This window comes from Mixophyes fleayi, chromosome 11, assembly GCF_038048845.1.
Source record: "Mixophyes fleayi isolate aMixFle1 chromosome 11, aMixFle1.hap1, whole genome shotgun sequence".
Lineage (NCBI taxonomy): Eukaryota > Metazoa > Chordata > Amphibia > Anura > Limnodynastidae > Mixophyes > Mixophyes fleayi.
This window is the reverse complement of record NC_134412.1, coordinates 17,106,928-17,179,016: the sequence shown is the minus strand read 5'-3', so window position 1 is coordinate 17,179,016 and position 72,089 is coordinate 17,106,928. Positions and strand designations below refer to the sequence as shown.

Genomic DNA, 72,089 nt, shown 5'->3' with positions numbered 1-72,089 from the left:
AAACTGTGAAATATTCGTCTCATTTCATATTTGGGGGAGTACTTTCAAATGGTTAATCGGCAGAATTTAGCCTTAAGCGTTGTCAGACCAACTCCAACCACAGAACGGAATGAATTAACCATCGTCCTACCAGCTCTATTCATCTATATCTATATATAGAGAAATTTGTTTGTTTGTTGCCGAATATCTTCCATAGCTCTCAAGGTAAAGCTGCCAAATCTTACTGTCACGAAATTAAGGGTGCGTAGCTTACTGGTTTTTGCACTGCTCAACCAAGAAGTGTGGAGTCTAACGTGCCCCAGGTCTTCGCCAGGGACCCCCGCAAGGGAGTGTGGACTTTCCTGCGAGAGACACGCAAGTCGCGCTCCTCAAAGAGAGCAAGCAGAGAAGTGTTTAGATGGAAGAGAAGTCAGGCGGTCCGGGTCAAGCCGTGCTATCAGAAGGTGCCAAAAGGGAAATCCGTAAGCGTGGTCAATAAACTAGCCGGGTCGGGTATTAGGAACACAGGAGACAGGAGGAAGGTCAGGAACAGAGCCGGGTCAAACACGTGGAACACTGGAAACAGGAGAGTAGTCAAGGACGTAGCCGGGTCATACACTGGTAGGCACAGAAGGTTCAGAATAAATATATATATATATATATATATATATATATATATATATATATAGAGCGCTGGAGTTCAGGAGACCTAATAATCTGGCACTCACTAGGTGCCAGAGTTGAGTATAAATAGAAGAAGGGGGCAGGGCTACCTATTGGCGGTGGTGACGCTGAACACCACCGCCAGAGACTGAGAGTGGCGTCCCGTTGCCTAGCAACCAGACGCTTGCAGGCGGAGGACAGACGCCCGTCCCTGTGCGGAAGACGCAGCACAGGGACGGCGCCTGACACTTACATAGTTATTTAGTATTAAAAAAGTAACCATAGCGTCAACGCGACAAAACGACAAAGCTACAAATATTGCAAACATAATATTTTGTTTGTAAACAATTGTTTAACTGCTGGAAGGAAACTTCGCCACAACACAACATAACAACAATGCGACAAAGCTTATTTTCTAAATAGCATTTTGGTCTATTTACCAAATAATTGGCTACAGCCGCTACACATTACAAATTGGACTCGAGCAAACTTACCAAGTTGTCTTCTGAAAAGTGCCATTTAATTAATTGAATTCTGAAAGAAAGACTATGGATGACACGAGAGCCCAAAATTAGATTTTTTTTATTATTATTTCCTCACATTCTGCTGTAGGGAAATGACTGGATCTAGTGTAATCTTCATATGCGGATGTTGTAATACAATGAAGATTGCTGTAGGGTAATCCTGGGATTTGACTGCAATCCTATTCTTAGTTTAGAGCGATAGGCTCAGTGATTCTTTGTAACATTCAGTATACAGACAGCATCCTATAGGGAGCTTGGCTTAGAAGAAAGAAATAGAAATAGCAATAGAAAACTTGGCAGTCGCATTTATAGTGTAGAAATATATATAGTGCACATATGTAGGTTATGTCTATCGAGAGTACAGCAAAACTATATTATGGTGAGAGCTGCAGATGTGCAGGAAACAAAATGAATATTATTTATAAATGAGTTGATATTGCAACACCTACCTTCAAAACAAATGCTGCTGTAGAAGGAGACTTCATGTTAATACAGATGCAATATGAGCACGAAAAACAAACAAACAGCGACAATTTCATATATTGCACCCTTAAAGGGACACTGACCTCAAACATTTTTTTGCAAAAGGGGAATGTGTATGTTGGACATCATTTTATGTTACCCCCTCTATGCAGACTATGAGGAAATTTAGGGACTTTAGTCTACCACTGGCTCTCTCTCTCTGGTTCGGTCCCACCGCAATGACATCATACTCTTCCTCCAGTGATGTCACACATATCCCTTGCCATTGGGACATGTCCCCAGCTTTTGTGCTGTGAGAGGACCCTATTTGATTGACAGAATCATGGGATTATGGGGAGATTTCTTTCTCTTATAATGCATACTTTCCTACTCTCCTGGAACATCTGGGAGCCTCCCGAATTTCATGGAATCCTTCCGGAATCCCGTGAGAGTAGACCACTCTCCTGGATCCCGCCTCTCTTCTTCCCTCCCACACTTTGGGCCTTTCCTTGGGGATTTCTCAGAGAGCCCAGAAAGCAGGCAGGTGTCCTAATGCAAATGATGAACCTGTACTAACTAAATGGTGAGCTCTAGCCCTTATTCTAAGGGGTCTATTTTTTGAAGTGGTGATTCCGCACAGTTATGTCCACAATAAAACACTTTGCTAATTTACTTCCTGCGGAAGGAGGGAGAGAGAGTTGAAGTCAAGACTCCCCAGTTGACTTATAAGAAAGTCTGAGAAAGTAACAGGAGGGGGAAAAACAGAATTCATAAATATGTATTGTATAGCTCCATGTAAGAGGCAACTAACCATTTATGTGAAAGTCATAAATCAGCATGTTATACTGACTTAAGGAGATAATAGGGCCCACTGCATGGCAGATGCAGAGTTTCGTTTTCCCCACCTCTGCCCATGACACTAAGCCCATTTTCTGATAGATCATAACTGGGAGAGACCCATCAAAATAATGATTATTAGGGGTTTGCACAATCTAATTCTAGTTCTACAATCTGTTTTTGACGAGAATCTTCCATAATCTATCTCAAAATAGGCAACATTGGCAGTGCACTGACGTATACCTTGAGATCAAGGACGTTTCCAAGAAGATTGTCTGTTTTGTGATAAATATACGTAGGTAAAACAAAAAAAAAATCTGCATACATTGCTTCTAACAAGACTATTGTTGTGATACAGGTCAGGAATAACAAACAACTGGATTAGGGCAGGAGCTCATTAATCTGGCAAAGGTGTCAGAGTCCATTTATAAAGTGCCTGTAGGCCCTGCTACTGGGCAGGACTTTTGGTGGATACCTTTCATTGGTCATTAGTTTTCCTGTCTGCCTTCTGTTTCTAGCCCATTTTTAATGGACTCAGACAATGCAGACCTGGAACGCTTGATGGAGGTTGGATTTGGCAAGAAGCAGGTGTGAGGGGGAAAATTATATTTTTTTTATTTATAAGTGAATTATAAAAGTTGTTATAACTTTAAATAATAAAGACCAGATATATTTCTGTTTGCGTACTGAAATCTAAAGCGAACGCCTAAATCAGTCATCAAGCTGTCAAGATAAGGAAACCCACCTTCATTACCATACAATCTGAAGACTGCAAGAAGCCAACGCCTAGATCAATCATCTGCTAAGCTAGATAAAGCTGGGTACACGCTGCACAGTTTTCATCCAATAATCGGCTAAATCAGCCGACATACGACAGCTCGTTCAAAAGTCGGGTCAGTGTGTACAGTGACACGATGGTCAAAAGTCTGCCCAAATGGACGATTGTCGCCTCATTTGGTTGGTCGTACCGTTTAATATTTTCGTTCCAATCTCGTTTCCGCTGTGTAGTGTGTCTAAACTTCTGACCGATCCACAACAGTGAGTATGAAATTACAGTCTTTGCTCACGACAACATGGCTGTAAAAAGTCGCTAACGTGAGGTCCGCTCTTGACTTTATCGTCCTAAACAAGGCTAGTGTGTATGCAGTCCATGGACCGAGCGATCGGAACATCGATCGCATGGAAAATTGCTCGGCATAAAAAGTTGGTCGAAATTTCTGTAGTGTGTACCCAGCTTAAGGAAAACTCACCTTTATTACCATGTATAGACTTTAGCAGCTACTGAGCTATGCTTTACATTTATTGGACAACAGCCTAATTCTGTGTATATATAAACGAGCAGGGCTGGAAAGCAGCCAGAGCGTACTCTGAAACTTCACCACGAGTCTGAGTCTCATTTCATACTCTCCAGTCGACAGTAACATTGCTGTTATTGGGAAATCAGTTTATCAGAGGATTATCAGAGGGACACCAAGCCTCGGTACCCCAACACAGGCATCCTAAAATGATGAAAAAACAAAGGTGAAATCCACAAGAAACTTAAAACAGACTTTAATGAGTGGAACGCTTGGTGGCCATGTTGTAGGCAAACTCCTCCATGGATAACAGCTGGAACTAATCATCTTGCTTGAAGTTTGGGCTTCCCTAGAGTTCAGCTCACAATCCATTCGTAGATCCTTGTCACTGTAGTGGTCAGAACCTGGCCTCCTCTGGTATATATCACCATTCTTTGAATCACACATGATAGTCATTCATGATCTCTGAATGGATAGTTTTGCTCAGCTGGGAGGAGCTTTTTGGACAAGAATGCACAGCAATGCATTACTATATTTTCTCCCTGATGCTGCGAAGCACAGACTTACAGCCTTGTCAAAAGCATCAGCTTCCAAATGGAAAGGGAGAGTTAGGTTGGGGTAACCAACAATTGGGGGGAATACAGAACAATATCGTTAAGGTGTCAAATGCTTGTGTGCTTTAGACAACCAATCAAAAGGTACACCTTCACTGGTTTGCTTTTGGTAACTGAGAATATGACCTTAGAAAAGTTCTTAATAAAATGCTTATAACAGTACGACAAAACCAGCAAAGCCTCGCACAGCTGTTGAATTTTTTAAGAATTGCCCATTCTCTTCCAGTCATGGTCTTTTATGGGTCCAATTGCAGACCCTCAGTGTAGATGTGATGGCCAAGGAAAGAAATTGCTGTAATCTCGATAAACACACTTCTCCAATTTGGCATTTAGATTGATTTCTCTGAAACTATTTAATACTGTTTGTAAATGCTGATGATGTAAAGATAAGCTCTGGGAGTACATTGTGATATTGTCCAGAAAAATAACAAATGGCTGATTTAGAAGATCATGGAGCATTTAGCAGACCGAAAGGCATCATAAGACATTCATAGTGGCCATAATGGCAGTGCTACATTCTAATTCACTCCTAATTAAGGTCGCTGTAATTGATGCATGACTGTAGTGACCTATCCATTTAACTGATGAAGAAAAGGACCCCAGCAGTGGAAGGGTCTGATGGTCTGGGGAGGGACTTGGAACTGGAGCTGTGTATAGATGTAAATAGGGATCAGAGGGGGTGTCTGTACTTAATTAAGCATTACAGGGTCCAGATAGGATGGCCCTTTAGGATTGTTAGTCCTCCTGTTCCACTCCTGGACAGTTAACAGACCCTGCAGGGTTCCTAGTCCTCTGTGTTCAACATCATCATCATCATCATCTATTTATTTATATAGCGCCACTGATTCCGCAGCTCTGCACAGAGAACTCACTCACATCAGTCCCTGCTCCATTGGAGCTTACAGTCTAAATCCCCTAACACACACACACACACACATAGACCGAGAGAGACTAAGGGCAATATAATAGCAGCCAATTAACCTACCAGTATGTTTTTGGAGTGTGGGAGAAAACCGGAGCACCCGGAGGAAACCCACGTAAACACGGGGAGAACATACAAACTCCACACAGATAAGGCCATGGTCGGGAATTGAACTCATAAGTCCAGTTCTGTGAGGCAGAAGTGCTAACCACTAAGCCACCATGCTGCCCAAAGATAAAGCCTCCCCGTGTGGGAATCGAATCCCGGTCTCCCGTGTGACAGGCGGGGATACTTACCACTATACTAACATTCTCTTTTAAGAAGTGTGACAGGTGAAGAGTAGGTAAATGTTGAAGGACTAGCCAACTAATCCCTTCTCTTCTCCTGTCACTGCTCCGTTAGAAAGGAGTCAATAGTGGGCTATAAGTGGCCCCCATCTGGGATCCATTTGGGCCAATTCATCTTTAACGTTGTCATTCGGCCTCTTTCAAAACTGATGTTGTCGACAACTTATTCTATTGTGTATCGTCAATGAAATGAGATAGTGTACTTCACAGACTGCTGACCCTGATGTAAATGGAACAGAACCACATCACCTGTAGCGTAACTATGATGGTTATCAAAGGTAGCAGCATAGGCCTGTATAAATTGGCACATTGAATTCAAACTCTACTAGGTATGGAGTGGCCAAAGCTAAAGTTTCTCCTTCAAGGGAGGGAAAGATCCATTCAGATCTTTACAGGATCCATGGAAAAAGTCTGCATCTTGTACAGGAAAATAAGGCAACAATTGGCAGTAAATTGTTAACTTTGTTTATTGCCATTAAATCTCGGGCACTGTAACTTTAAACTCTGGTTCCGCTGATGGATGACCTCCGGTGGTACAGTCTATAGAGGGGTCGTTGCAGGTTTAGGAACAGAAACATGCAGGGCCTCCAGGTGAGTCTGCATTGCTACCAACTGGGACTGGATATACCACGTCATTTTCAGAAGGGATGGTTCTGGTGGTGCTGGTAGCTCCAGCAGAATTCATGTGGCCAGATTATTTTCTCAAAGATTACTGGGTTTTGCCAGAAACCTTGTGCAGGGAAGGATTCCAATGGTTGGAATGCTGGGATAGCATCAGTGGAGTTTAGACTATGATCAGAAGGCAGCGGCATTGTCACACAGGTCAAGGTAGATACCAGAAGCAGCAATCAAGGTCAGTAACAGGATCAGGCTGAGGTCATATCCAGAAGTCAGTAAAGGAACCAGTATTAAAAATATGGAACGGGTCAAAAAACGAGACAAGGTCAAGTATCGAGATACAGGTCAAGAATACCAGAATGCTGGATCAAAGTTAAAAGTGCTCCCAGCATAGATATCAGTCTTCCTATTAAGTAGTGCCTCCAAGTCTGCCTCTGGTGAAACTATTGGTAATTGTAAGGGCCGGGGGCAAGCGCACACTCAAGGCCGATTGCGGACCCAGCACCTCAAAGCCAGATCCAACTTCAGAGTACCTTCTTCTTCTTCATTTAACTTTCCTTCTGATGAACCTGTCAAGACCGACAGAGAAACGCGTCAGGTATTTCTTTTATCTATACCTGAAATTGTTCCTTCTTCCACCGACGGACAATACTTTCTACCTTATTTCAGATCCCTACGGACACAGATATCACTGGATGCTGTCAAACAATCTTGTGAGGAAACTGGATGACAAAACTAGACCTAAGTGATGAGACTGTATAAAACTTCGGACATTTCTTGTGCTATTTAAGCTACGGAGAGAGTCTACGGATTTGAGAGTTTACGGACCCAGTGGGACCCCTGTGGATCCGTAGACTCTCAAATACCACAAATAAGTTCTTTGGTTTTCTCCTGTATTGCATTGAATTATTATTCGGTAATAAGAGCTGTGTATGATATGATATCAAACGGATCTGTTTTTTAATAATCTTGTCTACTGTTGTTAAACTAGGAACTGCTGAATTTTTGGCTAATTAATAAAAACTAATTACTAATCTATGTCAAGTGGCTTATTAGTTTTATACAATTAAGTTCTTCAATTTGCGCTGCCTTATTTTTCCATAGCTTCTTCAGATGCTTTCTGCCACGTCTTCAGCCAGTAGCGGTACGAGCAGGACATAAGCCTGAATAGCTGTGATAGAGAACCTGTGGAGGTCGAATCTCGTCGGATCTCTTGTTTCAAGTCAGTGACTAGGAAAGTGAGACAGATTTTCCCTGCAATATGGCACTTTACAATGACATACTTATAGATGATTTTCTAGAGCAGTGGTCAGGGAACAGGGGTAAATTACTCCAAATGGGGTAAAAATTTAATTCCTGGGGGTAATACTGCAGATTCAAATGCTGTCAGTTGGATTGTAGACCCCTTTAAATGTGAAATTGCTGTTGTACCAGAAGAGCCTCAAGGGTTGGCAGAGGCACTTCTTGAGCTTTGATGCAATAATGAAGCACGTATTGCATTTGAAACCAAAGCAGATCTGTCATATTTTTGGATGTCAACAGCTGCAAAGGCATTCAAAATTGCACATGAGGAGGCAGTCAAAAAGTTGCTGCCTTTTGCAACAACCTACCTTTGCGAACAAGGATTTTCCACTCTATCGAACATAAAAACAAAGCAGAGAAATCGATTGGACGCTGAAGATTGTATCTAAATTGCTCTGACATCAAAATGCCCCAATATTGATGCTCTCGTATCAAAAATGAAACAACATCATTTCTCCAAAACCTGAAGTTTTGAAGTTGAAGCTTTCAAAGAAATTTTGAATAGATTCAATAAAATTTTGAATCCCAATAATTAATAATATATGATTTCCTTCCATTCCAATCAAGGGGGTAATGTCGGCGTATCTGAATATATTTGGGGGTAAAAGGTAAAAAAGTTCCCTGAACTGTGTTCTAGATAATAGCTTTGTTCTACTGTTCAAGAGAGTACAACTCACTCACCAAAATAGCATATCTAAAATGATATGCTACCTTTCATTAAAAATATATTTGGATGGATGAAAACAATTCAGCACCCAGCAAGTAGCCTGATGCATAGCTTTCTAAAAAGGGTCATTCCTGCAGAATTTGCTGAGCAAGACTTTATTTTTAGAACTGCCTCTTGGTTTTTTTTTCCTGTGTCAAAAATAACCCTTAAAAACAGCAAACGCAAGTATGAATTTTGTGGTTTTAAAAAAAAATCAACAATTATTTGCAAACAAGCAAATCTTAAACTGAGTTTGCAGAATGTTGATCATCCCACAGGTATCAATTGAGTTGACCGCTGACATAATTAGTATGTTTCCTTGATAATTAACAATAAGTGCTGAGACTAGCACAATTTCACATTGCAAGAGGCTCTACTGTCATTTCCTTCAACGGAGAAGAATTTGCTCCCTGCCTAAGAGACGGAGGGATGAATATAGATGTAGCTATTACCCGTTTCTGGATAGACAACCTACCCCACAGCTATCACAATGATACATTTCATGGGTTAAGTCCTGGCACTAGAAATGTATTTGTAGAGGATTTTAAAAAATCATTTTCTCTGCAGATGGTCAGATATTATTTTTTAGTGTCTTCTCTTTGCTTGACTGCGCCGCAGAATGTTTCGTTCTTCTCTTCCAAATTGGTTCTGTGGCGCAGACTGTGGATCAATCAGACTGAAGACGGCCCCACGGCCAGGATAGTGTCACGTCACATCAGCCAGCAAGTTTGCTGTGTCTGAATATTGGTATACCTTGTATTAATTCTGATCCCTTCTGTTTTAGGTTGAACGATGATAATGGAAACAAAATCAAATTGCACAGATCAGTGATGGGCAAGCTGAAACACTTCAGTGGCTACATGGGGTGGCCCTCTAACCTTCAAAAGGGCCACACATTACCCTTCGTCTTACTAATAAGATAAAACAAAACATTTAATGAAAGAAACAGACATCTGTAATCATCATCATTTATTTATATAGCGCCACTAATTCTGCAGCGCTGTACAGAGAACTCATTCACATCAGTCCCTGCCCCATTGGGGCTTACAGTCTAAATTCCCTAATACACACACACAGAGACAGACACACAGACTAGGGTCAATTTTGTTAGCAGCCAATTAACCTACCAGTATGTTTTTGGAGCGTGGGAGGAACCGATGTACCCGGAGGAAACCCACGCAAACACGGGGAGAACATACAAACTCCTCACACACAGATAAGGCCATGGTTGGGAATTGAACTCATGACCCCAGTGCTGTAAGGCAGAAGTGCTAAGCACTGAGCCACTGTGCTGTAATAAAAAGTGTTACAAGCTATAAAAAAACAAATCTGATAATTAGGCAGGAAGAAGCTCTGGGCCACTGGAAAAGGCTCAGAGTGCCGCCTGTGGCCCTAGTGCTGCAGATTGTCCATCACTGGTATTGGGCATATTGTTAAATAGATATATGCAGTTACTGGAGGCAATCTCTTGATTATAAATCTGTCTCTGTGCATCCTGCATCCCATGTAATATAAATTTAGCCCTGAATGACCCAGGCTTCTCATTTTGTCATATAAGTGTTCTATTAAAGGGGTTTCTCACCTCCACATAACTTTTCGGCTTGTGCGTGCCAATGTAATTTATTAGCTTAGTAACTGTTACAAAATATTTCTCTTTATATTGTTGCTTTACTTCTGCTTTTCTGACTTCCATTTATATGTTACATCCATTGCCATGGATACGACACCTCACTGCAACATTCTGCTTCAGATACATATGTATCGAGACAGAGGTTTGTACATCACAAGCAACTGAAAAAGACCGGAGACTCACATTGAGAAAACATGAGCACGGTGAGCTAGAGAACAAACGATGCATTGTATCACTTTACGTGCAAATCAATGTCATTACTGACATCTGAACATGGAAGCTGATTAAATGATTAACATTACTTTAGGAGATGACAGCACTAAATATTACCTTATCCTTTTTCATGCAATAAACTTAATATAAGAAAATATTTAAGGTAATATATTTGTTAAAATCACATTTTCCGAACTTAGAATTAATCGTGTTAGCTTGATTTTAGGCAATTCATTTTTGTTTGTGCAGTACAATATTTATATACTGCATATTTATATCTGTTAAACAAATTGGTGTTTTTCATTTTGGACAGTGCCACCTAGTGGCCAGTTCCTTTGAATACAGTAACAGATACTATGCATCACTAGCACTCAGATGTCAGGGCAGTAGACAATTGTTTCAGCCACTTGTAGACTGGAAGGGTCTTGTCCCTTTAAAGCCAAGTTTCATGTTTTTGCAATGTGTTAGTTTCACTGGGACAAACTACTTTTTATTTCTTAGCTGATTTTTTTTTTTTCTTTTTACATAGTGTGACAAGTAGTGTAACTGAGGAATTGTAGATGTTTACTCCAGGGGGTAAATGTATCAAGCTGAGAGTTTTCCGGCGGGTTTGAAAAGCCAATCAGATTCTAGTTATCATTTATTTAGTACATTCTACAAAATGACAGCTAGAATCTGATTGGTTGCTATAGGCAACATCTCCACTTTTCACACCTGCCAGAAAACTCTCAGCTTGATACATTTACCCCCAGGTCTGGCTCCCAGGAACAAAAGCCCTCATTAGTACTAATGCAAGAGCAGGCCACGCACCTCAACCAATTGGCACTTCTGACTCTAATTATCCCCTTAACTCAGTGTTTCTCAACTCCAGTCCTCAGGACCCCTAACAGTGCATGTTTTCCATATCTCCTTGCTTAAGCACAGGTGTATTCATTACTGACTGACACATTCTAACAGATCCACAGGTGATATAATTATTCCCCTTGTCACCTGGAAAGCCTGCACTGTTAGGGGTCCTGAGCACTGCCTTGACTGATTTGATAATCCTAGAGGTTCACATACTTTTTACTGTCTAAGAAATGAGTCACATTTATGCAGAAATTAGAACAATTGTAATGGGATCACAAACTTTCTAGAACCACTATATGTGTATACACCGATCAGCCACAACGTTCAAACCACCTGCCTAATATTGTGTAGGTCCCCCTTGTGCTGTCAAAACAGCTCTGACCCTTCGAGGCATGGACTCCACAAGACCTCTGAAGGTGTCCTGTGGTATCTGGCACCAAGACATTACCAGCAGAACCTTTAAGTCCTGTAAAGTGCGGCCTCCATGGCTCAGACTTGTTTTTCCAGCACAACTCAGATTCTCAATCGGATTGAAATCTAGGGAATTTGGAGGCCAAGTCAACACCTTAAACTCTTTGTCATCAGCAGCAGCAGCTATTCAAATAGTGGAACTAATTCCACAGCGCTGTAGGGTTGGGAATCAAACTTATTACCCCAGTGCTGTGAGGCAGAAGTGCTAACCACTGAGCCAGAGTGCTGCCCTTTGTCATGTTCCTCAAACCATTTCTGGAAAATGTTTGCAGTGTGGTAGGGTGTATTATCCTGCTATAAGAGGCCACTGGCATCAGCGAATACCGTTGCCATGAAGGGGTGTACTTAGTCTGCAACAATGTTTAGGTAGGTGGTAAGTGTCAAAGTAACATCCACATGAATGCCAGGACCCAAGGTTTCCCAGCAGAACATTGCCCAGAGCATCACACTGCCTCCGCCGGCTTGTCTTCTTCCCATAGTGCATCCTGGTGCCATCTCTTGTCGGCCGGCCACATATTAAAGGAAAAAGGGTATATTTACTAAACTGCGGATTTGAAACACTGGAGATGTTGCCTATAGCAACCAATCAAATTCTAGGTACCATTTATTTAGTACATTCTACAAAATGACAGCTAGAATCTGCTTGGTTGCTATAGGCAACATCTTTTACAACCCCACAGTTTAGTAAATATACCCCAATGTGTTTCATCAGACCAGGCCAACTTCTTTCATTGCTCCATGGTCCAGTTTTGGCACTGCCTCCACAGCTTTCGGCGGTGGACAGGGGTCAGCATCTGCGATCTGACCTGCCTTTTTGGAGATGCTCTGACCCAGTCGTCTAGCCATCACAATTTGGCCTTTGTCAAAGTGGCTCAGATCCTTTTCCTGCATCCAACACATCAACTTCAAGAACTGACTGTTCACTTTCTGCCTAATATATCCTAACCCTTGACAGGTGCCATTGTAACTAGATAATCAATGTTATTCACTTCACTTCTCAGTGCTTTTAATGTTATGATGATCAGTGTATATTTAATGGCAGGATGTATAACACATACAAAAATTGGGCTTAAATAAAAGCAGAGTCATAAAAATGGTTATGAGGCTAGAGGAAATCGGTACAAGTAGGAATGGATAAATCAAGCAATATACACTGCTATTAACACTTTACAACATGTGCAAGGTCTCTCAAGTCCCGAAAGTATCTAAAGAGGTAATAATAACGACTATACAGTGTACGTATACGGTTAGATAAAAAAAGACCCAGCTTAAACTAGGAAGTCATCCCACCCGGGGCTTTCTGGGATGGGGACAGGGGGGCATCTGCCCCCCCGGGCTGGTCCTATAATGGGTTACCTTGGGCTGCGTCACCTGCATTTTTTTACCTTTAAAATGTTCCTAATAAGCTGCTGAGCCGAATCTCACTTAATTTTGAAGGTTTGCTAAAAATTGTTGAGGCAGACCTGACTAGATGAAGCCCCCCTGGAAAGGCAGAGTGAGCATACTAACAATTAATGTTAAAACATATTCTATACCTCCTTAAACAATCCCAGTGGATTTTCCACCTTCATTTATTCTTCCACATGATGTTAAGGAGGTTCATTGGGCCAACAAACTCCCCGGGGCTTGAGCTTTTACTCTTAACCAGGCCTACTGCCCGCGGAGGACTTGGAGTGCCACATCTCCTAGCGTATTACCAATCAGTGAGCTTAGCTAAGATTGTGAACTGGATCTCCAGCTGCAGCCATAAACTATGGTATAAAATATAGACTCATAGGGGCATATTCAATTAGCTTTCCGGTCCGCGGGATCGCGCCGGAATAGCCGCGAAACTTAATCCACGTTACCGCAATAACGTGGATTTTCGTTCGCAGCCCATAGGGTTGCGTACGAAAATCCGCGTTAATGCGGTACCGTATTAACAGCAATAGTACGCAGGATTCGCGGTAACGCGCATTACCGCAAACCGGAAAGCTAATTGAATATGCCCCATTGACTCTGACACTATCGCTAATGTGCTAGGTGTTTGTCACAAGGCACGGGAGACCTCCACAATCTCCATCATCCTGCAGCTCCCGTCTGCAGGTACTTTGTTGGACCTCTGTATATATTTGTATCCTGCCTGCAGTACCACTGTCCACCAAAGGGGCCACTGTGGTACTTGGTGGACAGTGGTACTTGGACTGCTCTTACCTGCCTCGTTATTGCTGGAAGCTTAAACACCTGCTTCTGACCTCTATAAACCTGCCTGTCCCAAGCAAACTTTGCCAGATCATCAGGTCACTCAACCTGATAGGAAGCATCCTTTGACTTCTGTACCTGGTGATTCTTACCTGTGTCCCTGACCTTGTGGTTTTGCTGTTCACTCCACTGCTGCAGACACAGCTCATCATCTATCTGGTTTCTGAGTTATACACCTGTGTGGATCTCTCTGCATGACCAACTCAGCTCGGCTCACTCCTGGATATCAACTCACAGAGTTACCTTCCTTTCCAGCACCTCAGCTCAGCTGCTCCAGTGTCTCTAATCTACACTTCTCAGCTCGCAGGGCTCTCTTACCTGTTTCTGTATCTCTGCATGATTAACTCAGCCCTGCTCACTCCTGGATACCAACTCAGAGTTACCATCCTTTCCATAGGTATCCAACCCTGTAATCTGCAGGCTCCTCATCTCACAACCTCTTCCAGAGGTATCCAACCCTGTAATCCGCAGGGTACTCATCTCACCACCTCTTCCAGAGGTATCCAACCCTGCAATCCGCAGGCTCCTCATCTCACCACCTCTTCCAGAGGTATCCAACCCTGTAATCCGCAGGCTCATCTCACCACCTCTTCCAGAGGTATCCAAAAATGTAATCCGCAGGGTACTCATCTCACCACCTCTTCCAGAGGTATCCAACCCTGTAATCCGCAGGCTCCTCATCTCACCACCTCTTCCAGAGATATCCAACCCTGCAATCCGCAGGCTCCTCATCTCACCACCTCTTCCAGAGGTATCCAACCATGTAATCCGTAGGGTACTCATCTCACCACCTCTTCCAGAGGTATCCAACCCTGCAATCCGCAGCCTCCTCATCTCACCACCTCTTCCAGAGGTATCCAACCCTGCAATCCGCAGGCTACTGCATCTCTCCATCGCCTTATAGTATTGTCTATTCCGCTGTTAAGAACTGTGGTCTTACCGGTTATTGCATCCTGAACCTGTATTTCCTGTGTTTCTAATAAACCAATTCGTTCACCTACTTTCTCTCCATGGTCTTGCCTTGGGAAACCTGACAATACCAAGCCGCTGCATCCCAATTATGGGTAACCCTCAGTTTAGCGTTTTTGGGAAAACCGTACCTAACAGTTTCTGATGATGTGAGGGGACACTTCCAGGCTACAATCACCTTTCATATGTTCCATACTGGGAGAATATCACTCAGGTTCATGCAGCCATCGAGGGAATAGATTTATGCCCCGATTCTACTCTGATGCTGCTTAACCCTGACTCAATGTCAGAGTAACGAAGAGCGTTCTTCTTTACTAGAGAAAGGTGTGATCCCGAAAGTTTGGTGCTCCCATGTCACCACTTGTGTAAAAGAGCGGTTTTAAACTGTCTGAGAACTAAGGCTCATGGAAAGTATCACTCATAAAACAAGGAACTGAAGACTGATGTAACGTGGTCAAACTGGGACACCAGAATTCCTTTCTCCCGGGTAAAGACTAGGGGGTATATTTAACAAGAGATGAAGAGCCAAAAATGCAGCATAAGCACCGGCAAAAGGCTCTTTCACTACTATTTGCTATTTAAAAAGGGTAAACGCTTGAGAAATCATAGATTTTTCTGGTCTTAATATAGTTACCGGCTTTTACCGCTGTCCCCATAGACCTCTATGGAGACAGTGTTGTTAGTCAAAGCTTTCACAGCAAAGTATCGCCATCTCAGGTTGGCGTTACTTGACTTTTACAATAGGATCCAGCTGAAGCCTCTCCGGCTTCACTCGATCTTTGCGCATACAACCAACGTCAGCCGCACATGCGCAGGGCCGCCAAGAGGAATTTTGGGCCCCAGGTACAGCAAATTTTTTGGGGCCCATTCCATAGCACATCTAAGGAGCCACACCAGGTTGGTGGCATCTCCCACTAGACAGGCAGGTCTGGCACCCCTGGGGACTTTGTACCTTGCACCCCCCCTCTTTCGACATCTCTGCGAATAGTACTCAAAAATAAATAGACCCCTCAGTTTGTTAGACAGCTAGGCTGTCATTTACACAATTATCTGTTAAAATATTCCCCTAACTAACCGTTCACATACAAGAAATTTGTATGTAATTCACGTGTGACTTCAATATATATAATAATATAGTACTTCAGTGAAGTCATGTTCACTAATCCACGTGTTTATATCTGTGCAAAGAAAAGATCTCACAGAATCACCCACATCCGTCCCTTCCTGGTTTCCCTTTCTGTTCCCTCTTGTTTCAGTTCTCACTAACAACGCATCTCAATAAAGAATTACAAAACAGAACATTTTTCGCTTGGGTGTCTGTTTTCTCCAAACGCTACAAATTAAATAAAATGTTTTGTAACCCTATGTACTGTAGAGGATTATAGGAGATACGCAGAAGTGCTATAATATCCTGTAAGTGGGATAAACAAAGGATTTAACAGTCTTAAAGAATAATACAAATATAACATTTTAACTTTCTCCAATCACTTAAAAACAAAATTCTCAAGGCTTATGTAAGTGGTGGCGTAATCTCAGATTGGGAAAGAATTGTCTTCCTATTTTGCAGCATTCAGTTCCACTTGCAGCTTAGAGGAAATGCATATAACGTACAGCTGTGTACATCCATAAATACACAAATATACATTTTCCATTTCCTGGGTATCGACAATACAGTGAGCTGTGCATCTCTCTGTGATGGATGGTGGAGCTGGAGACTTACATTTGCAAAATCAATCTCCTATTCTCAAAAATAAATAAGACTCTACCAGAGCACAGCAGCCCATTACGTTTAATAAATGTGCCCGCTGAGAGAAGTTAATTATTGTGTGCATGTCTCCTGGATGCTCATTATTGTATTTAAGGGCTGATTCAGAAATCAGTAAGTCTAGTAGACGCCAAGTAGCCTGGCCTGTACCATGGCATCAGCCGGGACAATCAGTCGCTGGATCTGCCCTGTGAGGGATTTAATGCATGAAGCCGTGTGGAGTAATGTCACAACATTTACCTCATACGTTTCTGCTACAGAATAAACAAGGTTTTATTTTGCACGGGGGACGTTACATTACTACGGGCACTTATGGTTTCTTCTCAGCACGAGGGTCAGAGAACTGCCTACTTAAATATTTCTTTACCTCCCCTATTTCCCTCCATTCAACTGAAATTGTACTGGTTCTTCCAATGGATTGTTTATATTATCCTCATCAAAGGCTTTGACGGTGAAAAGGATTAGTTCAGGTCATATGTTTGTAATATTGAATACATTAGCTGATTTCTGCCAATACAGCAGGTCCATGGATGTGTCTATTATGAAGCAACAGTGCCCAGTCCCTGGTGGGCAGTGTCTCATATAGTGCCCAGTGTCTCATATAGTGCCCAGTCTCTGGTGGTCAGTGTAATATATAGTGCCCAGTGTCTCATTTAGTGCCCATTCCCTGGTGCCCAGTGTCTCATAGGATGCCCAGTCCCTGGTGGTCAGTGTAATATATAGTGCCCAGTGTCTCATATAGTGCCCATTCTCTGGTGGTCAGTGTAACATATGGTGCCCAGTCCCCATTGGTGAATGTAATAATACCGTGCCCATTCCCTGGTGCTCAGTGTAATATATAGTGGCCAATCCTATTTATAGAGCCCACCAGCTTTGTAGCTATACTGAAATCACAGCCAGGAAGAACTCTCTAAACATCAGGCACGAGACTCCTATTAGCCTTTAACATTTGATCAATCTAAGTACTTTGAATTATTTATCAATGAGTATTACTGGATTCACATCTGCAACATAAAAGATCACCTTGTAATCATATTCACCTGGTACAACGTAATATCATCTGTAACCCTCTAATCATGCTGACATCTCTGATAAAGACATGTTCGGGGTGTTTGTTCCTCACCATGATGACCGATTACACAAATTACACTCCCACACCTGAACTGAAGTGACTCCGCACAGGGTACATGTAATAACCTGCTCTGTAGACCTGGCATGTATTCAGGCACTGACTATATGTTACATTTAGATTTGATCATTATTTCCGGCACAACGTTCTGTGCCTTGCACACTTCTAGTATCTAGTGTCTAATTGCAGCATACATTATTCTACCAATGCATCTATTTGGGTGCACTATGGATTCTATTTGCTGCATTTGCCTGTTGTCTGAGGAAAGGATACCTCATAGTGCCTATTGCCCTGTCGCCAGTGTAATGTTTAGCGCCAACTGCTGGTGACCAGTGTTATATACAGAGCCCACTCCCTGGTGGTAGTGCAATATATAATAATACTGTGTATGTGTGCATATATATATATATATATATATGTATATGTGAACTGTGCACCACACCTTGGTTGTTTTGTGTTTCATAAATGACCTCCAATGGAAGCAGCCATTTTTTTGCTGCACCAATATTCATGGTAATGCAGACTCAGTTTTATACTATCAACTCACCAGTGACACTGCAGAGGCACTCAATGCTATTTTGTGCAGTATTTAGGTGCACCTTATCAATTTACCATGAACCAGGGGGAAAGACAACTTCCTCTTGGTCAATACAGTGAAAAGCCGCATTTTCAGGATTAGTGGTTCAGACCACAAAACGGCTCCCTCTGCTGTGTTTACATGTTATATTATAATATGAAAGACTTCAAGAAGCACAAACCTTCTCCGTCATGTTCTAAAACGTTTCTAGGTTTTTACCTCAGCCTGTCCAACTTGTGCTGAGAATGATACACGCAAATGTGGACTTACTTAATAACATACTGTACTCAGCAGATGGTTGACAACACGTTCGACCTGCACTACTTTAGTAAATAAGCCCTAATGTATATTGTAGCCAGTTGCAGCTCTGAATAATATAATATATATATATATATATGGAAATGAAAAAATGTTTATTACTGTTAAGGACATAAGACGACAAAGAAATAAGTCCGGTGTCTGTTACAGTCTATAAGGTGATTATGACATATCATTTAGTAGAGTTTCATTCTCGGATACACCCAGGGGTCAGAGCTTGACCTGTCTAGCAGAACCTTTCTTAAAGATCTTTCGTATGGAAGACTGGTAAATGAGTTTTCCTGCTCTAAAGATTGTGAATATGGGGACAATATGGATATTTTTCTTCGTTGATTGATCTGTTCTAAATGTGATGTTCCCAATGACCAGGCCTCACGGCTGTTCCATTCTGTACCACGACCATTCTCCATACTGACCTTGTGCATGGGTCCTTCTCTTAGAGAAGGTGGACTCCACAATTCACCATACCTAGACTCATGGAAGTTCCTCCATGTGGGCATAGATTTGGTTGGGAACATTCCATGATGCAACCCCGTGCCTGCTGCTAAATGGGAGGACATGTGTTTTTTTGGGTTTCTAAAACACCAAGATTCTTCAGACGTTGAGTTATCTGGGACAGCAAGGGTTATGTCTTCCAGCACCTCTGGAAAAACATTACGGTGACTCTCCAAATTGCTTGTTGGATGAGTCCGATGTGGACTAAGTTCCATGTAGCACAACCTGGTCTCTGTAGGAGAAACATCAAAGATTTGGGCAGTGGGAGATTTCTGTGCAGAACAGCTCCAGATGCTGCAGAGGACATCAAATGAGGTTTGTCTCTCACCTGAAGAATTGCCTTTTGCACTTAGTCCTGTTTTATTACGTTGGTTTGATGAGATGTCTTGTAAAGGCTGTCTAGGTCTACTATCTTGCCCACTCAGATGCGGACTACGGTTGTGTTGGTGATCATTATGTGTGTAGGACAAATCATCATGTGGAAACTTCCATCTGACTTGAGGACTGTCCTCACCTAATGACGGATTGTGCACATTGCCTGGTCTCCTGGCCCTACAGAAACTTGACATGTTCCTGTCTCGTCTGCTCAGTTTGGGATTGCTTGAGGAGGTAATATTACATATATTTTGGGAATTCTCAGCTACTACCCGCTTGTACTGACAGAAGAGTTTGTTACCAGATCCATAAGTTGTTGGCTGGCGGAAGTCATCTGTGATTTTCTGCTGATCTTCTGGACTGACCTGTATTTGACAAATCATAAACGTCAGCAGTACTGAAAATGTAATAAACCATAGTGGTACATCATGGACAGGTTACCATTCATATCTGGCTGTATGTCTCACACTGCCAGTTCTGTATATCACAGTAATACTAACTGAGCATCCCTGAGCCTTTCCTAATACCAACCCATATAATTACTGGGTACCTCTCACTTCAATTCAATCTTCTATTTATAAATGCCGTAATAGTTGATACTGTCAGGGGCGGTGTATCAGACACTCCAGGCTCTGATCTACACAGGGGCTCAGAGGATGAAGGGACGCCCTTGGAGTTGTGTCTTATTAACATTTTTGCTTTAGTGTTTGCTCTGCTCCAACCGCCCCCCCCGCTCCCATCACTTCTGCTAGAATGATTTCCAAAATTGAGTTCACCCAATGAATTATTAGCCACTATCAGTGACCAATTAGAAGCCATCAGAGTGCGCTGTGACATCATGTAAGTTAGACTGTGCCGACACGGCAGCTCTGTGGTTGATGCTGAGCACAGCAGACAATGAGGGATTGACGCAGTAATGGTTATGAGCACTTGGTTTACTACTGGGCATCTTACTGGAAGTTACCACTAGAGGGCAGCTTCCTAGTCATTACAACTAATGGACACCTTACTGGACATTACTGCATTTTAATGGTGCCTAATTGTACATTACTGTTAGTGGGCTTCTTATTGGCCATGACTATTACTGGACAGTGCAGGACATTAGTAACAATGGGCATCTTACTGGGCATTACCACTACCGGGCACATTGCTGAACACGCTACACTAACCAAATATATTACCTTACAGACAAGGGTATGCCTGAATTCAAGAAAACCGAGGCAGCTGCAGGTTTGAGGAGTGAAGCAAAATATAAGGATTGGATTTTTAAGATATAAAAATCTTGTTCCTGTAATAGTCTGCATGATGGGGCTTTTACCTTGTTGGAAGACCTGGCTACAGTGACAATGTTTGTGTCTTTACCGTACACTACTAATATACAAATGTTTATGCTGGACAATGTATTCTCAGAGAGGTGTCATTGTGGTTTAGCACACCCCAACTTGTGGCACCAACTCACCATCTTTATGAGAGTGTGGACCGGACTGTCTTTGGACAACGGTAAGAAGCGGATAGAAGACGTCGGCATCTGTCGCCCTGCGCTGCGAGGTCGCTGCACAGATTTCCTGACATCCGTATCCCCATCACTGACATGTTCCCATCCTGGGTCTTTATACTGATGAGCAGCTATAAAACATCAAGAATACGCTTACATTTAGTGTAATGTAGATATGCTGGGCACAGTGAGAACCATGTGGTACCTTCATTCCATTCCTGAATGTGTAGCACATTAGTAAGACACCGAGGCCTCATCCCCACTGGTGTCTGATTTGTGTTTAAATATGCAAATTCAAATACAAGTGAAAGCACATCATCATCATCATCATCATTTATTTATATAGCGCCAACATATTCCGTAGCGCTTTACAATTGGGGACAAACGTAATAAACTAATAAACAAACTGGGTAAAACAGACAAAGAGGTGAGAAGGCCCTGCTCGCAAGCTTACAATCTATGGGACAATGGGAGATTGACACATGAGGTTAAGTATACATTTTGCATCTTGGCCCAGCCAGACTGCAAAGGTAGGGTGACTCATAAGCTAAATGATCCTGTCACACAACAATGTTATTCCGGGGGTAGTTGTCTTGTGTGAAATTGTGTAACAGGCTAAAGGTAGTGAGGTTAAGATGGTGGTTGAGGAATATTATAAGCTTGTCTGAATAGGTAGGTTTTCAGAGAACGCTTGAAAGTTTGTAGAACAGAGGAGAGTCTTATTGTGCGAGGGAGAGAGTTCCATAGAGTGGGTGCAGCCCGAAAAAAGTCCTGTAACCGGGAATGGGAGGATGTAATGAGGGTGGATGAGAGACGCAGATGTCCAACTCAACTCAACTCACATGTCCAACCAATAGGTTCCCTTGACCCGTTTACATACTTAGTAATAGCGTGTATTATAAAGCCGGCAGGTATGAGGCCTGTATGTCACAAATGAATCCCAGTAATAATAAGTTACTGGGAGAGAAACAGCCTAAACATTGCTGGATGTCCCAGAGAAAGGCATGGATCCGTGGTCTGAGTCCCAGCAAGTGTGTGTTACTTATTATAACAGGGCTCTGCGTAGATCTCCGTTAAGTTTAAATTTCTCAAGGACTATGGCTTAGGACCAGTTCAGATTTCATTGCAATATATAAATGCTTGGAGGGGGGTCTTTTCCATCCACAGTGGTCTGAGACAGCGTTTTCCACCACATCACCCAGGCATTGGTTGTGCCATTCCCCTCATACACAGTTCCAGGCTCTGATAGACTTAGTGCCATGCTACATACAGGCTGTGTGACCACACGTGGTGCCCAGTGCCCTTATTGTCCTGAACACTATCTGCATATGAACAAGAGGAACCACTGCGTACGCAGAGAACAGAGCAATATGCATTATGGATTGTGCTAGAATATGGCAAAATGTATTCATGCCCCATGTGATATGAGGGATCCACAATCCAATCAGAAATGGGAGTATAATGAACAGGGAATAGTCAGACAAAGACATGGAATATGGGGGGCACTTCTTATACAACACATATAATTATATGTCATAGGTCATTACCCATGTGCAAAATGAAATATATCAGAACAAAAAGGGGGGAATGACAACAGAATAATAATATAAGAGTTGGTCTATGGAACCGAGTTATAACAATTAGTACATATTACATGTATGGGAGTGTTGGATATGTAAGGTATAGTGTACCACAATATGTGCAAAGAGCAATAGGCGGTTACAGATGGCAACGGGAGGTCGTCCTGCACACTGACTACTGAAACTCAGAAAAGGATCAAACATATCTGCATGTTCATGGTGCAAGCTGCCAACCAGCCTGAGGATAGCAAGAGACAGAGAGGACAGACGTGATATTCAGTATTCTGACTCTATGACAGGAATTAACTGTGCCCTGGACTTGATGTACAGAATACTGTTCTCATGTTTGCTCTATAATTATGTCTATTACAATCAGAGTTTGAGACTTATAGTAAATAACCCATCTTTTATTCTTCCTTTTTGCCGTATTAACTACTTCTGGTGGAACTGTAATTACCCAATGACTCCAGGTGGGCTTCATTACTGAACCAAGATGACCAATTACACTACATTATGGTAGCGCTCGTATCTTTCCTTTCATAGGTTTCCAAAGACTGTGACATGTGACTATTTCCCATGTGTGACAAGGTGGAAAAAGATATTTATTGAAGCATAAAATGAAATAAGTATCATGCATGCTATTTTATAAGCTGTATATTACGTGGTAGAAAACCAAATTTTAAAGGGGATACTCTCTTTTGTGCAAACTATTCCTACATCTCTTCTATGTATCACTAAAAGGGGGGCCCTCCTGTTAGAAATCTACCCCTACCTAAAGCTGAGAGCTGGTCGCTCTCTGGGTCCGAGTTATTAAGGAGAGCAAAGCAAATAAAAGGAGTAAATTTGCACTTTGACAAAACCATGTTGCATTAGAGGGGGAAGATAAATATAAACTGTGGGTACATATTTATAGTTGGGATAGGGCATGTCCTAGGTCAACTTTACATTTCAGTGTAAAAATAAAGCTATCAAGTATTTGTGTGCTACATGAAAAGCAACCGGTAATTAACTTACGTGCAAAATAATAAACTAATGTGCACCCCTTGCATTGTAACATGGTTTGTTCAGGAGCAAACTTACTCATTTTTTTGCCTTTCTTCCTCAATGAATGGGGCCCTCCGAGTCCTTTGCTGGCAGATTCAGTCCATCCATAGGTTCACTACAAAGCCTTCTTGCAGACCTATGGATGCACTGTAGGAAACAAGCACACTGCAAGCCTCTCTCCTATACATGGCTGCATGGGACAACGAATAGACGTACACCTCTAAGTAAGGTCATATGTAATTAGTTTTTACAGCTTTGTACACAGGGGTGCATTGGTGAGGTGAGCTGACCTCTGCAATGTGAAGGCTACAATTTCGATGAAACAATTACTCATATAAGAGCACATTTTTATGTCTTGCCATGAGAAGACATTGTCAGATGCTTATGTGCAGTGACATTAATTTGAGGTGTAGATGCAGTGTCCATCTGCTCTCCAACCATCGACTTCTGTAACTCACTTAGATTAAAAGATAACGCTTTTCAGTTCTGGGTAAAATACATTATCTCTGATGTCTACAACAGTCCGGCGACGCTCTTTCTGCTGTTTAGCTGTTTCAAATTTCCCTTCTCCATGAGTTTCCTATATGCAGAAGGTGAAGGTTAAGGGGTATTGACAACAGCTGTCAATTTGATGAAAAACCTGTCTCCGCACCAGCGAGCGAAGAGAACATCACTGGGCTAGATGTTTAATTACAGATACACATACAGGTTTAACTCTCTTTTTGGGGGTGTTAAAATTGAGGAACTGACACGTTATGCATTTGAAAAGTGATTTGTGTGAAATACCAGGCACCGGTCTTATCAAGCGCTGTCACTCTTGAAAAGCTTTGTAAGTCTGCAACAAGGATTTTGGGAGCTATAAAACAGAGTGACCTAATTTGTACAAGGCACAGGATTACTCAGAACCTTGTGCTGGCTCCTGCTGTATCATTAACACAAACACTGCTTTTCTTCCCATTAATATTAACATTTTGCTAAAGGGACAGTCTTATGTAAATCAGCAACTGCAGTCAAAAGACCCACTGTCGGTAGATGGCGGAGAGAGATTATAGGGTGCGTGGGCACTGATAACATGAGCAATACTACTAAAGAAATGAACATTTTTCAAATTCGTTTAGAACATAAAATAATCCCATATTATATGATTAGCCTTTATTTATATTCCACCAATATATCATGCAGTGCTGTACAGTAAGAATCATGTTGCAGACATAATTCATACAATTATAGAATGAAACACAAGGTAGTGATGGCCCTGTACACTGCCAGATTGTAGTTAAGACCAATGTAGTTAAGCCCAAGCTTGAACGAGGGCGTCTTCAGGGCAATGATGCTGGTTGAAAACCCACTGAGAACACCTGACCATGCCGCGGTGAGAAGAGGGCAACGCTCATGGAGCTCTACACCAGGTTGTTCCGTGAGATCTGTGCCCATGCAAGCAGATGGGACCAGTCGTCTGAGACAAAGCACCACAGAAACTTGCTTGAGGGACTGACTGGCATTCTCAGTTTGTGCGTTCGGCTGGGGGTGGTACCCGGACGAGAACTGGTGAAGGACGTCCTTTCCTGGGAGAGCATGGCTCCTGCTCCACTCGCACATAAGTCAACTTCGAGTGTACAGGCCCATCTGGGTTGTTTGGGCGCTGAGGTGAAGAAATGTTTCAAGGTATCAAAAACCTGTTCTGTCTGGGAAATCCATATGTCCTTGGGATTCCCCGTATGGTCCCCCCCCAGTCTATGCACTGTGCTGTTGATCAGGTGAGAAGTAGAAGATTATAATTTATACGAGCTCAAGGTTGAGCTCAGCATCAGGGAGAATGCCAGACTCTTCAGGGAGTGAGGGAGATCACCCCTAATTCAGGGAGTTTTAAATCATCATGACCAAAAGTGGTGACATTTCCACTTGTACAAGTGATGCTCTGTGGTGTCACAGCTTCTAAACCACAATAACCGTGCACATCGGATGCACAGTGACCATGCTTAATGCTGACGACATAATATGTATGCACGGAACTATAAATATATAGATGCGTACACACGTGTGCACTTCAGAAATGACCCTTAATGAGTTTTAAAAAATCCTAAGGAGAAGACACTTTAGAAACAAAACGTATCAGGCAATATGCAAATATACTAAGCCTAAACAGCAAATCACTATCTATTTAATTATCTAATCTATTTTATGTCTATGTATTTATGCATATTACTTTTATCACAAAATGTATTGTATAATTGTGTCTCCTGGGTGGTAATGGTACTTTGTATTAGTACTGCATATTATTTGTGAGGATTGCATTGCAAACAGTGACATCTAGTGGTCAATTATGTAATAATAAAATGTATGGTCTATATACCAAGAAGACACATGACTGCCCCACACAGTTTAGGGCAGAATTACTCTTAGCAGGTCATGTTTGAGGAGTCCCTTAATTATTTTCAAGTAAAGGCTTATTCAATAAACATTAATCTAAAATATTACGTACTACATGGTATTGGCAATGCTCTCCCAGCAAGGGGGATTTTCCACATAGGCCATGTACTGTTGATCGAGGAGAGCATTGATGGACAACGGCAGGCTCTCTGGATGGAATGCTGAACACTGGGTAAGTAATATAGAGGAGTAATGTATGACCTATAGAACCCCACTCAAAGCTTTCCTCTATTTGAAGTTATTTTCTGTCTTCACCACGACAGGAGATAGACAGACAGGGGTTGTAGTGTGAAGGCAGGACATTGATAGGATACATTGCCAGGTATATTGGTTCAGCTGATAACCAGTGACAGCACTTATACATGAAGCCACATTCCCCCCTTCTTATGATAATAATGGTTCACTTAACTTTTGACTCCACCTTGCCTCTCCCAGTTGAATAAGTCCCCCCATTTGGTAGTATATATTGCTCTGGAGAGGAGGAACTGCTATTCTTAGAAAAGTAACATTAGTAGCTCTAGGACAGTGTTGGCTAACCTGTGACACTTCAGGTGTTGTGAAACTACAAGTCCCAGCATACCCTTCCATCAATAAGCTGCTATACATTGGCAAAGCATGCTGGGACTTGTAGTTTCACAAACACCTGGAGTGTCACAGGTTAGCCAACACTGATCTAGGACATGTTTTTGATGCCTCTTCAGCAGGGTAATGAACAATAGTATTGTTACTATTCTCAGAAATACTCACGATGTACCCACACATATATATAGATTATTCCAGAGCGAGTTCACTGCTCATCCGTGAAACTCATTGCTGTATTATGATTTCCTATGACTTTGCCATAAAGACGTAGAGATGATTTTGCACAAGAGAAACAATACATATTGTACTAAACCACAAACCAGGGCCTGAACAAGAGATCCACAGAAGCCAGGACAGGGATATGAGGTACTATGATAAAAGCCTGGATGGTAAATGTTGTAATAGTATGAACCCCACAATAAACTTATGAGCCGGGAGAGCAAGGTGACACTGCGAAGTAGGAGAGATCGCAGTCACTAAAAGTTGACAGAGAAGCATCAACTTTTGTCTGTTTTTGAAGGACGTGATCTTAAAGATATTTTCTAGCTAAATGTACCTCGTTTTTGGCATCATTGTGTTAGTGAAAAGCAAATTTTGTTCCCAACTGCATCCTTTTCATTGCTAACAAATCATACTTGCCAACCTTTGAACAGTGAATTCCAGGAGAAAGTATGCAACAAACGTCTTCACAAAGCACCTCTGAATACTGCTTTTGTCACAAGTCCATCAATAAAGTTTATGTCGCAAACTCTACTCGCTGCAGCCCAAGACTATAACAGAGCCTCCACCGGGCACCACGGCTGGTATGTAACATTCTGGTTTCAGGTCCTATTGTATTTTTTAGCCAAACCTAAATATCCCCATTATGTACAAATAATTTACCTCCTTATTACTCCCTGGGCATGATCAGCTACTGGGTGCACAATTTGCGGAGATTTAATTAAAGTGAAGATAAATTGCTGTTGTGTGGTACTTTAAGAAAAAAAAGTCCAAGAGGCTAGAGCAGATCAAATCCCACTTCTGACCCCAATCTCTAGCCACTTACAAGTATTCTGGCATGAAAGGGTTACAGCTGCCCCAATTACAGTAAAATTTAGGAAAACTGTTTGAGAAAATTGCTCCTGATTGCTTAGAAACAGCTTTTACATCTGTCAGCTCACTGCTGGTCCCCAAAATCAAGTTGTAGCACAAACATGTAACACAAGTGACCCACTTCTCACCCAGCCCACGATACACCGCTGGTAGTGTGCAGGGGATATAAAGACAACATACAGGGACAGATATGGCAAAATGTTACAGTTAGTGTTAATGGTATATATTGCAATTGAAGGCACTTATGGATCGTTTTTGCTAAAAGCAAGTTACCTAAAATGGTCATAATAGACCCCAAAGGTCTATTATGTAACTGTAATTAATTTCCTTTTATCTTATTATTGGGTAGATACACTCTAAAGTACAATGTATCTAACAGTGCTTGTTTCTGAATTCTCTCCTCTTCAGGGAGCAGGGATTATATGCAGCCTTCATCTGCCCGATATCAGCAGGTATGAAACTACAAGAACAAAAAAATCTTTCCCATCATATCTCCGTGTGTTCTAGCATTGTGTGAAAAGCATTTTGGAGGCGACGTGAAATAGTATATGTAATGAAAAATATGAAATATTAAGGTAAATAAAAAATAATTGTCGTGTGTAGTAGTTGTATCATGGGTATATTTACTGTAGAATAATCACAGTTATAACCTATCACCATTTCTTAAAGGACAAATAAAAAAAACAAAAAAAAAACTTTTCTTATGTATACTGAAAACATACCCCCTCTTGATTTTGGTGTGGTAACCCCCTTGACTTCTCAATGAACTACAAAATAAATATAGTGATCACGAGACGTATATCACTGCAGGGTACTATATATAATGCGTCTTACACGCATTATTATTATCTTTTATTTATAGGGTGCCACAAGATTTCCGCAGCGCCGTACAGAATACAAACAAGTGGACCATACAGTGTAAACAGTACAGAACCATAAACAAAAAATACCAGTACTACTAACATAGCTAATACATAGCTAATACTGTGAAGTTGGAGCAGACGAATAGGTTGTGAGACAGGAGGGAAGAGGGCCCTTCCTGTAAGAGCTTACATCCTAAAGGGAGGGTAACAACCAGCAGGCACATAGGGAGTCAGTGGAGAGTATAAAACACAAGAGGAGCGAGTAGCGGGGCTGCATTGGACGAGGGAGGTGAGGAGAACAAGCAAGGAAGGTTAGTTGGATGGCTGTTAGGCTTTGAGGAACAGATTAGTTTTAAGTGCCCGTTTGAAGGTGCACAGATTAAGGAACACTCGGATAGAGCGTGGGAGGTCGAACCAGTGGAGGGGGGCAACCCGGGAGAAATCTTGGATTCAGGAGTGGGACATGGTGATCAGAGTGGAGGAGAGGCCATGGTCACTGGCCGATCGCAGGGAACGGGATAGAGTGTGAATGGAGCGGTGGTTAGAGATATATGGGGCAGTGGATTGGGATAGAACCTGATAGGTGAGGATGAGGAGTTTGAAAAGGATACTGTAGGGGAAGGGGAGCCAGTGTAGGGCAAGACAGAGAGGGGAGGCAGAAGAAGAGTGGCGGGAAAGGAAAATAAGTCTCACAACCGCATTGAGTATAGAACGAAGGGGGGTGAGGTGGGAGCAGGGCAGGCCGATGAGGAGAAGGTTGCAGTAATCAAGACTGGAAATGATGAGTGCGTGGGTAATGGTTTTGGTGGCACCCTGTGATAGGAAAGGCCGAGTAAGGGCGATGTTGAGAAGTTGGAAATGACAGGATTGGAAAAGAGATTGAATGTGGGGGGCAAAAGAGAGGGAGGAGTCAAGGGTGACGCCCAGACAGCGGAGTTGGAGAACAGATGAGATAGTGGTGTTGTTGACAGTGATAGAGAGATCAAGGTGGGATGAAGATCTAGAAGGAAAGAAGACAATGAGCTTGGTTTTGACAATGTTAATTTTGAGAAAATGTGAGGACATCCAATGGCAGAGAGGCAGTCAGATATATGATTTTGGAGGAGGGGGGGGGGGGGGTCAGGGGAAGAGAGGTAGAGTTGAATGTCATCACCATAAAGGTGATACTGGAGACCGAAGGAGGTGATGAGATCACCCAGGGAGGTGGTGAACAGCGAGAAGAGTAGAGGGCCAAGATCAGAGCCCTAAAGGGACTCCTACTGGGAGAGCGGAGGATGAACCACATGTGGATACAGAGAAAGTGCGGTTGGTGAGGTATGAGGTGAATCATGCGAGGACAGAACCAGCGAGGCCACGAGAAAGAAGGGTCTGTAACAGGAGGGGGTGGTCCATGGTCTTGAAGGCCGCGGAGAGGTCCAGGAGGATGAGCAGGGAGAAGTGACCCATGGTTTTTGCTGAGAGAAGGTCATTAGTAACCTTAGCCAGAGCTGTTTCATTGGAGTGGAGGGGGCGGAAGCTGGATTGGAGAGGGACAAGGAGGGAGTTGTCCGAGAGGTGCATGGTGAGTTGGTTGAAGACAACCCACTCATATAATTTAGAGGCATCGGGAAGAAGTGAAATGGGGCGATAGTGAGGTGGGGGTCAAGATTGTTTATTTTTGAGACTGGGAGAGATAAGGGCATGTTTAAAGGAAGAGGGGACTATGCCAGTGGAGAGTGACAGGTTGAAGAGGTGAGCAGGTAGGAGCAGGAAGAGGGAGCGACGGAGGTGAGAGGGGATGAGATTCAGGTGGCAGATTGACGGGTGGGAGGAAAGAATGGGGGAGTTGACTTCTTCACCTAAAGTAGGGTGGAAGGAGAGTGATGCGAGGAGGAGATGTGGAAAGCATGGACCATTGTACTGCCTCTCAGGCTGCAGTCTAGGGGAATATCCACAGTAAGTATTTACAGCTATCACTGCTGGAAAATCTATTTGGTCATTGATCACAACCTGACAATAGGTGCAGCTGCCCCCACTAACAGGGGCCGTGTGATTAGGTACTGGATCCACCTGATTTGGTCACACAGACTGGACAGAGATCAGATAGTTTGTGACTTAGCCCAAGAGACCAGTACTGTTCATGTCTGGTCACCTTTACTAGATCAGTCCTTCTAAAGACAAACTAAATACCCTGTGTGCGGTTTCTGTAATTGTCTTCATCGTACGTTAAACTGTAAAACAGAGTTTTCAAAACTGCAGTCCTCACGCACGCCCAGCAGCTCATGTTTTCAGGTTTTCTTTAATCATGCACAGATGACGCAGTCTACTTGGCTGGGTTAGTAAATATCTTACCTGTTCCACAGACAGACATCCTCTAAAGATGAGCGGTTAGGGGTGCGCGAGGACTGGAGTTAAGAAACCCTGATGTAAAACGAAACAGCCCACAACTTATAGTCAGTATAGCAAAATAAGAAAATGATTATGAAGCATTTGAGGGATGGGTGTGGTGGACACGTTACAACTCTTTTTGCTGGACTGAAGAAGAAACCTCTTCTGACTACCTTACCTTTATAGCTGTAATCCGGCTTCCTCCCCACAGATACCGGAGACGGGTTGGAGTGTGTACCACACAGCTGCTTCACCTTCTCCACTATAGACTGTCGAGTCTCACTCACCAGGTTGCGGCCTGGGAATAGTGAGCGTGAACTCAGCATGTTGAGGATGTCCTCAGCAGCCTCTAGAACGGGTGCCACCTGCTTTTTGCAGGGCGAGGTTCTAGGTCCACTGCCTGGCAGTGTGATGGGAAGGTGGCTACTATCACTTTGGAGACGTAATTCAGGGTTTTCCTCTTCCTCATCCTGTTGGGTGTCAGACACAGCTTTGGAGGCCTGGACCAATATTTCTGGTGCTCTATGACTTGGAGAGGGAAGAGCTTCTTGAGCCTTTATTTCTGGTGTTGGAATAAGGTTCAGGCTGAGGTTTACTGGACTCTGTGTTTTTTTCCCGTCTGATTGCGTTGTGACATTGCCAATGTCCGTCTTAGCTGCCTCCATCTCTGTCGTCTGGTTTACAAGCCTCCCAATGTCGACAGATTTGACCTCTCGATTGAATATCCCATGGTGCTGTGTCAGACGGTTATGAGTTATGAAGACTTGCTTCAAATTACCAGCAGGTTGAGGGACCGTTTTCGAACCGCTTGAACAAGAGTTCATGTGGCACAGCTGCAGGAAGCCCTTGGGGTACGCCTTCTTCTGGAAGGTCTCTTTGTGTGACTTATATTTGACACTGTTTCGCTCTTTCTTTGTTTTCCACCTCTTAACTTTCGCGGCTCTGCTAGTGCTACTTTCTCTAACCTTTCCCTGGTTGCCCCTGAAAGAGAAGACCCTCGACTCTGATCCAGCAGAACTGGAGGTTAAGGCTTGAGTTTTCAGGCATTGCAGACAGCTGCTACCTTGATCCATAATGACAGAGAGTGCCTTGAGACATCACCTGTAACAGAGAAGTAGGAAATGCAGTGTTAGCCTAGAGACAGAAACTTACTTACAAAAGTTAATGTTTATTTAGAAATGCTGAAATGAACACATACACATCATACCCATTCACTGAGCTGAAAAATAACTGTCAAATTCTCAAGTCAAGTGTAAGATTCTCTGGTCACCAACAACCAAATAACTGAAAAACAATCAGATTTATTCTTTTGAATATAATATTTTTTCTTATTTTATCATCCCCCTGAAAGGCATCAGAAATCAGAGCTAACTAGGCTTCGTGCTTCCAATGTACATGCAACTGCTAGCAACTTGTTTCCTAGCCTGATTGTTGCAGTCTAAATAAAATATTATCTCTGAAGATACTTTCCTCCTCTTTATAAAATAGAGGCAGTAGATTGTGAGCACTGTAATACAGATATGCTGCCAGCTGAATGACTGTGTGAGGTGGAGATGGAAGGAGTCATATACTGTTGTGTTATACTAATGAGCCGGCACCACAGAGCCAGGTAATGAGTGGACTGCCCTGGGCCATAATGTAATAAAGTCCCCAATTAGCATAGAAGATTGTAATCATGAAATAACCAAAGCTATGTTGTTTAAACCCTGTTCCCATCCACCATATTATCAAAGGGGAGTAGTATGACCGGATCATTGTACAAGGTCATAACTACCATAGTAGTAGGGGTGAAGCAGCTGTGGGACCCACAGCTTTAGGGGAAGGGTGCATCAGGCCCAATTCCCATGTCAATGTGCCTATGTGTTTATTCACCCTTAGGAGGTACATGGAAGTCTTTTCAAAATGTTGTTATGGGGTCCACAAATGTCCAGTTGCACCCTAAATGCAAATAAACTGAAACACTGGAGGTGTGAGGTTGCGCAGTGCACAAGTAGCATTGGACCATGAGCCTCAATGTGCACAAGTTTAATTAGATTTCTGCCAAAGGTAAAGTTTGCACAAGTTGGAACGTGGAGTAGGTGCACTGGTATAGCTACTTTAGCAGAAATAATATTTATATATATATATATATATTTCCTTTTGCAGAGTGAGAATATAGATTGTTTTTTGTCACAAAGAGGGCGTATTGCCTGCTGTGCTCAGGAGAGCACAGCCACTGCCACTTTGTGCCAGCTCCATGTTGGCGGTCTTTGAATCCAATCCCATGTTTCTAATAGGAACCATTGTGCCCCACTGTGGTTCACTTTGGCAGAGAAGTGAACTCCGAGCTATGTAATAAGAAGCTTCACATGCACAACACTGCAACATGAGACGTTCCCTCACTTTCATGACTAACTTCAGCCACTAATGAGGCTAAACCAAGCAGTATGTAAAATAACATTTTTTTTTATTTTTTTTTTATAACTTTTTATTAGAAACATCTTTTCCCATAGAAAATGCATTATAGAATCTCGAGAGGTTAAACAGAAATAGATAACACGTATTTACATACAACAGGTTCTCTCGTACTTGGGAGATAAATGTATATTTATCTATCTAATACTGCAAAGATGTTATTTTAACTTTTCAAGTTTGAAGGGTATAAAGGGGGAGGGGGGGGGGTATACAGGGACCAAAGGGAGGGACGGGGGAAAATAACATTTTATTTTAATGACACCAGTGGGTGTTAAGTCTAATAGGAGGCTGGACTTTGATTTGACACAGTGTGTCCCTGGTGATATTTGCCCCTACCTTACCTAAGAGCAATTCTACTACCTTGAGGTGCACTCAGTGGTCTATCTTGGTGCACTGGTGAAAATCCAAGGTGTGTTTTAGGCTGGCCATCAAGTGTGCCAATGTTAGACTCTGAAAGGCTCATATTTGTAATTTACACTCCATACCTATTTGTTTCTTTGAAACAACATCTAGTAGAGAGTATCTAATAGAACCTGGAAAGTGCTGTTTCTCTCACTCTTTGCGCTGTAATTAAGCCCCCCTCAATCACTGCATCATCTGCCAACATCAGTGCACTTGATTTCTACAGTGTGAACAACCCACCCTTCCAAGAGAGTATTTTTACATTCCACGTACTGTTAGAAACACCCTACTAAAGAGAGTATCTACCAAATTATTAAAGAAAAGTAGATAGGGGCAGCCCAGTGGCTAAGTGGTTAGCACTTCTGCCTCACAGCACTGGGGTCATGAGTTCAATTCCTGACCAAGGCCTTATCTGTGTGGAGTTTGTATGTCCTCCCTGTGTTTGCATGGGGTTCCTCCAGGTGCTCCAGTTTAATTGGCTAGTAGGTTGATTGGCTGCTATCAAAAGTGACCCTAGTCTTCCTCTCTCTCTGTGTGTGTTAGGGAATTTAGACTGTAAGCTCCAAAGGACCAGGGACTGATGTGAATGCGTTCTCTGTACAGCGCTGCGGAATCAGTGGAGCTATATAAATAAATGGTGATGATGATGATGATACATAATTACATTAAAACCTGCAAACGTACATAAGGAAACCACCAGGAGAGAGGGACCTGCTCATGAGAGCCTACATTCTAAAGAGGATAGGCAGGCATAGAGAGGGTAAAACTGAGTGGGGGAGCAGAAGTGGAAGGCGGGGGAGTTAGGAGGAGGGCTGGTTAACTTGAGGAAGAGATGTCATTTCCCTGTAAACGTACATCCAGCAATTCACTAAACACTGGACTACATCCTGGTCATTCTGATATCACACATTTGCTATCATTGGTCTTATTTGCACTATACTGATCTTAGCTAAAGGTCAGTTAGTAGTTACTGGTTGCTCCACATGTGCACTTCTAGTGAGTGGAAGGATTAGAGAGCAGTCTCCGTGAAGTAAGATATCATCATCACCATTTATTTATATAGCGCCACTAATTCCACAGCGCTGTACAGAGAACTCACTCAGTCCCTGCCCCATTGGAGCTTACAGTCTAAATTTCCTAACACAGAGAGAGAGAGACTAGGGTCAATTTGATAGCAGCCAATTAACCTACCAGTATGTTTTTGCAGTGTGGGAGGAAACCGAAGCACCCGGAGGAAACCCACGCAAACACGGGGATATTCTGAAACGAGTAGCAGGAACACAGATCGTGGATAACCTAATGTTTGTACAACATCGATATACTAATTGATAAACTAATTACTGGCATTTTAAACTTTTTTATGGGTTTTTTTTTTTTTTATAAAATGTTCACTAGTCCTATTTTTTCTGTAGCGTTCTCTAATCATTCCACTATCGATCTCACCACTTCTAGTGAGTCACAATCCCCTATTTTATTTCAAATAACTAAAATAATAGCTCTACCTAAAACTTAAAATGAAGTTGTGGTGACATGACTTACATACAGGGCTTAGCTTGCTTGGAAATGTTGACAAGTATGATAACGATCTTTATAAAGACGACAACCTGTTTAACACAATATTGACTGCGTATGGTTAATATTGTATCAATGAAGTGGTACAATAAACTTGTACCATAGAGATAAAAGTGTGCTTAAATTTGTCCCTCTAAGAAATCAACTTAAGAAAACAGAGACTAAAAGTTAAATGCTGAATATGTCATTTACCAGGATGCCACACTCCATTAGCACATGCTGTATGTTCTATTTCTTATCTTAAGTTAATCAGTGAGATTTAGAAGCAAAGACATGTATAACTGGTATTACTGTGTAGGGAAAACTGTAAATGTAAAGTAAAGGTTACCACGTCTATGTAGTAGGGTTTGTTAAAGGTATATAACACTGTACCCTTAGATTGTACGCTCCTCTGAGCAGGGCCATCTCTCCTCCTGTTTCCACCACTTCTAACTCTGCTCTCCAGCTACTTAGCCCTCCACCCCACGTCCACTCTCGCTCCCTCCTCCCCCCTAGGGGTCTCCCTGTCTTCCGCGCCCTCCTTCTTGGGCCCCGTCGTTTGCGGATCCTCCCTCCCCCTTCCCCGCCCTCTCTAGCTGTGCATTGAGCTTACTGAGTTACTGTACTGTGCTGTCTCCCATTGTATTGTAATTTTGTTTGTCTCTGTACGGCGCTGCGGATGCCTTGTTGCGCCTTATAAATAAATATTAATAATAATAAAATACTCTTTGTTAAAGGGCGCCGTTCTGTGATTGGAGTTGAAGTGTCCACATTGATGTGTATAAAATAAAGGGACTTTATAACTACTTTAACTACCAAGAAACCCATCATTCTCTTGCTATGTTCCTTATTTGCAGTTGAACTCATCATTATCATTTATTTATATAGCGCCAGCAAATTCCGTAGCGCTTTACAATTGGGAACAAACACAGTCATAAAACAATATTGGGTAATATATACAGACAGAGAAGCAAGAAGGCCCTGCTCACAAGCTTACAATCTTTAGTTATCTTATCAATATGTCCCTGATTGCTATCATAATTATCAGAGATGTATGTACACCATTCTGCAATATTGTCAGCTTCAGTTAAACTAGCATTTTAATTAAAGTCAACTTTTGCCTTTAATAAAACTGCAGCTTTAAATCTGGCCATCAATACAAGGGCACACGCAGGGGGGGTTTCTAGTTCTCCAGAAACCCATCCCCTCCGCGAACAAACAGCCCTACAGAGCAGCACTGTACTGTACAGCAGCCACGGCGCTGTCAAAGAAGAGTCCGCGGCAGTGGGTGCTGTACAATTCAGCATCGGCGAAATGGAGCGGCTGCGCATGCGCGGCCACATGGATTTACTCTGGGTGCTCTGGTTTCCTCCCACACTCCAAAACCATACTGGTAGGTTAATTGGCTGCTAACAAATTTACCCTAGTCTGTCTGTCTGTCAGTGTGTGTGTGTGTCTGTGTGTAATGGAATTTAGACTATAAGCCCCAATGGGGCAGGGACTGATGCGAGTGAGTTCTCTGTACAGCGCTGCGGAATTAGTGGCGCTATATAAATAAATGGTAATAATACATACAAAGCAAGGGACATACACACAGAAGAAAAGAGATTGTGCTGTTTAACTGTTCCTTTGTATAGATTCTGTAAGCACTGATAATAGTAATAATTGCTCATACAAACAGGACACGGGAGGTTGTACTATGCAATGTTTCAAACAAATAGGCAGTGGTCTCAATGGAAATTCAGAAGTGATAATATGAAAAGTGTAACGTGAATGGAAATTGATCGTATTACAATCAAAGCAGTAGAAGTGGTGGTATACCGTACCACTGTATGAGACCCCCACTTCCACCACTGCAAATAGGACAAGAGAAGTAGTAGTATGCAATTGCTCATACAAAGAGAACATTGGAGGTTGTACAATGCAATTGCTCATACAAATAGGACAAGAGAAGTAGTAGTGTGCAACTGCTCATACAAACAGAACAAGGGAGATTGCACTGTGCAACTGTTCAAAGTGGACAAGAGAAGTAGTAGTGTGCACTTGCTCCTACAAACAGAACAAGGGAGGTTATTCTGTGCAACTGTTCAAATAGGACAAGAGAAGTAGTAGTGTGCAATTGCTCATGGAAACAGAAGAAGGGAGGAGGGCAGCATGGTGGCTAAGTGGTTAGCACTTCTGCCTCACAGAGCTGGGGTCATGAGTTCAATTCCCAAACATGGCCTTATCTGTGTGGAGTTTGTATGTTCTCCCTGTGTTTGCATGGATTTCCTCCGGGTGCTCCGGTTTCCTCCTACACTCCAAAAACATACTGGTAGGTTAATTGGCTGCTATCAAATTGACCCGTGTGTGTGTGTGTGTGTGTTAAGGAATTTAGACTGTAAGCTCCAATGGGGCAGGGACTGATGTGAATGAGTTCTCTGTATAGCACTGCGGAATCAGTGGCGCTATATAAATAAATGGTGATGATGAAGGTTGTACTATGCAATTATTCATACAAACAGGAAAAGAGAAGTAGTGTGCAATTGCTCATACAAACATAACGAGGGAGGTTGTACTATGCAATTGCTCATATAAACAGAATAGGGGAGGTTGTACTATGCAATTATTCACACAAGTAGGACAAGAGAAGTAGTGTGCAATTGCTCATATAAACAAAACAGGGGAGGATGTACTATGCAATTTCTCACAGTAACTGAATATGAGAAGTTGTACTATGCAATTCCTCACACAAACAGAATAGAGGTTGCACTATGCAATTCCTCATACAAACAGAATAGGGGAGGTTGTACTATGCAATTCCTCATACAAACAGAATAGGGGAGGTTGTACTATGCAATTCCTCATACAAACAGAATAGGGGAGGTTGTACTATGCAATTCCTCATACAAACAGAATAGGGGAGGTTGTACTATGCAATTCCTCATACAAACAGGACAAGAGAAGTAGTAGTGTGCAACTGATAAACAGTACAAAACATAATATGTCCCAGAACTATGACCCACCTACACTTGGGGGTCTCAGATAACATAAAGAGCTTGAACACCATTATCTTGCAGCATAATTGGGGATAATGACTGACTAGCAGTCTCCTCCCCAGAGTAGGTGGTTTATCTGCAGACTGCACCGCATGTGTACTCACTGCTGTATTTTGGGGACCTAACACTTACTATGTATTATATTTTTACCTATTATAAGTATCTATCTGCTTAACCGTCTCCTGTCCAAATATGGCGGCCGTCGCGAGACAGTGTCGCATGATTCCCGGTTGGACCGACATACGTCACAACCGAAATCGTACAGTCACCCTCTCCTCCCCCCGCCCCCCGCCGGCAGCACTTGGTTTCACCCAGCTTGTGAAGTTATCCGGCGGGAATAGCTCATATCGCTCACAGAGGGGGGGGTACAGATCTATCCTCTAAAAAGATCGTGGTTTGGTCCTGACTCGCAGTTTTCATAGTGAGCCGGTCCATTCCAAGCTTCACATAGGGGAGGCGGGATGGGTGCCTGCCAGGTTTCCAACGGTACTTCCTGGACGCATCCATCCAGTGCGATAGGAGGGGGGGATTTGCCTTCCGTCTGCTCCTGGACAGTGGGAGCTGTGAGTGTAGGTCCCCTCCCATCAGTGGTGGATGGTGGGCCCAGCAGGGAGGACTACAGTACAGAGACAGTGTAACAGGGACCAGCAGGTGAGGTGCAGTGTCTGCTGTTATATGTGATGTATTACAGGGAGTGCAGTGTCTGCTGTTATATATGATGTATTACAGGGAGTGCAGTGTTTGCTGTGATATTATATTACTGGGAGGGCAGGCAGTGTCTAATATATATATATATATATATATATATATATACACACTATATTACATAGTAGTGTCGTGCAGTGGCTGCTTGCATCTACGCTATATTACAGGGAGTGCAGTGGCTGCTAGCATCTATGCCATATTACTGGGAGTGCAGTGGCTGCTTACATCTACGCTATATTACAGGGAGTGCAGTGGCTGCTTGCATCTAAGCTATATTACAGGGAGTGCAGTGGCTGCTAGCATCTACGCCATATTACCGGGAGTGCAGTGGCTGCTTGCATCTACGCCATATTACCGGGAGTGCAGTGGCTGCTTGCATCTACGCCATATTACCGGGAGTGCAGTGGCTGCTTGCATCTACGCCATATTACCGGGAGTGCAGTGGCTGCTTGCATCTACGCTATATTACCGGGAGTGCAGTGGCTGCTTGCATCTACGCCATATTACCGGGAGTGCAGTGGCTGCTTGCATCTACGCCGCATTACAGGGAGTGCAGTGGCTGCTTGCATCTACGCCGCATTACAGGGAGTGCAGTGGCTGCTGGCACCTACGCCGCATTACAGGGAGTGCAGTGGCTGCTGGCACCTACGCCGCATTACAGGGAGTGCAGTGGCTGCTGGCACCTACGCCGCATTACAGGGAGTGCAGTGGCTGCTGGCACCTACGCCGCATTACAGGGAGTGCAGTGGCTGCTGGCACCTACGCCGCATTACAGGGAGTGCAGTGGCTGCTGGCACCTACGCCGCATTACAGGGAGTGCAGTGGCTGCTGGCACCTACGCCGCATTACAGGGAGTGCAGTGGCTGCTGGCACCTACGCCGCATTACAGGGAGTGCAGTGGCTGCTGGCACCTACGCCGCATTACAGGGAGTGCAGTGGCTGCTGGCACCTACGCCGCATTACAGGGAGTGCAGTGGCTGCTGGCACCTACGCCGCATTACAGGGAGTGCAGTGGCTGCTGGCACCTACGCCGCATTACAGGGAGTGCAGTGGCTGCTGGCACCTACGCCGCATTACAGGGAGTGCAGTGGCTGCTGGCACCTACGCCGCATTACAGGGAGTGCAGTGGCTGCTGGCACCTACGCCGCATTACAGGGAGTGCAGTGGCTGCTGGCACCTACGCCGCATTACAGGGAGTGCAGTGGCTGCTGGCACCTACGCCGCATTACAGGGAGTGCAGTGGCTGCTGGCACCTACGCCGCATTACAGGGAGTGCAGTGGCTGCTGGCACCTACGCCGCATTACAGGGAGTGCAGTGGCTGCTGGCACCTACGCCGCATTACAGGGAGTGCAGTGGCTGCTGGCACCTACGCCGCATTACAGGGAGTGCAGTGGCTGCTGGCACCTACGCCGCATTACAGGGAGTGCAGTGGCTGCTGGCACCTACGCCGCATTACAGGGAGTGCAGTGGCTGCTGGCACCTACGCCGCATTACAGGGAGTGCAGTGGCTGCTGGCACCTACGCCGCATTACAGGGAGTGCAGTGGCTGCTGGCACCTACGCCGCATTACAGGGAGTGCAGTGGCTGCTGGCACCTACGCCGCATTACAGGGAGTGCAGTGGCTGCTGGCACCTACGCCGCATTACAGGGAGTGCAGTGGCTGCTGGCACCTACGCCGCATTACAGGGAGTGCAGTGGCTGCTGGCACCTACGCCGCATTACAGGGAGTGCAGTGGCTGCTGGCACCTACGCCGCATTACAGGGAGTGCAGTGGCTGCTGGCACCTACGCCGCATTACAGGGAGTGCAGTGGCTGCTGGCACCTACGCCGCATTACAGGGAGTGCAGTGGCTGCTGGCACCTACGCCGCATTACAGGGAGTGCAGTGGCTGCTGGCACCTACGCCGCATTACAGGGAGTGCAGTGGCTGCTGGCACCTACGCCGCATTACAGGGAGTGCAGTGGCTGCTGGCACCTACGCCGCATTACAGGGAGTGCAGTGGCTGCTGGCACCTACGCCGCATTACAGGGAGTGCAGTGGCTGCTGGCACCTACGCCGCATTACAGGGAGTGCAGTGGCTGCTGGCACCTACGCCGCATTACAGGGAGTGCAGTGGCTGCTGGCACCTACGCCGCAATACAGGGAGTGCAGTGGCTGCTATGGAGTGCAGTGGCTGCTGGTACCTATGCCGCAATACAGGGAGTGCAGTGGCTGCTGGCACCTATGCCACATTACAGGGAGTGCAGTGGCTGCTATGGAGTGCAGTGGCTGCTAGCACCTATGCTGCATTACAGGGAGTGCAGTGGCTGCTAGCATCTATGCCGCATTACAGGGAGTGCAGTGGATGCTAGCATCTATGCCGCATTACAGGGAGTGCAGTGGATGCTAGCATCTATGCCGCATTACAGGGAGTGCAGTGGATGCTAGCATCTATGCCGCATTACAGGGAGTGCAGTGGATGCTAGCATCTATGCCGCATTACAGGGTGTGCAGTGGCTGCTAGCACCTATGCCGCATTACAGGGAGTGCAGTGGCTGCTAGCACCTATGCCGCATTACAGGGAGTGCAGTGGCTGCTAGCACCTATGCCGCATTACAGGGAGTGCAGTGGCTGCTAGCACCTATGCCGCATTACAGGGAGTGCAGTGGCTGCTAGCACCTATGCCGCATTACAGGGAGTGCAGTGGATGCTAGCACCTATGCCGCATTACAGGGAGTGCAGTGGCTGCTAGCACCTATGCCGCATTACAGGGAGTGCAGTGGCTGCTATGGAGTGCAGTGGCTGCTAGCACCTATGCTGCATTACAGGGAGTGCAGTGGCTGCTATGGAGTGCAGTGGCTGCTAGCACCTATGCTGCATTACAGGGAGTGCAGTGGCTGCTAGCATCTATGCTGCATTACAGGGAGTGCAGTGGCTGCTAGCATCTATGCTGCATTACAGGGAGTGCAGTGGATGCTAGCATCTATGCTGCATTACAGGGAGTGCAGTGGCTGCTAGCATCTATGCTGCATTACAGGGAGTGCAGTGGCTGCTAGCATCTATGCTGCATTACAGGGAGTGCAGTGGCTGCTAGCATCTATGCTGCATTACAGGGAGTGCAGTGGCTGCTAGCATCTATGCTGCATTACAGGGAGTGCAGTGGCTGCTAGCACCTATGCCGCATTACCGGGAGTGCAGTGGCTGCTATTGTACACTGATCAGCCACAACATTAAAACCACTGACAAGTGAGGTGAATGACATTGATTATCTTGTTACAATGACATCTGTCAAGGGGTGGGATATATTAGGCAGCAAGTGAACAGTCAGTTGTTAATGTGTAGGAAACATGGGCAAGCGGAAGGATCTGAGCAACTTTGAAAAGGGACAAATTGTGATGGCTAGATGACTGGGTCAGAGCGTCACCAAAACGGCAGGTCTTATGGGATGTTCCTGGTATGCAGTGGTTAGTACCTACCAAAAGTGGTCCTAGGAAGGACAGGTGGTGATCCGGTGACTGGGCTATGGGTACCCAAGTCTCAATGATGCGCGTGGGGAGCGAAGGCTAAGCCTGTTTTTGTCCAGTCCCACAGAAGAGCTACTGTAGCACAGATTGCTGAAAAAGTTAATGCTGGCTCTGATAGAAAGGTGTCAGAACACACAGTGCATCGCAGCTTGCTGCGTATGGGGCTGCATAGCCACAGACCGGTCAGAGTGCCCATGCTGACCTCTGTCCACCTCTGAAAATTCTTATAATGGGCACGTGAGCGGCAGAACTGGACCATGGAGCAATGGAAGAAGGTGGTCTGGTCTGATGAATCACGTTTTCTTTTACATCATGTGGATGGCCAGGTGCGCATGCGTTGTTTACCTGGGGAAGAAGACAAGCTGGTGGAGACAGTGTGATGCTCTGGGCAATCTTCTGCTGGGAAACCTTGAATCCTGACATTCATGGGGATGTTACTTTGACACGTACCACCTACCTAAACATTGCTGCAGACCAAGTACACCCCTTCATGGCAACGGTACTCCCTGATGGCAGTGGCCTCTTTCAGCAGGATAATGTGCCACACTCCGCACTGCAACATTGTTCAGGGATGGCTTTAAAAACATGACAGAGATCAAGGTGTTGACTTGGCCTCCAAATTCCCCACATCTCAATCCGATCGAGCATTTGTGGGATGTGCTGGAGAAACAAGTCCGAGCCATGGAGGCCCCACCTCACAACTTACAGGACTTAAATGTTCTGCTGCTAACGTATTGGTGCCAGATACCACAGGACACCTTCAGAGGTCTTGTGGAGTCCATGCCTCAATGGGTCCGAGATGTTTTGGCGGCACAATGGGGGCCTACACAATATTAGACAGGTGCTTTTAATGTTGTGGCTGATTGGTGTATATAATATATTATAGGGAGTGCAGTGTCTGCTATTCTAGATAATATATTATAGGGAGTGCAGTGTCTGCTATTCTAGATAATATATAATAGGGAGTGCAGTGTCTGCTATTCTAGATAATATATTATAGGGAGTGCAGTGTCTGCTATTCTAGATAATATATAATAGGGAGTGCAGTGTCTGCTATTATAAATAATATATTATAGGGAGTGCAGTGTCTGCTATTATAAATATATTACAGAGAGTACAGTGTCTATTGTATTATACTAGCTGAAGTACCCGGCGTTGTCTGGGTTTAAATCTAGTTAAGTTATCCATGAGGGTAATTGTTAACATTTTAAATATAACTAGCAGCTAAGATGTCATCCAAATCCATCCAGTGGAAGGCCCAGAACAGGCTCCCCGGGTCAAAGTTCTGCCCAGCGTACACCAACGGGAGGTCCTTCCAGGACCCCAACCCCTTAACGCCTGTCCAGGATCCAACTGGACCACCTCGTGCTGGGCTCATCCCAGTGGGTGCAGTGGTGGCCGAATGCATAACCAGACAGACAAACCGGCAGAACTATGATATTTATATAAAAGATTACAGGGGGTGCAGTGTCTATTATATATACACTATATTACAGAGTATCGTCTGCTGTTACACTGTATATGATATATTAGAGGGACCACAATGTCCGCTAGTCCGTGTTAATAAGTGTATGTACAGATCCGTGGTTATGACATGACTGTATCATTTCGACACACACACACACACAACCATCAGGGCTGTCTGTTTCCCAATTAAAAATGTCAGCGTACAAATATTATCTTCAGTGTACGTTGTTTGACTTCTGAAACCAGTTGCTTCATTTTAATGTAAACAGCAAACTAGAATCATATTCCTTTAATCCTTTGTTTCTGCTCTGGCTGATTGTCTAGCATTACTGTTGTATAGCGTAATACATAACCTATAATAAGACAAATGTATAAATAGTAGAATTGTCACTATATATATATATATATATATATATATATATATATATATATAATCATTCTGTAAATGCATCTTGTTCATGTAAAAAGGAACATTTATATATAGTAAAAGAGTAGATATTACATCAGTGTTGGGCAACCAGCTTAACAATGTCTGCTTTATGTGGGAACCCAGACTCCTCCAACCAGTCACATCTAGAGGATTTAAAGCTGGTTTTAAAGTTGTCAGACTTCAAACTACCTTGTTGAACTTTTGGATGTAAATCTATTTTTTGAGCTTTTACTGAGCTGAATAAAATACCTGAAATAGCTGGAGGCAACTCTGCGCGCTCTCTCTCATCTGCAGCAGGTTGCTATGTTAGAAGGAAGGTGCTTCTCTAACAGAGCAGATATAGAGTGACTGATAGATTGACAGACTTGTTTTGTGGAAATGTCCTGCATTGATTGTGTTGTATCAATTATTTATGTTAACAGAAGGTTATGCCTTTATCAGCCAGTGTACAGAGTAGAGATCACGCCTCGTGGTGTGCGCCTTATTGTCTATAACATGTAACTATAATGTCCTTCTGTATTTCCAATCTCCAGGACAAGATGTGTGACGGAGACAAGAACCCGGCGGCTGTTCCTACACCAATGCCCGATGTGCACGGAGACGGGCGCTGGATGTCTGTGGTTAGTTAGGTTCTCTTTCATTTAATATTGGAATTGTTGCACATTCAGGGCTCTGGTCATTAAGGAAAGTAAGGCGCAAAAAAAGTGTTGATGTTCTCTGGAACAAACCATGTTACAATTCAAGGGGTGCAAATTAGTTTATTATTTTGCACATACGTTAAACACTGGCTGTTTTTTCATGTAGCACACAAATACTTGATAGCTTTATTTTTACAATGAAATTTAAAGTTGATCTAGAACATGCCCTACCCCAACTATAATGCTGTCCCCTGGGCAAAACAACATGGTTTTGCCCAGGTACAAAGTTACTCCATTTGTATTATGCTTTGCTCTCCTTAATGACTCAGGCCCTCAATGTATGTTTTTGAACTTTACTGAGTTTATTTAGCAAAATGCTGCCATGAACAGAACTGTGCTGTAGCCCTTGGCGCCCATTCAGCCCCCGAAGTGTCCTTGTCTAGTGCAGTTTAGAATAAGGGGGCATTTATGAAAACTGCTGCAAAGGAAAATAAATGCTACTGTACAGGGCATCCGGTAAGTATTCACAGCGCTTCACTTTTTCCACATTTTGTTATGTTACAGCCTTATTCCAAAATGGAATAAATTCCCCTTTTTCCCTCAAAATTCTACACACAATACCCCATAATGACAACGTGAAAAAAGTTTTTGGGAGATTTTTGCAAATTTATTGCAAATAAAAAAACTAAGAAATCACATGTACATCAGTATTCACAGCCTTGGCCATGAAGCTCAAAATTGAGCTCAGGTGCATCCTGTTTACACTGATGCGCTGTATATCGCAATCGTTCAGATGTTCACTTCCATTTTCTATCCTGCACCAGAAATAATGACAGAATCTGATTGGCTGCCGTAGTCCACCTTTCAACAAGCTCCTCTAATACACCCAGTATTTGGTTAGTTATTATAATAGATTCAAAGATTAGATATCTGTCTAGATTCAAAGCAGAGGACTAAAGCTGGGTACACACTACAGAAATTTCGACCAACTTTTTATGCCGAGCGATTTTACATACGACCGATGGTCTGATCGCTCGGTCCATGGACTGCATACACACTAGCCTTGTTTAGGACGATAAAGGGAAGAGCGGACGTCCCTTTAGCGACTTTTTACAGCCATGTTGTCGTGAGCAATGACTTTAATTTCGTATTCACTGTTGTGGATCGGTCGGAAGTTTATACACACTACACAGCAGAAACGAGATTGGATCGAAAATATTAAACGGTACGACCAACCAAATGAGGCGACAATCGTCCATTTGGGCAGACTTTCCACCATTGTGTCACTGCACACACTGACCCAACTTTTGAACGAGCGGTCGTATGTCGGCTGTTTGAGCCGATTATTGGACGAAAACAGTGTAGTGTGTACCCAGCTTAAGGGACATACCTGTGATTTCAGCAGACTTATGTTGAATAAAGACATAATTATCATTTATTTATGGCCAGATGTTGGTAAGTCAGTAATGTACTTGGTTACTTTCTTTACCCAATTATTATTATTATCTTTTTTAAAAAAGAGTCAGACATATTCTCTAGTGCTGTAAAATGGAGAAGAAATTACAGCAAGTGTCCTACAAATACAAATTAACTTACAACTCGACACACATGGTAGAGGGGGCCCAGCTTAAAGACTAGTAGGAAGCATATAAGAGAGGATGACTGGTTTAACTCTAGTCTGTGCCGAAGTCTGAGGGTACATAATGTATTTTTCAGGTTATATATTTTTATAGATATATTCTAAAGTACATTTCCACTGTCAAAAATGTCACTTTAAAAACGAATTCCCAACTTATGCACCTGGCCGGGGTCTGTTTTGGGCTGAGGGATCCCCTGAAGAAATAGAGGCTCCAAAAAGGAGGTCCCATTGAGCATTTTCCTGGATGCCCAATTTCTGTAGGACTACCCCAAGGTATGGGGTCCCAGAAGAGGGACCCCTACTACAAAGGTACAGTGGGGAATCCATTTTTAAAAGGACACCCAAAAGTAGAAATGTCCCTGATTTTACTTTTAGTGGAGATATTGTTGTGACCTCGGCCCTATTCACGGACGTTGTTGATCTTTTGTCTTTTAGCACAATCACTTTGTGTCTAGCAGCAAAGATAAGGAGCCGGAGGTTGTGTTTATAGGAGATTCCAATGTCCAGCTGCTGCACCAACTAGAGGTAAGTGTCCGGCACGACGACTAGTAACACTGACCGCACTCATAGGCAAACCAAGGGGGGTTTCCTAGTGCCCGAAAACCCCCCTCCAAGCCTGGGGCACTGTATAGTTGAGGTGGCTGGACCCTGCCCCCGATTCACACAGCTCTGCTTGAAAAGGAGGAGCTGCATCCACTTAACAGTAGTGCACGCAGCATTGCCCATGTATGTTATAGGGATAGGAAGAGTTGGAGAGCAGCCAAGCACTGTCTAATATTATAGCCACGCCCCCATGCATGCTGGTCACGCCCACTGGCGGCGTGGTGTGGAAATCCCCCTCTGCAAATCTTGCGTTTGGCACTGTAAGCAGAATACACAGGAATCTCTGCATGTTTCCTCTGGTTGGTAACTGTATACCGGAGTGGCACAGTGATTAGCAAGGCGGCCCCGTGACACTGGGGTCCTCCCTTTTCAATCCAACTCTGAAGCTACGTGGAGCTTGTAGGCATCTGTTTGGTGCGTGTTCCAACAGTCCAGAAACTTACAAGTATTTCTAATTAGTTTTGTTATAACTCGGTCCTAGTGTCTGTAGCGTAAGTGTGCTGGTGTGGAACAGAACCACGGCCCGCCAATGATAAGTGGTTATTATAACAAGACTTTATTAAAAGTACAGAAATTGGTTGGTTAATTGGCATCTGACAAAGAATTACCCTGTGGGATATTTTAGGCTGTAAGCTCCAATGAAGCAGGGACTCGTGTGAATGTTACAGTATTCTCTGCAAGGTGCTGAAAAATATGGTGGCGCTATATTAATAATACATAAGGGCTGAGGGATGCATTTTTTTTCAAAAGTTGTTTTGAGAATACATGATTTGACCACTAGGGGCGCTATTCCATGGTTATCTATGGACTGTTCTTATCAACCCAGCAGAAATGCAGCTCAACCTCTTATTAAAGGGTTTCTACACCCTCAGCTGACTTTAATTCATTGACTTGTACGTATCCAGGCGCAAGTATTGAACCCAAGGGTTTATCTCTCTGTGCTGCTGCATTGGATGCAGTCTTATCCAGGGAGCAGTGTATTTTTGTAATGTAAATAAGCTACACTGCCTATTGTATGGACTTACAGGTGTGTTACTGATTAATGTAAGTTCAGGCATCTGTGTGTGATAGTTATCTGGTCTCTTTCCCATCAGATCTGGAGGGAACTCTTCTCCCCGCTCCATGCCCTGAACTTCGGGGGACTGGGTGATGCCACTCAGCATGTCTTATGGAGACTAGAAGACGGGGAGCTGGAACACGTCAAACCAAAGGTAAATATCATTAAACGGGGGGGGCATCTGCATTGAAAAATTTTATAGAGATTTTTATGTACTATTCCTCAGTAATACATGGATACTTTTTTTTTTTTACTTTTTAAACATTTATTTCTTGTATCCGCATACTTAGCAGTGCGTCTAATCCTCAATACATCTCTCTAACTCCTATTTGTAGAACTAAGACCTGGACAAGTGGATCTAAAACATAGGAGTGTACACATTTATTGTAAGAAACAATCTGCAAGCAGAGTAGTAACTGTTAGTATTGTAGAGCACACTGGTAGTCAACATGATATAATACCTTATAATGGTCTGACTATAAATACCCATATGTTATACCGCTGACATGACCAGCATAGTATTTTAGCTAGCCCCCCTATCGCATCGCCCCGACTCCTGCTGCACCCACATGTGTAATAACATGAACATGATAACATGCAGGCTGCATTTTTTTTTAGTCTCCATACAATCCTGGGTTTATTTGGCTTTCATCTATTTAATTTGGTTTTCAAAATGAAATATAATTGAACGTAGTGAGGTAATTCAGTGCAAAATATGTTATTATATTCTTTTTATTAAGATACCCCTCTGGTCAGTGGCTGAGGGGGATTAATTATCAAACCTTCTCTAAAGGAAAAGTGGGAGGTGTTGCCCATAGCAACCAAACAGATTCTAGCTATCATTTATCTAATACATTCCAGAAATGGATAGCTAGAATCTGATTGGTTGCTTTGGGCAACACCTACACTTTTTTTTAGTTTTCAGGTTTGATAGTTACCCACCCTTAAATTTTCTAATTGAGGGCACTAGATACAGTGATTTATAGGACTATTAGAAGATAAATTTGCCATTTATTTCACCATAAACAGCAGTATGTTAACAGATCTATATACTGTATGACTTGCAGTTTGGCTCAATAACATAATGAGTACATATAATAGACATGGGCGATTCTTCTCCCCCTAATCATGTTACCTTATCAGATCATCGTGCTTTGGGTGGGCACATTCAACCAGGGACACACGGCTGAGCAGATTGCCGGGGGAATTCAGGCCATTATCCGGTGCTTACAGAAGAGACAGCCACAAGCCAAAGTCATCGTGCTGGTGAGTATCCCCAGGTGGATGGGTCCATTATGTGTTAACAGATGGGTCTTATTTAATGAGACTATCTTAGATTTCCTAATACTTTCATGTGATAGATAATAGATCTTCTTCTCTTACCTTCAGTCCCCCCTTGTTGCTATTGACGCTTTACTCCTGTTTACAGGGTGTGCTACCCCGAGGGAAGAACCCGAACCCTGTGCGGGAGCGGAACAAGAGACTGAACGAGATGCTGGCAGAACGAATGCCCTCCATGCCCAATGCGATGCTCTTGGACGTGGATCCGGGGTTTGTGCATTCGGACGGCACAATCAGTCACCATGACATGTATGATTACCTGCACCTAAGCCGGCTGGGATACTCTCGGGTGTGCCAGACTCTGCACCGAACACTCCTCCAGCTCCTGGAGGGGAGGGGAACGGCCACCCAGCAATAGAACCAGTGCAATAGGTTATCCAGAGTTAGGGGAGTACCCTGGGACAACGCCCGGTAATTCTCAGAGAGACGCAGGGTGTATACGTTCCCTGAAGCGTAATAATTTCTCCAAAGAAAAGGTTGAAGTGATACAGTAGTAATAACCTCTAGAAATAACCGTATAATCATTCCTCGTGGGGGACTGGTCTCCCCAACTTCACACGTCCCCCACCCCTATTCCTCCCAGACTGGCCCCCAAAACGTTTACCAGTATATTTCCTTTTTTGTTTTTATGTCCCTTGTACAGTTACGTTTTCTTCTTTTTGTATATTTCAGTGAAGAATATTATATTTTTCATTTTGTTGTTTATCCTGATAAATATACCAAGTTAATGTATACAACTCTTAAGAGCATAGATACAAGATCCTGAGGGGAATTCTCTTTTCCCAGGAAGGCCCGTCGGCTAATAAACATGTTGTGACTTCAAACCGTGTGTTTGTGAGTTGTGTTTCTATAAAAATTAAAAGGCAGAGATAAAGTACTGTAGTTTGTTTTGTTTATAAACTGGTACGATTTTGCCAAAATATGGCTTAGACTTCATTACCTTCTGGGTACCTGATGGCCGCCCATTCTTGTCTATTCAATGCTTGGAGTTTGTCAGAATTTGTGGGTTTTTGTTTGTCCAACCGCCTTTTGAGGATTGACCACAAGTTCTCAATGGGATTAAGGTCTGGGGAGTTTCCTGACCATGGACCCAATATTTCGATGTTTTGTTTCCAGAGCCACTTTTGCCTTATGGTAAGGTGTCCATCATGCTGGAAAAGGCATTGTTCATCACCAAACTGTTCTTGGAGGATATTTTGGTACCATTCTTTATTCATGGTTGTGTTCTAGGTAAAATTGTGAGTGAGTCCACTCCCTTTATTAAGAAGCAACTCCACACATGAATGGTCTCAGGATGCTTTACTGTTGGCATGACACAGGACTGATGGTAGAGCTCACCTTTCCTTCTCTGGACAAGCGGTTTTCCCGATAACGCCAAACAATCTGAAAGGGGGGATTCATCAGAGAAAATGACTTCACCACAGTCCTCAGCAGTCCAATCCCTGTACCTTTTACAGAATATCAGTCTGTCCCCGATGTTTTTCCTGGAGACAAGTGGCTCCTTTGCTGGCCTTCTTGACACTAGGCTATCCTCTAAAAGTCTTTGCCTCACTGTGCATGCAGATGGACTCACACCTGCCTGCTGCCATTCCTGAGCAAGCTCTGCACTGGTGGTGCCCCCAATCCAGCAGCTGAATCAAGTGTAGGAGATGGTCCTGCTGGAAACTCGTAGCGCGATACATTTACCCCTTTGTGTGCATGTCTTATTGTAGTCCAAAATACCCTGTTAGCGTAATTGGGTTTGGAGGGGATTGAGACTATTTCGTAGGTTTGTGTGGTGGAGAATTTAGACTGTTAGCTCTGTTAGGGCAAAGACTGCTGTGAATGATCAGACGTTGTAGAGAGCTGGATAATACATCTTGCAGCTTTGACAGACATAATTTCACATTTCTAAAAATATGCTTTTAAAAATGTTACCTCTTAGATACATTTTACTTGGGGGAGAGGGCGGTCACAAATACCTACTGTATGCTTCCCCTCCTCCCCCCCCATAATGTCTAGATGTAAAGCGCTACGGAATATGTTGGCGCTATATAAATGATGATGTGTAAAAAACTATTCACAACTTGACTAGATGATGGAACAGAAAAAAGTCGACCCTACAACAAAGTTCTAGAACCAACAGCGATAGTATAGACTGTGTGTGAAACAAGTTCATATATACAACTTATTTTCTGTCAAGCAGAGTAATGTAGTCACAAAACGTTATGTGATTTCCATCTGTCAGCTTCAGTGGCTGCATACCGAGGGCAGATTATAGGGACCGTGGATCTGTTCCACTGACGTGAGTTCACCAGACTGGACCTGAAGACCAGAGAGACACCACTAGTGAACACATACCCCAAGTGTCATCACGATAAACATAATTTGACTTAATCATCATAAATATATATTCATCTGGTTAAATATACTGTGTACTGAACTTTGTTCCTCCACTCATGGTTAATTATCTCAAATCTAAAGATGTCCACTCTCTGTTCTCAGTAGGCATCAATGATCCATACTTTACTCCTCTATTCATGGTTTACCATCAGGTCACCATACAAACCAGTTACTTCCCCACAATGCAGTCTCAGCAATACTACACTCACTTTGAAACAGCCAGAGCCAGAAGGAGTCTGGACCAGGTTGGTTCCGGATCACTGCTGAAGGCGGTTAAACTCACTACAATAAAGCGCTGTGAGGGTTTGGAGTTTAAAGATTCTAAGTTGAAACACTATGGAAACGTCAAAAGAAATGAGAGGTCTTCTAAAGGGAATGAATGAAAACCTTCCGTTCATATTTCCTAGAATAAAGTTCCAGTTGTGGACACACCTCGCATTAGGCTCACAAAGCATCTCTCCCCGTCCAAAGTGTCATCTTCATTCAGAAACCTGACGGATAGGAGGGTGGAATAAGATTTTAAGAAATGATATCTCATCTGCAATTGCACCGACTGCTGTAGCGAATGCATCAACAAAAACATTATTGTAACACTGGATGAGTCGACATCAGATTGCTTGGCTCAATCCTGATGCTACGTTCAGAAGAGCAGGTAGCGGATCCATCTCCTGAGCAGCACTTGTCATTCTTTATGATGGTTTCAATGTATTTGGTTGAATACTGGAAGAGGCAATAACTGACTTGGAAGAAAGACAGGTTTGATCAACCAAGAGGAATAAAAAAAAAAAATGAAAGGTTTTCTTTGGATCATCCAACTTACCAAGAAAGATTTAAAGATTCTCGGGCATTGTGGGGAATTTTTGAGAGGAACACAAAACTCCTTTCCAAGAGAAGAACAAGGAAGAACGGCCTTCTGAAGGCACGGGGGCTGAGATTCAGACAGGTCTGCACCAATGGGTGAAATCAGTCTTTTCTTATGAATGTCTAATAAAGTTCAAGCATTTAACTTTTCAATAGTTCTGTGCGCCCATTTCTGATTTTGGAATCAAGAGAACATGTTCTACATTACAGTCTATCTGTAGTATCCTACTTTCTGCTAAGAAAGACAGCAGGAAACTTCAGACCAGCGTTTAAGCTAAAAAGACCAAACAAATTCATCAGATTAATAAAAAAAAAAAATCATTGTCCACGCTTCTGAAAGCAGCAAGACAAATGGGATTTGATATTTTCAACTGATTTAAAGGATGCATATTTTCATGCGTCAATAGCCGTGGTTCAGCAAGCCTTATCTACACTTGCAGCTGTAATGCATTTCTCTCAGCACTTTAACATCACCAACCAGATTTACTAAAATGGTGAAGGAATGTAGAAAGACACAGATCAGAAGAACAAGCTTTTAAATTTCCATTTGAGAAACTGGTATCAGGGTGGTGGTGGTGTAAAAGCTGTACCTTTTGAATTTAGGTTTTTTCTTCAGTGCCATGAATTCAATAAGGTCTATGCAATCTCTAGCTGGATACAGTAAAGGCAACTGCAATTATCTCTTACATGCAATGCATTTTGTTGTTCCCCGCACAGAGCCTGCAACTTCCTTGGCCATAGACTCTTTACTAGTAACTTCTGATTGATGCGTTAAATTCGTCAAAGACTTCTTCAGATTCATGACTTTGGGATTGAGAGGCGGAAGGGAGACCTAGACCTATCAACATAAGTGGTGGAGACCTTAGTAAAAGGAATCCACCAATTCAGTCTACCATGGAATTTGGAGAAAGATCTGGGGGCTGAGGATGAGAAGTCTGATCCGTCGAAACCACAGCAAAATGTTTTGGACTTCTTCTAGTCTACATACAAAAAGGGACGAGCCTACATAAAACAAAAAGGTGCAAATATTGGCCATCTCTGCTCTTACCACTGTCCAATGGTCATGCCATCCTTTCATTATACAATTTGAAAAAGAAGTTTCACAATGAATACGGCTTGTGAGAACTTTTTACTAAATGGAATTAGCCTCTAAGGGTTAGATTTACTAAACTGTGGGTTTGAAAAAGTGGGGATGTTGCCTATGGCAACCAATCAGATTCTAGCTGTCATTTATTTAGTGCATTCTACAAAATAACAGCTAGAATCTGATTGGTTGCCATAGGCAACATCTCCACTTTTTCAAACCCGCAGTTTAGTAAATATACCCCTAAGTTCATAAAGCTTCTTCCAAAGCAACTTTCTGCAGTCATTCTGTACTCGTCCCTGCAACACCTCAAACTAAAGATGATATTTCTGGTGGAAAGTTCTTCAGCTTTCCTCATACCAGGTGCCATTCTTTAATAAAATTGATTCTAAGACTAGTGTAGAATTTACTTCCAAAATGATTTCTGGGCAGTCTTGGCAAAGGTGCCCACCAGGACCAAAGGCAGTTAAAGTGGCAGTCTACTAATACATTGACAAGATGAATCTAGCTCCAGAGGCCGTCTTTGAACAATATTTTTTTAAAATCTATGGAAAAATAAAATTGTCTGCAATAATCAAGTCCCCCCCCCTTAATGTATTATTGCTACTTATATCACTGGCATAATAGGGCACAAGAAATATAGACAATGGTTATTTACTCTTTCCTAGTGTACATTTATATTACCACGTTTATTAGCACCCTTTATCTTACAGAACGCTAGCAAATCGTTTTGGTTTCAGATAGTAGGGACTGGTCGGTCTATTGAGAGGGAAGGGGAAAATTAACCAGTCTCTACAATTTTCTATTATCGCCAAGTTAATCATTAAGTGACGGCAATAACTCCAGTAATACAAAGCCGTGTGTGAGGTCACAACTATTGCATGAATACACAAATCCCAATATTTATAAGAATGTAAAGTCAATGACTGGTTCTACGAATGAGATTCGGTTAATAGTGATTACATCATGGTAGGAGAAAGGGCACTTGGTTCCCCCTAACGCTGGGATTTCAACACAAAAACAAACATGGCCGCCTCCGTGATCACCCTGCAGATGTCTTCTCTCACACGACATAGCGTAAACATGTTTTTTTTTTTTTAATGTTTTTATTTCGTTACAGTAAGAAATATTGCACATGATCAACATGTCTGTTCTGTCTCAGTCCTCTCTTTGAACAAACGAAAAAAAAAAAAAAAAAAATGTAAGCGCAAGATGTCTCCGCGGTCTGATCTGTGGGTAACGCTGGTGGCAGGAAAGTGGGCACGAGGGGCTGGCTTCTCCCCCTATCACTGTTCAGTCTTCCTGGCGTATACAGGGGGGGTTACAAGATACAGGTTTGTGCATTGCCGCTGTGAAGCAGTTCATGTCCTCTAAAAACAAGCAAATTGTTGTATAAAGGAATACGGAGCATCCACCCTCGCACACACCCTGGTATAATACACTGCTTCTGTATTGCAGGTTGTGATGGAATGCTCTGGGTCCTGTCCAATTCCACCACCCCGTTCCCCTGCCACCAAAATGCAGACCAGGTTACACACATAGTAGTACTCATCCAGGCCTAGCCAGAGTCTTACGTGCTGCCGCCCCGTTGCGTAGGAAAGCTTAGTAGCACTATATAATGCAGCATGTTTGTTTCTGGGGCAGAGGGGTCGCCCGCGCAAATACAGCATCAAAACTCAAACCATAATGACAAGCAGGCAAACCCTCCCTAGTGCACAATACATCATCACATGACAGGAAGGGGCCAAACCTGCGCCCTGGATCCCGACACCCCACACACACATTCAGGGACATTTATGAAAACTGCCGCCAAGGGTGGGGGGTACAGCTGGCGCTACTCCCAGCTGCCCCCATTCAATCGCATTTTCTAAACTGCAGTAGAAAAATAACTATCTGGTTGCTACGGATAACACCACCTTTTTTAAATTGACCACCAATTTTCATGAATGTCCATCCCCCCCCCCCCCCCCCCCGTCCACATATCAATGTGACGCTTTATCCACACCATGCCCTGTACATATTAAACGCTGTGACGTACCAGGACGTCGTTGCACTGCGAAGTAGCCGATGGCCTTTCTATCTTCATACGTGGACAGAGAAATATCTATGTTTATAGCAGATCGTACAGACAGCACACAACCACTCTATACGCATGTAGCCAGTTAACCCTTGCTATAAATGACAGCACCGACAGACCCTCTATGAATATAGCAGTAACTGTGCAAGAAAAGTATACACCGTTCTCAGTACGCATGTGCATCTGGGCATACTGACGGTGTACACTCCCTTTTATATACAGCAGAGTAAGTTCTGTATAGTGAAAAGAAGAAATCTCTATACACAGCAAGATTTGCCTCTGTATAGTATCCATCCGTACGGACTGCACACAAGGCGTCGTATGTGGAAACTGGCGCACAGGAAAACCATGATAGGACCTCACATAAAAACAAAACAAACGTGGCGTTTTAGGGATCATGACGGCATCGATCCGATTGGTTGCTACGTGATACAGTTTCCAGAAGAGTGTACGCTGTGGGACAGTTTGGGCTCAAAACACAGATAAGCGTTAAAATGAAATGTCAGGGAAACGTTGCAATAAGAACAGAATCAACAAAAGAAATAAAAGACGCCTGTGTGCAGTCTGTACCCCCCCGACACTCGCCCCTTCCACAGATATATTCACACACGTGTATAATACAGACATACACATAGTGTATATATATGTATATATAAGTGTGTGCATATATGGCGTGTTCTGTGACTGACGTTCGTTTCGGATGATCCTCATCAGAATAAATTTTAACATCACTTGTCTTGCATAAAAAGGTCTATATATATATAATTATATATAATATATTTATATATTTATACAGCTCCCCATAGTGCAGCTGCTTTTCATTGAACTAAAGTGTCATAAGAAAATATGATTTTCCGCTAAAAATCCCCCCCTCCCTCCCGATACGGCACTTGTGTCCACACGTGTGTAGGACAGTGTCAGAATCACACCTACAACAACAATTTCCGTTCACGCCCCCCCAACACACACACTCAACCGATACAACCGCACGGCTGTATATTCTGACCTCGCTGCTGCTACACCACTGCTGGTCTGACAGGCGCTCAGCGATCACCACATTACAATTACACCGCATAGCACACGCTGCTACATTACTGTTCATCCTCCTCCCGTTTCTGAGCATCCTATGCCATACAGGAACCCCGTGCGGAGGGACCAAGGGTGTGACCGCTTCCCCCGCAGAACCTCCACAATTAATAGAGAATGAGTCCATTTGCCTTTTTCTTTAAAAAGAAACGGAGACAGAAGAGCATGAGCCGTTCTGGATAGTCTCTCGTTGCAACTTGCTCTCTGTGCCTAAGGGAGGGTGCCGCTGCCCATACAGAGTGCACGTTCTACCAAGGAATGGGTGGATTGTCTGTGCATAAGGGGCAAAGTCTGATGCGGAGAGGGGAGTAGGTAAACCCCCACGTCAGCCCTGGTTATTCCCCCTCCAGTCTGGGAGTTTAGTGGGTGGCTATACACAAAGAGGTCCCACCCTTGACCACTCATCTGCTGCTTGTGGGGTCAGGAGGTTCTTGGGCTCCCTCCCAAGCGGCATCAGAGGGCTCGGTGGGGCGAAACGCATGATCCTGGGGGGGCTGCATGTCAGAAGATCCGGTCTCAGAGGTGCTTGGGGAAGAGTGCTCAGGAAAGGAGGGCGATTCCGTCGGGGTGGCGGCTTGCATGATCTTCTGTCGGACCTCACGGATTTTCAGCTGAAGACACACCTTGGTGGGAAAGATGTCCGAAAACCGGGACTGGAAGGCAGCGGTAGACTGAGCTAAGAAAGTTGAGACAAAGAAGAGTTGAGTTTGCAAAATACTAGCAATAAGCAACATATTCAATCTCCCAACAACATCCATCACATTGAAGTGGGTTTTTCACATTTCCTAGTCATCATTCCACCTGCCCACCACGTTCTTGAATAAAAGGCCGCATCAGAACCTACTTTCCATTCCTCTTTTATCCAGGTCTACTACCAGCTAAATGGTTCACATCCAAGGCTACATCTCCATGACCTCCCCTTTATTCTCCTCATTCTTCCGCTTACCCCTCAAATTTTAATCCCCCCCATCAATCCATGTTAAATCCCTTGTCTTCCTTTTCCCTCCTCATGAACACTCACAAGATGGGAAGAATCCATGCTCCTGGAACAGCTGCATGACCAGAGCTCGGCGTTGATCGAGAGTCCGGCGTAATGACGAATAGGGAACTTTATCATACTCCAACTCAGCCAACATGTCTTCTGCCTCGCTGCCCGCTGGGGAAAAGAAGAAAGGAAAAAACCTTAGGACCGGAATCAGAAACCAAGGCGATACACTGAGAACTGGAAAAGGAATGACCGCTGTTGGCAGGGGAAATGAGCTTGGCCAAAAATGCAAACAGAGATGTACATAGAGACCATACCTGTTCTCTCAAACGTGAAGATGTCCCCCTCACATTTGGCACTCTTTGGGGTGTTGGGTTCAGAGCTGCAGCTAGAGCGTCTACGCATCTTCCTCTTAGGAGAAATTGGATCCTCCGTGGAAGAGTCCAAATCTGACAAGAACAGAAATGACGTTTAAAAGAACGCTCTATCATTCTTCCATCCATGGAAGAGTATTTTTATTGTCCCACAGAGAAGCAAAATGCATAGTGATCCAAAAAAACATCATCCCAATGAGGAAAGACCTTTTACCTAGTCACATATGGTCCCATATCTTTAGGTAAGGGCACATACCGGTAGAATTTTTGCGTTTCTTGCGATAGGAGCCCAGGATAGCCCGCGGGGAGGTGGCAAGAGACTGAAGCGTGGGTGAGGGCAACACTTCTTCTGGCTTAAATTCAGGAAGCTCAGCAAAACGTTCTTCGAAGTCCACTTCTGACAGTACCCTGCTGATGGTAGAGCAAGAGACATAAGTAGCTGAGGATAGGGGGGGTCTGGTCAATCACTAGAGTAAAAGTAGATAATATATTGATGAGAAAAAAAGAAAAAAAATCTTTATACGTTATGTATAATAGTTCTATAATTTATATTCAAGGACTCACTTGTCAACCGAATCAAAAGTCTTCTTTAAGGGTGGAGGGCGGGATTTGGTTTTTTTGACCGGTCCGTCCTTTCTGTCTGGAACCTCGGAGGAGGGTCCTGCAGACCGGCCAGCCTCTCCCGGAGAGCCACTAACACTTGCCGAGGATGGTGTAGCCACAGGGGAAGAAGGTGGCGGAGGAGCGCTGGCGCTATCCGAACGACTCTCCGGAATTGTGAGTTTCCATTCTGTAGAATACTAAATCAGAGAGACAGAGATTGTCACGAATCCCCTTAACTGCAAGGCGACCTATTAATGTGTACTCATTATCTACACACATTGGAGGCAGCCATAATCGAATGTTCACGACAATGCAGCCAATCAATTTATTAGAAACCAGTAAGTGAGGCATAAGCAATGCCTCGAAGGTCGCTGGTTCCCAAGGAATTGTGGAATTACATCTAGACAACAGGTACACTACTGTAGGCTAAGGGGTCGATTCAATTAGCGAAAGCAAACAAACATTACTATGGAACCTCGCAGTAATGTACTATTGTACTATGTACAATGTTGCGCTAAGTACTATTGAAACTTAGCGCAGCATTGTGTTGTGGCTGAAGGTTACGGTAAGAATTGGTGTTACAAGTTATTAAAACATCTGTTCTAAAATTAACATATTTTTGCACAGAACTACAATAGGTTATGCTATATTTTATTATAAATACTTATTACTTATGAATGCCTTCAAACCATCCCTAATTGACATTAATAAGTGGACCTCTATAGATAGAAGGTCTTAGAGGAAGGGAAACTATCACTGAAGATGTTTAATGCAGGCGAAATGCGTTGGTGGTTTTCACCTCCTACTCCTCCCCACGTGGAGAACACAAGGTGGAAGTCCCAGTGGACAACAACTACTTAATGGGGGGTATCAAATAAAAAAGGGGTTATCAAACGAGGACAGCTACTCAGTTTTAGTGAATAGTTTGAAGGTTTCAATAAAATGTACATGGGCTCAACACAGTGGCAGATTCAGGGGGGGCAGGGGGGTGCAGCCAGGCAGCACATTGTCACTGCCGAGCAGGCCTGCACATAGTGTGCAGCCGCCGGCAGCCTTAGAAGTAAAAAAGGGGACGGGGCCTAAATCGCCGCCCCCCCCCCCCCTAAATCGTCCGGGGTAGGAAATTTTTCTAGATCCGCCCCTGGCTCAACATTATGCAGGAAGCTGGAGTATTATAACAGGGTCTTAACAAGCCCCCCCAACAATATTTATAAATAAAAAGCCGCTACTGTGTCAGTTACCACGGATTCCTTCTTGACAGTAGGCGACTGTGGGGGTTCTCTTTTGATGTCTGTAGCTACACTCTGTAAGGGAGATCCCACCGATTTCTCCTCCGTTATAGTCTTTGCCCACACGTCTCGTGGTCGATCCTCTGCCGCTGGCAATCTCGGCTTCGCTTGGGCCAGGTCTCGAGGTGGAGCTGCTGTGAAGGGGCCGGCAGAGGCAGATAATTGTTCCATTGCAGGTTCTCGGACAATGGAGACTCCTCGAGGTTCTGTTGTATACCTAAAAAGACACAACGGCAGGGGTGAACTAATGCCCAGCTGGTCAATGGGGGGAGCATTTGTGAAAACTGGCACAGGTTAAAGAGAGGCCTTAACCTCAATTACAGACCTCATTGGATGTGGCAAACAGCACATGCAATCTGTCTCGATAATCTAACCGTCCTGTTCAGGTTTCTCTCAATGGCCGTAAACCAATATATGTATCATCATTTATTTATATAGCGCCAGCAGATTCCAAAGAGCTTTACAATTGGGAACAAACAGTAATAAAAGAATACTGGGTAATACATACAGAGAGAGAGGTAAGAGGGCCCTGCTTACAAGCTTACAATCTATGGGACAATGGTTTGATACACAAGAGTAAGTGATACATCATATTGAATATTGGTCCAGCTAGAATGCAAAAGTTACAAAGTATTTAGTGGGCTGTGTGGTCAGTCACACAACTATGTTGGTCAGAGGGTTGTTGTCTTGTGTTAGCTGTGTAGAGGGTGGTAATAGGGTAACCAAGGGAGATTAAGAGGGTGGTTGAGGAATATTATAAGCTTGTCTGAAGAGGTGGGTTTTTCAGAGAACGTTTGAAGGTTTGAAGACTAGAGGAAAGTCTTATTGTGCGAGGGAGGGAATTCCATAAACTGGGTGCAGCTTAAATAAAGTCCTGTAACCGGGCATTCGAGGATGTGATGAGAGTGGAAGAGAAACGCAGATCTTGTGCAGAACGGAGGTGTTGAGTTGGGAGATATTTTGAGACAAATGAGGGGATGTATGTTGGTACAATTTTGTTGACAGCCTCGTATGTGAGAAGAAGAATTTTATATTGGATTAGTTGAAAAACAGGCAACCAATGTAGAGACTGTCAAAGCGACTCAGCAGACGATAAACTATTTGCAAGGAAAATCAATCTAGCCGCTGAGTGCAATATAGATTGTAGGGGCTCGAGTCTGACTTTGGGAAGACCAGTAAGGAGGGAATTACAATAGTCGATGCGGGAGATGAGTGCATGAATTAAAAGTTTTTGCAGTGTCCTGTGCGAGATTTGTGCATATTCTGGAAATGTTTTTTAGATGTATGCAGCATGATGTAAATATAGAATTGATGTGGGGAACAAAGGATAGTTGCGAGTCAAGGATTATACAAGCAGTGAGCTTGCGCGGTGGGATTTATGGTCATGTTGTTAACAGAAATAGAAATGTCAGGCAGTAAGCTTCCATTGTGGGAATATTATTATCTCTGTTTTTGAAAGATTGTGTTTGAGTTGGCGAGAGGACATCCAAGATGAAATGTCAGAAAGACAGTCGGTAACGCGGTACAACACAGATGTAGGAATCTAGTCATCTGGCTTGATCACCAAACAAACAAGTTGTCCACTCAAGTGCAGGACAAGATTATCTAATGACCAGATCGATACAAGTGGGCAGAACAAACAGACTGAAAAGGGATATTCTGGGCTCTGAAATAACGGTCTTAGACGTAGAGTTGGGAGAGGACTGAAGTCTGCGAAGGACAGCAAGTGTGCATGGTTCATAAGCCAGCATGTAAAATGGGCCTCTCAAGTGCAGTTCTCAGTCCTGTCCACACCTACCAAATTTGGCTATAAATGTCATATTAGGTACAGACCTGGTTGTTCCTCATCTAAAGCCCCAATCTGCAAAGTGTTAACCATTGTTTAAAAGATAAATCATTCAACTTACCAACACTCCCAATTTTCTTCCCTTAAACCCATTCTATTCAGTCGGTTTTACTATTTTCTCTTCCCTCTACAAGCACCAAGTTCATGAACAAGGCAGCAAGTATTCGTAATTGTAAGCGCTACAGTATATGCTGGCGCTATATAAATTGCCTCCTGATTTTCCTCCTGTTCTGCTGTACATCATAAGCTCCTGCGAGCGGCGCTCTCTCTCACCACCTGTCTCACTGAATGCTCCCGTTGGGTCTTGATATAGATGTACCCACTGTATAAACATTGGTTCAGTCAACTAAACTTCTGCCTCCACTGTGTGTAAGGTAACGGGACCACCGGATCATTCTCTTACTTTGGTTCGGATGTCTCCTCGCGAGGTGGCAATGCCGTGGGGCGGGAGGTGGTGCGCACGCACGAGGAAGGCGAAGTTGCTTCATACGATCCCACGGGGATATTAGCGATGGCGGCCTTTACCTTCTGAGGCGGTTTCGAGGGGTTCCGCTGAGACTTGGGGGCCACCAAACTGAACGTTACCGAGGAGGCTACATAAGCAAAAAAACAGAATGGTATTATTATAGGATATTATAGAACTACAACTTAATGTAGCTTTTATAGTTCTCTCTACACAGCCGTACTGTATAAAATAACTGAACTTGGCTCCATAATGTACATTCACTGGTAATTATGGCCACTACTAGATACTGCTATACATTGTTGTTATGTTCTAAGGCTCCATTAGAAAACTGATAGGAGTATTAAAACAACAGTGTTCCGCTTCTGCTGTACAGTACGATTATTTCATCCAATTATCTGCATGAAACCACATAAGACTATAATGTATTTCGCGGGGGGGGGATTGTTAGCAGAAAGGGATTTCTATGAGCTACTAAGCAACCAATTTGCCATAGGCCTCAAGGCGAGGGATATACTAGAAACCAGGCTAGTGACTGTATAGCACAATATATTGGCTTCCCAATTCTGCAACAGCTGGTTCCCTGCAGAGCCGGCTACACTACAACTCTGTCATGCAACAACTGGATGAAGCAACAGAGGAGAGGTGATAAAGAGCTAGTTCAGGATTCAATATATCTACTAGATTTCGGTGTTAGCCAAATCATACCAGTAGCAGCAAATGTGCTTCTATCAGAAAGACAAACAAATAACGATCAGATGATATAAAAGTACATACCAGTGACAGTGGTGACCTGGGAGGTGCTCCCCCCGGTGGATGGTGCGCTGATTGTCGGTGGGGAAGTGGTGGCTTTGGGCAGGATGGCGGTAGGTGCAGCATGCATGGTGCCTGTACTTGCCACGGTATACACCAAGTTCTGCGCGGGAGAAGCCGCTGGAACGGTCAGCGTGCTGGACCCAACAGAGGGGTAGATGGCGGTCAAGACCTGGCCGCTGCTGGTCGGGGGTACAGGAGGTGTGGAGGCCGGAGAGACGCCTACCTGCCCTGGGGCAAATATCTGGCCTTGTCCTGGAATAAAAAAAAATAAAATAAAAAAAAGAAGTAATTAAAAATAGTACGAACAAACATAGTACACAATACAGAGAGACATAGACCAGATTCTAGAATTACTGGGTGTATTTTATTAATTCTGCACACATTTCAGATGTATAATTGTTTTTAGCATTTACACCTTGTTCATGTGGATTATACCATTGCTAACATTTGCTACATGACCATGAAGACCAGTGTATTCAAACAAATGTCATGATAAGAGTTGGTCGTCCATATTGTCCCATCGCTAGTTCTACAGGAGTCCTATCTGATCAAAATCCAATCCCCTATGGTAGAAACCTGATTAACAATGACCCCATTCGCTATGTGCATGGGGGGAGGGGGGGTCAACATTCCACCCAGTAGGTGAACCCATTATGCGTTGAGATCTGGCCGTTCAGCCCCGCATCCGAACTACGTTGGCCATCGTTGTATGTGGCTCAATCACGTACACGGATGGTGGTTTGGAAGTCGCGCTGAACAGCCAGACCTCTAAACGTGCGGCGCATCTCCAGATTGTACATTGCAAAATTAAAAGATCGATCTACAGCCGAGGCAGCCATACTGTGGGCAGGACCAAGATGCACCCTATCAATTCGCTAGGAGCTAGGGACATTATTGAAGGATGAAGAACAAAACAACTCGGTGAGGTCACCAGTCCCTTATCTACCGATAGGGTGAATATCTATTCAGACAACCCGGATTATGCCACCATGTGTGTCTTGCACGCACATAATACCCTGAACACAGCACTTCCAAAGGCACCAGAGCCAGGACTTACCTGCTAGCAGTGGCTGAACGATGGTCTGACCACTTGGACTTATGGTGGTGAACCCGAGGGCCATGGAGCCAGCCCCAAGGGATGGCTGTACACAGGGGGCAGTGCCGGGTGTTGCCGTCTGGGAGTGCGAGCTGGTGGTCACCATAGGTAGAGAAGCTCCTCCCGCAGAGGGCACATATGTGATCCTGCCCCGGAAAGAGAAATTGGGATGAGAACCAGGTAGATGGGACGTCCGAATATCACATTGTAAGGGATGAGAGATTCATGGGTGACACTTAGGGGCAGAACAGCAATGCCATCATACAACGGTAGGAGTGACTGGCAATGTATGGATAAATACTTGGCAAACTCACCTGGTAGTCGACGGCAAAATTACTTTCTGCGGCTGAGAAGTTGTCGCCACGACGGCTGCGGTCGTCATGGTGACGGGAATAGCACTCTGGAGTGTTGAATTGCTCGGGGGCACTAAGGCACTCTGGGATGTTGCCGACGTTTGCACCATGGGCATCGGAGTGATCTGTATAATCTGCAAGGAAGTCGATGTGATCAGAGGAGGGGAAAAAAAAAGAAGAGGAAGCAGAATTAAACACAAATGACCGGAAAGAGGAGATAGATGGGAGGTGGGAGGAGGTGCAGTGATACAAAGGAGGAGAATTTGGAAGGGTGATGGAATAGGGCAGAGGACACACTCACTTTGTTGGTGGTCTGAGCACCGTTCTGCATGGGGAAGGGAGAGGTTACTAGCGGTAGTTGTGTTGCGGGGCCCGTCCGCACAGTCACGTGAGGTGCAGTCACAGGAACGAGCATCTTGCCCTGAACCTGAGCACTGGGTGAAAGAATTCCTGGACCAGGCAGCAGCTGTGTGCAAGTCCCAGGCGAGGGGGCAGGAGACACCGACTGGGCTATGGATGAGAGAGGGCACAATGAGTTTCCCGTAGGACAAACACCCAAGCAGAAGCGAGAGGAAGGGTTTGTTAGTCTCCTACCTTTGCTGGCTACTGACACAATACCCAGTGATGGGCTGGCAGAAGGGCCAGGCTGGACGATGGGCACACCTTGAGGGGTGGTAATCACCTTAGCGTTCGCAGATGGAAGGGTGAAGTGGATGCCCCCTTGAAGTTGTTGTGGTATGGTAGGCAAGATGTACTGCACTTGGGTGATATTACCCCGCTTGCCTGATGTTGCAGGAAGCAGATGCTGTGGCTGGAGGATGCCCAGGGGTACTCCTCCGTTGGGGCTTCCCGTAGGATTCTGGGTAATGAACTGTAGCGCTGTAACAGGAGCAGGAGTTGCTCCATGTCCAGAACCGGGTGCAGGCTGTCCGTAGCTAGGTGCCCCCACCAAAAGGTTGGTCACTAGCCCACCCGCTGGTTTGCCCTGCGAGTGGGGGGAAGAAGCAGGGGATGTCAGCTGTTGAATTGGTTTCCGGTCATGAGCATACACCACTCCAATGCCTACGGGTGAACCAGGTATCCGGCCATCACATAATTCACTGTTGCTGCTGCTCCTGGCAACGGGCAATGGTTTGCTTGCGATGGGCACAGGTGTGCTGCTTACTGGTTTCACTACATTAGTAACCACGGTGGAGGCTTGCTTGAAGCCTGGTGGTAGGACTCCAAATCCTTGTGGCCCTGACACAAGTACAGTCCCTACTGTGGGAATGGTAGGGCGGCTGTCAGAGGTTCCTCTGTGCCCATCATAAAGTCGAGGAGCAGGAGAATACAAAGTGCTGGAAGGGTTTACAGACGGTAGACTGGGCAGAACGAGGGTCTGGGGGGCAGTAGAGGAGATGACGGACTGAGTGGTGTATTGACCGACAGGAGGGGCTCCATCTCCTGGGATCTTCTGCCCCACACTGTCGACACTGCGTTTCCTCTTGTAGGCGGCACCAGGATCCACCATGGTAAAACGGACTTCTGGGGGCCGTTTGGCTTGGTGGTGGGTGGAAGGCCGAGGAGGAGGTTTGGCAGGAGGGAGTGGAGGATACCCGCGGGGGAAAGAGGCTTGTGGATGATCACTTGTCTTGGGCGACTGAGCCAAGGTCACGGGTCTTTCCGATTTCAAGTCTTCAGAGGACAGTGGATAATTTCCAGAAAGGGAAGAGGAACGAATAACAGGTGAAAAGACCCCCGGTGGAGCCACCTAAAAAAAACAACAAAAAGATTAGATCAGGATATGAGTAATTCGCATCAAGGCCTAAACTAAAGGACTATGGGAACACCTTTCTGTAGCTCACCTTGCCCTCCACCTCGTCTCCCGATACACCTTCACTGTCGCTGTCTGTCACGCGTTCCTTACATTTCAAGTCTATGTCTGCAGCACCGAATCCATCATCAGCTGGGGAGAAGACAGTTATGGTCATTTAAAGACAATGCGTAAGAAAATAAAAAGGAAAATGATCAATGAAACAGATGAGTACTGAGAGATGAAGCCACCAGTGTCTTCTGTTCTCTGTTACCGGTCACTCACCGATGACATCGTCATCCCCCTCCTCCTCGCAGATCACCATCCTCTCCTCATCGCTGGTCATGTCCTCGCTGGCCGTGCGCTGCGAGCGGTAGGAGCCTGGAAGAGGTGGACAAGCTCTGGAGCTTGGGCACGCCGGACTCTCAGTGTGTGTAGGGATCGGGAAGGCCGAGGGATCTGGGCCACCGAATGCTGCCTTCTGGTTGGGATATGGAGAGCGAGTTGAGCACATCTGCGGGAAAAAATAATCATCATTGTCACAGAAATATCACCACTGATGAGGATGCTTAACGAGATAACAAGTCATGTTACATCCAACCAGGATTATCAGGGCGTGCATCCAACAGCACCATTTAACAAAGGGCAAACATAAACATAAAAGTAAAATAAACTGAAAAATAAGTGAAAAACACCCATTACCTATAAACAGGCAAATAAATCTCTTGCAATAAGCGAAAAATAAAGCATCCAGCAGTAGTTTTACTATATTTTATTAAATAAAGCCTGCACATAATAGGTTGTATTTGTTTAAAAAAGTGATATTTTATAGAAATAATTTTAATGTTGCCACTCAGAATAATGACAATACGGCAGCTGTCTGATAAACTCCAACCAACATCCTGCATTGGGTATGGATTGCCTTTTATGTAACATCAACCAATAAACCGGAGAGCTCAGGCAATGAAGGACAGTGGACATTATCATCATCATCTATTTATATAGCGCCACTAATTCCGCAGCACTGTAGAGAGAACTCGCTCACTTCAGTCCCTGCCCCATTGGAGCTTACAGTCTAAATTCACACACACAGACTAGGGTCAATTTGTTAGCAGTCAATTAACCTACCAGTATGTTTTTGGAGTGTGGGAGGAAACCGGAGCACCCGGAGGAAACCCACGCAAACACGGGGAGAACATACAAACTCCGCACAGATAAGGCCATGTTTGGGGGGCCCCTAGAGGAAAGCTATTTGGAGTGGACGTCTCCTCTTAGAGTACAGGTGCTGAAGGCTCCGCAAGTAATCTCTCCTAGTATTAATGCTCACTGCTATAAGCATAAACACAGACACTGCAATGTCCTAGAACCGTCCTGCAGTACTGCTCATATATACTACATTAATAATTTAAATTGCAAGCTGGTAGCTTACACAAACCTTGAAAAACAATACGCTCTGAACAGTTGCAGGATATGCATACGGCTACGCAGGCAGCAATGTTGCATTACCCCACTGACCTCGCAATTAAAACCTTTCTGATGTCTAAGTGTCACTTCCTGTTTTGTTTTACTTACAGGAACAGCCGGGGACTGATTCTACTTTGTATCACATCTGTAGGTCTCAGACCCGTAACAGAAACTCAAAACTGTCCCACATGACCAAATATATACTGTATTTCCCCATGTATAGGACGCTCCCATGTATAAGACGCACCTATAAATCATGTGAAAAAATTGAGGATAATGTTTTTGCAGAGTAATTGTGCAGCGGATACTACAGAGAGGAGAGACGGAGTTCTAACCCTATTGCTACTTCTTCCTCACCCTGTCAGATGTTTCCTCTGTCCGGTAAAGTCTTCTTTCTTCTGTCCGTTCTGATCCCGATGCTTGAAAGTCGCTTACCGTCCTCTTCCCGATGACCGGATGTCCAATCAGGACTTTGACAAAGTCCTGATTGGACAAAACACACACCAGAAGTTTGCGGTTCACGCACCACATCCGGTCATCGGGAAGTGGACGGTAAGCGACTTTCCAGCATCGGGATCAGAACGGAGGCAGAATTAGCAATACCACTGTATAAGACGCACCCAGTTTTTAGACCCAAAATTTTGGGGAAAAAGGTGCGTTTTATACATGGGGAAATACGGTAGTTTATCCTCCAATACTTCTCATTTCCACATGTGTCTTCTCAGCCCAGACGAGCCGCCCCCCCCCCCCCCCTATGTTAGATGCAGACGTCTACCTGTTTCAGTTCCTGCAGAGCCTGGCTGTCCTCTCTGTGGTCTATGCTCTGCACAGCACTGTGGGAGAAGGCCCGGGGCCTGGGAAGCTGGGCAGCAGGATTGGACGAAGGGGCCATGCGCTCCCCTGGAGCCAGACCAGATGAGGGGGCCCCGTGTTTAGATTCCAGGAGGAGGCCGGAAGGGGCAATATCCGAGGTACCTGTGTGAAAGCAGAGAAAGGACTGAGATATACCTATAACGCAGGTTTCCTCATGTAAGACGGCTACGGACACTCACGAACACAAATATATATGTACGATTCAAGATATCGGATCAGAACGTACAATGTTTTGCGTTTCATATATAAGTGTTCTGTGCGCTAGAGGTGGCTAAGAGACTGGCTGCAAAGTCTTTCAATGACATTACTAACAGGAAGTCTATCGTGCGTAGGGAAATATCCCCCCCCCCCTTCCTGCACAATCATAACGTCACCTCAAAGATCTTCTGCTCTGACCATCATCGGAAATTTTTACATCCCTATTTGTAACTATTATGAGTTAGATTAGTTGGTTTGTATAAGACAACTTATATTTTGGTGACGAAATGGACTCTAAAACAGGAATTTATTTTTTCTTGGGGTCCACAGGTAACAATTATAAAAAATGGAGTATAAATGGCACACAATGACTTATTTATAAATGAAAATACACAATTGGAGGATTCTTAAAGACACAATTCAAGGGACAGAAAAAGTGTCAAATGCCACAAATTAATGTAAGCGACACAATATCTTTTCTGACTGCTACACAGGAACAAAGGGCCAACCTGCCTGCCCGTTATAATAGGCCTGTCTCCCGCGGTGTGCAGTCCATGGTCTTAGCGCCACTTGTGTTTATCTAGGAACCATACTAGGGGACAAGGCCTCACCTCCTGTGGCGGCTGCAGTCCCGGTCTCAGACATGCTCCGCTCCCTCATCTCTTTAGGAACGCTCCAGGGACTGGGCATGACCTGTTTGACATCCGAGCTGGACTTCTTGCGATCCTTGTTGCACCACTTCCAGTCTGGATGTGCTTTGAAGTGCGCCTCTTTCACCTGGGACGAGGACAATGGAGCCAAACATTAACATCACAAACACTCCTTTAGCGCAGCTCGCACGCGTACAATGTACCAATAATGTCATCTATACGTCACTTCATAACAATAAGAGTTCAATCAATACACCCAGTGTTGTAAATATCCCCATCAATAAGTTCCTGAATGACTAGGAGTCATTATACTGATCAATATTCTGATCAACCAGCTCCCATCATTATCCTAATCAATATCATGATTACCCGTTCATCATATATTGCTTTTATCCCCGTCTTGATGATCCCTCTCATCATTCTTATCAATAACCTGATCACTCCCCTCCCATGAGGATAATCAATATACTGAATTAATTATACTCCCCTTATCAATATCCTGGTGTATTATGACCCATATCCATTACCCTGATGGATATTACATTTGCCCCGATACTTGTCACCCTTCTACTCAGTACCTGGAAGGCCAGGTCGTGATACTTCTGTTTCTCCCTGGTTCCCAGCGCGTACCACCACTCGCCCAGGATCTTGCTGACGGTGCGGTTGTCCTGATTCGGATGACGCTGGTGCACCAGGGCGCGATGACGTTTACTGAATATCATGAAAGCGTTCATGGGACGGCGAATATGGTCTTTTTCCCGCTGCCCAGAAAAATAACAGAATCAATGTGAAGAGGTTTCATATAGATTGTACATCGTCATATGTACACAATGCTTTATAATATCTCCAGACCCTCATTGTTCCTCTGCATATAAACTCCACACAGATAAGGCCATGGTCGGGAATTGAACTCATGACCCCAGCGCTGTGAGGCAGAAGTGCTAACCACTTAGCCACTGTGCTGCCCATATAATATGCATATCCCAGCAGGTCTAGACACATAGTTAAATGACAGCCAGAGAGCCACAGGATGCCCAAAACAGATATATACTGACATTTTACAGAGCATTTTCTACCTAAAATCATAAATAAACCTATAACTGATTGAGCAGCTTCAAAGTGATGAACCCCATCACGGTACATAATTTCTAACAGAAACGATGTTCCCACTCATTAGCGGTTATTGAGATCACTGAACAATTCAGACAATACAGCGTTCGATCATAAGAGTCTTCATCCCGTTAATGAAGTCAATGTCTAGTATCAGAGGGAGCATATTAGGATGTTACCTTGTTAGGGCTACGGCCGTCCTTCTCGGAGGAGGAGTCTCGCTCCTTGGGTAGCGCACTGAGCGACTGAGTCCGGCGCTTCCCAGAATGCACCTGGAGTGGAATCTCGGAGGGCACAATAGAGAAGAATCTGCAGGAGGAAGAGCAGAGACCACTGAGATGGGTAATGAAGGTAGAGACCCTACTTGATGAATAATCTGGCTATGGTTGCATTGTGTGTTAGAGGGGTAGGTGGGTGATATTGTACAGACATATATACACAGACATCTCTACTGTGTGTATGAGGTGTTATCTGCAGATGGTGAGCACAACATGAACAGACCTCTGAAGCATAGGCAAACCGAAGGGGGAGGGGGGGGGGGGGTCCTAGTGCCTGGAAACCCCCCCTCCAAACCTGGGGCACTGTATAATTGAGGTGGTTTGACCCTGCTCCCGCTTCACACGGCTCTGCTTGAAAAGGGAGAGCTGTGTGCACCTAACAGTAGTACACGCAGCATTGCCCATGTATATTGTGGGGATAGAAAGAGTTGGAGAGCAGCCAAGCACTGTCTAATATTATAGCCACGCCCCCATGCATGCTGGCCACACCCACTGGTGGCGTGGTGTGTAAACCCCCCTCAACAAATCCTGCGTTTGCCCTGTGAAGAGTGAGCAATGCTGTACACTGTGAAGTAGGAGATGCTGTGTTACATGAGCAGAGCGTTCAGCTACCACAGTGCTACAGAAGTGTACTCAGCATAGCTTGGAATAAACGCATAAAGGGCAGATACAATCAGCGTGAGTAGTATCCGACGCCTGCAACGTGGTCGGTGCCAGAAGACGACTGCAGCGACACACTGCATGGAAAGCGTTCTCTCACTCACGCATCATCGTGATCGCTCTCTGTCTCACTATCCGCTCTCCGATCCGCGGTGGTTCCCTTAGT

General features: G+C 44.1%; 3 protein-coding genes across 6 annotated transcripts in view; 1 reads left to right on the top strand and 2 right to left on the bottom strand.

Annotated features, from left to right (window-relative positions):
* Positions 1-18,507: 18,507 nt before the first annotated feature.
* PRR19 (proline rich 19) lies at positions 18,508-38,452 on the bottom strand. The gene is made up of 4 exons (XM_075190615.1): positions 38,350-38,452; positions 30,933-31,855; positions 20,761-20,927; positions 18,508-19,666 (listed from the first exon to the last, which is right to left on the bottom strand). The coding sequence occupies exons 2-4, from the start codon at positions 31,825-31,827 to the stop codon at positions 18,608-18,610; spliced, it is 2,121 nt and encodes a 706-aa protein (XP_075046716.1). The 5' UTR covers positions 31,828-31,855; positions 38,350-38,452; the 3' UTR covers positions 18,508-18,607.
* Positions 38,453-38,696: 244 nt separating this feature from the next.
* Positions 38,697-50,407, top strand: PAFAH1B3 (platelet activating factor acetylhydrolase 1b catalytic subunit 3). The gene is made up of 6 exons (XM_075190616.1): positions 38,697-38,850; positions 44,839-44,925; positions 47,018-47,107; positions 48,280-48,396; positions 49,386-49,508; positions 49,672-50,407. The coding sequence occupies exons 1-6, from the start codon at positions 38,794-38,796 to the stop codon at positions 49,939-49,941; spliced, it is 744 nt and encodes a 247-aa protein (XP_075046717.1). The 5' UTR covers positions 38,697-38,793; the 3' UTR covers positions 49,942-50,407.
* A 4,654-nt stretch (positions 50,408-55,061) lies between these two features.
* CIC (capicua transcriptional repressor) overlaps positions 55,062-72,089 on the bottom strand; it is an 85,946-nt gene continuing 68,918 nt past the window's right edge. For 2 of the 4 annotated variants that reach the window (XM_075191025.1, XM_075191026.1), the window contains exons 4-22: positions 72,028-72,089; positions 71,165-71,294; positions 70,454-70,636; positions 69,837-70,002; positions 68,930-69,129; positions 66,976-67,204; positions 66,743-66,843; positions 65,493-66,648; positions 65,200-65,408; positions 64,860-65,032; positions 64,507-64,691; positions 63,411-63,701; positions 62,574-62,763; positions 60,277-60,541; positions 58,997-59,232; positions 58,689-58,843; positions 58,376-58,507; positions 58,095-58,229; positions 55,062-57,749 (exon numbers count right to left, since the gene is read on the bottom strand). The exon at positions 72,028-72,089 is cut by the window's right edge and continues 146 nt beyond it. In XM_075191025.1, coding sequence (XP_075047126.1) covers positions 57,475-57,749; positions 58,095-58,229; positions 58,376-58,507; positions 58,689-58,843; positions 58,997-59,232; positions 60,277-60,541; positions 62,574-62,763; positions 63,411-63,701; positions 64,507-64,691; positions 64,860-65,032; positions 65,200-65,408; positions 65,493-66,648; positions 66,743-66,843; positions 66,976-67,204; positions 68,930-69,129; positions 69,837-70,002; positions 70,454-70,636; positions 71,165-71,294; positions 72,028-72,089 — 4,473 coding nt within the window. In that variant the 3' untranslated portion in view covers positions 55,062-57,474. Of the gene's footprint in view, positions 57,750-58,094; positions 58,230-58,375; positions 58,508-58,688; positions 58,900-58,996; positions 59,233-60,276; positions 60,542-62,573; positions 62,764-63,410; positions 63,702-64,506; positions 64,692-64,859; positions 65,033-65,199; positions 65,409-65,492; positions 66,649-66,742; positions 66,844-66,975; positions 67,205-68,929; positions 69,130-69,836; positions 70,003-70,453; positions 70,637-71,164; positions 71,295-72,027 lie in introns of those variants that run through there. The other 2 variants (XM_075191027.1, XM_075191028.1) reach the window with 2 other exon arrangements.

Coding starts and splice junctions, on each gene's coding strand:
- PAFAH1B3 (XM_075190616.1), top strand. CDS start 38,794: ATGGTGGGCCCAGCAGGGAGGACTACAGTACAGAGACAGTGTAACAGG. Junction 38,851..44,838: donor AGTGTAACAGGGACCAGCAG/GTGAGGTGCAGT, acceptor TCCAATCTCCAG/GACAAGATGTGTGACGGAGA. Junction 47,108..48,279: donor AGCTGCTGCACCAACTAGAG/GTAAGTGTCCGG, acceptor CTTTCCCATCAG/ATCTGGAGGGAACTCTTCTC.
- PRR19 (XM_075190615.1), bottom strand. CDS start 31,827: ATGGATCAAGGTAGCAGCTGTCTGCAATGCCTGAAAACTCAAGCCTTA. Junction 20,928..30,932: donor GCCGGATTACAGCTATAAAG/GTAAGGTAGTCA, acceptor GATGTTTTATAG/CTGCTCATCAGTATAAAGAC. Junction 19,667..20,760: donor TCCACACTCTCATAAAGATG/GTGAGTTGGTGC, acceptor TGTCAAATACAG/GTCAGTCCAGAAGATCAGCA.